Source organism: Ischnura elegans, chromosome 3 (genome assembly GCF_921293095.1).
Source record: "Ischnura elegans chromosome 3, ioIscEleg1.1, whole genome shotgun sequence".
NCBI classification, from domain to species: Eukaryota; Metazoa; Arthropoda; class Insecta; order Odonata; family Coenagrionidae; genus Ischnura; species Ischnura elegans.
Genome location: NC_060248.1, coordinates 126,184,955 through 126,256,880, shown reverse-complemented (window position 1 = coordinate 126,256,880; position 71,926 = coordinate 126,184,955). Strand labels below are relative to the sequence as shown.

The window sequence follows — 71,926 nt, the reverse complement described above, 5'->3', positions numbered from 1 at the left end:
CTGTTGATTAAAATGTTGCTGTTGATGAATATGTTGCTTTTGTTGAAAATTTAGCTGTTGAAGAAAATGTTAATGTTGTTGAAAATGTTGCTGTTGATGAAAATGTTTCTGTTGAAGAAAATGTTACTGTCGATGAAAATGTTGCTGTGGATGAAAATGTTGCTGTTGATGAAAATATTGCTGTTGATGAATATGTTGCTTTTGTTGAAATTGTTGCTGTTGATGAAAATGTTAATGTTGTTGAAAATGATGCTGTTGTTGAAAATATGGCTATTGTTGAAAATGTTGCTGTTGTTGAAAATGTTGCTGATGTTGAAAATGGTTGTGTTGTTGAAAATGTTGCTGTTGATGAAAATGTTGATGTTGTTGAAAATTTTGCTGTTGTTGAAAATGTGGCTATTGTTGAAAATGTTGCTGTTGTTGAAAATGGTTCTGTTATTGAAAATTATGCTGTTTTTGAAGATGTTGCTTTTGCTGTTGTTGATAATTTGCTGTTGTTGAAAATGTTGCTATTGATGAAAATGTTGCTGTTGATAAAAATATAGCTGTTGGTGAAAATGTTGTTGTTGATGAAAACGTTGCTGTTGAAGAAAATTTTGCTGTTGATGAAAATGTTCTGTTGATGAAAATATTGCTATTGATGAAAATGTTGCTGTTGATGAAAATGTTGCTGTTGATGAAAATATTGCTTTTGTTGAAAATGGTCCTTTTGATGTTGTTGAAAATGTTGCTGTTGTAAAAATATTGCTGTTGTTGAAAATGTTGCTGTTGATGAAAATTTTGCTGTTGTTGAAAATGTTGCTGTTGTTGAAAATGTTGCTGTTGTTGAAAATGTGCTGTTTGTAAAAATTTGCTGTTGTTGAAAATGTTGCTGTAGTTGAAAATGCTGCGGTTGATTAAAATGTTGTTGTTGATGAAAATTTTGCTGTTGATGAAAATGTTGCTGTTGATGAAAATTTTGCTGTTGATGGAAATGTTGCTCTTGATAAAAATATTGCTATTGATGAAAATGTTGCTGTTGATGAAAATGTTGCTGTTTATGAAAATGTTGCTGTTGTTGACAATGTTGCTGTTGAAGAAAATGTTAATAATATTGATAATTTTGCTGTTGATGAAAATGTTGCTGTTGATGAAAATGTTGCTGTCGATTAAAATGTTGCTGTTGATGAAAATGGACCTGTTGATGAAGATGTTGCTGTTTATGAATATGTTGCTTTTGTTGAAATCGTTGCTGTTGATGAAAATGTTAATGTTGTTGAAAATGATTCTGTTGTTGAAAATATGCCTATTGTTGAAAATGTTGCTGTTGTTGAAAATGTTGCTGATGTTGAAAATGGTTGTGTTGTTGAAAATGTTGCTGTTGATGAAATTGTTGCTGTTGTTGTAAATTTAACTGTTGATGAGAATATTGATGTTGTTGAAAATGTTGCTCTTGTTGAAAATGTTGCTGTTGTTGATAATTTGCTATTGTAGAAAATTTTTGTGTTGTTGAAAATGTTTTTTTTGTTAAAAATATTGCTGCTGCTGAAAATGTTATGGTTGATAAAAATTTTGCTGTTGATGAAAAATTGCTATTGATGAAAATGTTGCTGTTGATGAAAATGATGCTGTTGATGAATATGTTGCTGTTGCTGTTGATGAAAATGTTGCTGTTGATGAAAATGTTGCTGTTGATGAAAATGTACTGTTGATGAAAATATTGCTATTGATGAAAATGTTGCTGTTGATGAAAATGTCGCTGTTGATGAAAATATTGCTTTTGTTGAAAATGTTGCTGTTGATGAAATTGTTGCTGTTGTTGAAAAAGTTACTGTTGATGAGAATATTAATGTTGTTGAAAATGTTGCTCTTGTTGAAATTTTTGCTGTTGTTGATAATTTGCTGTTGTTGAAAATGTTGCTGTTGTTGAAAATGTTGTTTTTGTTGAAAATATTGCTGTTGCTGAAAATATTGCGGTTGATTCAAATTTTGCTGTTGATGAAAAATTTGCTGTTGATGAAAATTTTGCTGTTGATGGAAATGTTGCTGTTGATGAAAATATTGCTATTAATGAAAATGTTAATGTTGATGAAAATGTTACTGTTTATAAAAATGTACTGTTGTTGAAAATGTTGCTGTTCTTGAAAATGAACTTTTGTTGAAAATGTTTTCGTTGATGAAAATTTTGCTGTTGATGAAAATGTTGCTGTTGATGAAAATGTTGCTGTTGATGAAAATATTGCTATTGATGAAAATGTGGCTGATGATGAAAATGTTGCTGTTGATGAAAATGTTGCTGTTTTTGAAAATGTTCCTGTTGATGAAAATATTTATGTTATTGAAAATGTTGCTGTCGTTGAAATGTGGCTAATGTTGAAAATGTTGCTGTTGTTGAAAAAGTTGCTGTTTTGAAAATGTTGTTGTTGATGAAAATGTTGCTGTTGATGAAAATGCTGCTGATGATAAAAATGTTGCTGTTAATGAATATTTTGCTGTTGTTAAAATGTTGCTGTTTATGAAAATGTTGCTGTTGCTGAAAATGTTGCTGTTGTTGAAAATGAACTGTTGTTGAAAATGTTGCTGTTGTTGAAAATGTTGCTGTTGTAAAAATGTGCTGTTGTTGAAAATTTGCTCTTGTTGAAAATGTTGCTGTTGATGAAAATGTTGCTGTCGATGAAAATGATGCTGTTGATGAAAATGTTGCTGTTGGTGAAAATATTGCTATTGATGAAAATGTCTGTTGATGAAAATGTTGCTGTCGATGAAGATGTTGCTGTTGATGAAAATTTTGCTGTTGATGAAATTGTTAATGTTGTTGAAAATTTTGCTGTTTTTGAAAATGTTGCTGTTGTCAAAAATATTGCTGTTGTTGAAAATGTTGCTGTTGTTGAAAATGTTGCTGTTGTTGAAAATGTGCTGTTTGTTAAAATTTGCTGTTCTTGAAAATGTTGCTGAAGTTGAAAAATTCTGCGGTTGATTAAAATATTGCTGTTGATGAAATTTATGCTGTTGATGAAAATGTTGCTGTGGATGAAAATTTTGCTGTTGATGGAAATGTTGCTGTTGATGAAAATATTGCTATTGATGAAAATGTTGCTGTTGATGAAAATGTTGCTGTTCATTAAATGTTGCTGTTGTTGAAAATGTTGCTGTTGTTGAAAATGAACTTTTGTTGAAAATGTTTTCGTTGATGAAAATTTTGCTGTTGATGAAAATGTTGCTGTTGATGAAAATATTGCTATCGATGAAAATGTGGCTGTTGATGAAAATGTGTCTGTTGATGAAAATGTTGCTGTTTTTGAAAATGTTCCTGTTGATGAAAATATTTATATTATTGAAAATGTTGCTGTTGTTGAAAATGTGGCTATTGTTGAAAATGTTGCTGTTGTTAAAAAAGTTGCTGTTTTGAAAATGTTGCTGTTGATGAAAATGTTGCTGTTGATGAAAATGATGCTGTTGATAAAAATGTTGCTGTTGATGAAAATTTTGCTGTTGTTAAAATGTTGCTGTTTATGAAAATGCTGCTGTTGCTGAAAATGTTGCTGTTGTTGAAAATGAACTGTTGTTGAAAATGTTGCTGTTGTTGAAAATGTTGCTGTTGTAAAAATGTGCTGTTGTTGAAAATTTGCTCTTGTTGAAAATGTTGCTGTAGTTGATAATGCTGCTGTTGATAAAAATGTTGCTGTTGATGAAAATTTTGCTGTTGATGAAAATGTTGCTGTTGATGAAATTGTTGCTGTTGGTGAAAATATTGCTATTGATGAAAATGTTGCTGTTGATGAAAATGTTGCTGTCGATGAAAATGATGCTGTTGATGAAAATTTTGCTGTTGGTGAAAATATTGCTATTGATGAAAATGGCTGTTGATGAAAATGTTGCTGTCGATGAAGATGTTGCTGTTGATGAAAATTTTGCTGTTGATGAAATAGGTGCTGTTGATGAAAATGTTGCTGTTGATAAATATGTTGCTTTGATTAAAATGTTGCTGTTGATGAAAATATTGCTATTGAAGAATATGGTGCTGTTGATGAAAATGTTGCTGTTGATGAAAATGTTGCTGTTGATGAAAATGTTGCTGTTGTTGAAAATGTTGCTGTTGATGAAAATGTTAATGTTGTTGAAAATGTTGCTGTTGTTGAAAATGTGGCTATTGTTGAAAATGTTGCTGTTGTTGAAAATGGTTCTGTTATTGAAAATAATGCTGTTTTTGAAGATGTTGCTTTTACTGTTGTTGATAATTTGCTGTTGTTGAAAATGTTGCTGTTGTTGAAAATTCTGCTGTTGATAAAAATTTTGTGGTTGATTAAAATTTTGCTGTTGATGAAAATTTTGCTCTTTATGAAAAAGTTACTTTTGATGAAAATAATGCTGTTTATGAAAATGTTGCTGTTCATAAAAATGTTGCTGTTGAAGAAAATGTTGCTGTTGATGAAAATGTTGATGTTGATGAAAATGTTGCTGTTTTTGAAAATGTTGCTGTTGTTAAAAATGTTGCTATTGTTGAAAATACTACTGTTGTAAAAAATATTGCTGTTTTTGAAAATAATGTTGTTGTTTAAAATGTTGCTGTTGTTGAACATGTTGCTGTTATTGAAACAGTTGCTTTTGTTTAAAATGTTGCTTTTGTTGAAAATGTTGCTGTTATTGAAAATAATGCTGTTGTTGAAAATGTCGCTAATGATGAAAATGTTCCTGTTGATGATAATGATGCTGTTGATGAAAATATTGCTCTTGATGAAAAGGTTGCTGTTGTTGAAAATGTTGCTGTTGATGAAAATGTTGCTGTTGATGAAAATGTTGCCGTTGATGAAAATGTTTCTATTGATGAAACTGTTGCTGTTGATGAAAATGTTGCTGTTGATGAAATTGTTGCTGTTGTTGAAAATGTTACTGTTGATGAGAATATTAATGTTGTCAAAAATGTTGCTGTTGTTGATAATTTGCTGTTGTTGAAAATGTAAATGTTGTTGAAAATGTTGTTTTTGTTGAAAATTTTGCTGTTGCTGAAAATGTTGCGGTTGATAATTATTTTGCTGTTGATGAAAAATTTGCTGTTGATGAAAATGATGCTGTTGATGAAAATGTTGCTGTTGCTGTTGATGAAATTGTAGCTGTTGATGAAAATGTTGCTGTTGATGAAAATGTACTGTTGATGAAAATATTGCTATTGATGAAAATGTTGCTGTTGATGAAAATGTTGCTGTTGATGAAAATATTGCTTTTGTTGAAAATGGTCCTGTTGATGAAATTGTGAATGTTGTAGAAAATTTGATGTTGTTGAAAATGTTGCTGTTGTCAAAAATATTGCTGTTGTTGAAAATGTTGCTGTTGTTGACAATTTTGCTGTTGTTGAAAATGTTGCTGTTGTTGAAAATGTGCTCTTGTTGAAAATGTTGCTGTAGTTGAAAATGCTGCTGTTGATAAAAATGTTGCTGTTGATGAAAATTTTGCTCTTGATGAAAATGTTGCTGTTGATGAAAATGTGTCTGTTGGTGAAAATATTGCAATTGATGAAAATATTGCTGTTGATGAAAATGTTGCTGTCGATGAAAATGTTGCTGTTGATGAAAATGTTGCTGTTGGTGAAAATATTGCTATTGATGAAAATGTTGCTGTTGATGAAAATGTTGCTGTCGATGAAGATGTTGCTGTTGATCAAAATTTTGCTGTTGAAGAAAATGTTGCTGTTGATGAAAATGTTGCTGTTGATGAAAATGTTGCTGTTGATGAAAATGTTGCTGTTGTTAAAAATGTTGCTGTTGATGAAAATGCTAATGTTGTTGAAAATGTTGCTGTTGTTGAAAATGTGGCTATTGTCGAAAATGTTGCTGTTGTTGAAAATGGTTCTGTTATTGAAAATAATGCTGTTTTTGAAGATGTTGCTTTTTCTGTGTTTGATAATTTGCTGTTGTTGTAAATGTTGCTGTTGTTGAAAATGCTGCTGTTGATAAAAATGTTGTGGTTGATTAAAATTTTGCTGTTGATAAAATGTTGCTGTTTATGAAAATGTTGCTGTTGCTGAAAATGTTGCTATTGTTGAAAATGTTACTGTTGTAAAAAATGTTGCTGTTTTTGAAAATAATGTTGTTGTTTAAAATTTTAATACTGTTAAAAAAGTTGCTGTTGTTGAAAATGTTGCTGTTGTTGAAACAGTTGCTGTTGTTTAAAATATTGCTCTTGTTGAAAATGTTGCTGTTATTGAAAATAATGCTGTTGTTGAAAATGTCGCTGTTGATGAAAATGTTGCTGTTGATTATAATGATGCTGTTGATGAAAATATTGCTCTTGATGAAAAGGTTGCTGTTGTTGAAAATGTTGCTGTTGATGAAAATTTTGCTGTTGATGAAATATTGCTGTTGATGAAAATGTTGCTGTTGATGAAAATGTTGCTGTGTATGAAACTTTTGCTGTTAATGAAAATGTTCCTGTTGATGAAACTGTTATTGTTGATGAAAATATTAATGTTGTTGAAAATGTTGCTGTTGTTGAAAATGTTGCTGTTGTTGTTGTTAAAAATATGTCTGTTGCTGTCTTTGAAGATGTTGCTTTTGCTGTTGTTGAAAATTTCTGTTGTTGAAAATGTAACTGTTGATGAAAATATTGCTGTTTATGAAAAAGTTACTTTTGATGAAAATGATGCTGTTGATGAAAATGTTGCAGTTCATGAAAATGTTGCTTTTGAAGAAAATGTTGCTTTTGTTGAAATAGTAACTGTTGTAAAAAATGTTGCGGTTTTTGAAAATGTTGCTGTTGTAGAAAATGTGTCTTTTGTTGAAAATATTGATATTGTAGAAAATGTTGCTGTTGTTGAAAATAATGTTGTTGTTGAAAATTATGCTACTGTTGAAAATTTGCTGTTTTTGAAAATTTGCTGTTGTTGAAAATGTTGCTGTTGTTGAAAATGTTGCTGCGTTTTACAATGTTGCTCTTGTTGAAAATGTTGCTCTAGTTCAAAATGATTTTTGTTGTTGATAATGTTGCTGTTGTTGAAAATTTTGCTGTTGTAGAAAATGTAGTTGTTGAAAATATTGCTGTTGATGAAAATTTTGCTGTTGATGAAAAAGTTGCTGTTGATGAAAATATACTGTTGATGGAAATGTTGCTGTTGATGAAAATATTGCTGTTGATGAAAATGGTTCTATTGATGAAACTGTTGCTGTTGATGAAAATGTTGCTGTTTTTGAAAATGTTCCTGTTGATGAAAATATTTATGTTATTGAAAATGCTGCTGTTTTGAAAATGTTGCTGTTGATGACAATGTTGCTGTTGATGAAAATTCTGCTGTTGATAAAAATGTTGCTGTTGATGAAAATTTTGCTGTTGTTAAAATGTTGCTGTTTATGAAAAAGTTGCTGTTGCTGAAAATGTTGCTGTTGTTGAAAAAAAACTGTTGTTGAAAATGTTGCTGTTTTTGAAAATGTTGCTGTTGTAAAAATGTGCTGTGTTTGAAAATTTGCTCTTGTTGAAAATGTTGCTGTAGTTGAAAATGCTGCTATTGATAAAAATGTTGCTGTTGATGAAAATTTTGCTGTTGATGAAAATGTTGCTATTGATGAAAATGTTGCTGTTGGTGAAAATATTGCTATTGATGAAAATGTTGCTGTTGATGAAAATGTTGCTGTCGATGAAAATGATGCTGTTGATGAAAATGTTGCTGTTGGTGAAAATTTTGCTATTGATGAAACTGTCTGTTGATGAAAATGTTGCTGTCGATGAAGATGTTGCTGTTGATGAAAATTTTGCTGTTGATGAAAATGTTGCTGTTGATGAAAATGTTGCTGTTGATAAATATGTTGCTTTGATTAAAATGTTGCTGTTGATGAAAATATTGCTATTGAAGAAAATGTTGCTGTTGATGAAAATGTTGCTGTTGATGAAAATGTTGCTTTTGTTGAAAATGTTGCTGTTGATGAAAATGTTAATGTTGTTGAAAATGTTGCTGTTGTTGAAAATGTGGCTATTGTTGAAAATTTTGCTGTTGTTGAAAATGGTTCTGTTATTGAAAATAATGCTGTTTTTGAAGATGTTGCTTTTACTGTTGTTGATAATTTGCTGTTGTTGAAAATGTTGCTGTTTGTTGTAAATACTGCTGTTGATAAAAATGTGGTGGTTGATTAAAATTTTGCTGTTGATGAAAATATTGCTGTTTATGAAAAAGTTCCTTTTGATGAAAATAATGCTGTTTATGAAAATGTTGCTGTTGAAGAAAATGTTGCTGTTGTTGAAAATGTTGCTGTTGTTAAAAATGTTGCTATTGTTGAAAATGTTACTGTTGTAAAAAATGTTGCTGTTTTTGAAAATAATGTTGTTGTTTAAAATGTTGCTACTGTAAAAAATGTTGCTGTTGTTGTAAATGTTGCTGTTGTTGAAACAGTTACTGTTGTTTAAAATGTTGCTTTTGTTGACAATGTTGCTGTTATTGAAAATAATGCTGTTGTTGAAAATGTCGCTGTTGATGAAAATGTTCCTGTTGATGATAATGATGCTGTTGATGAAAATATTGCTCTTGATGAAAAGGTTGCTGTTGTTGAAAATGTTGCTGTTGATGAAAATGTTGCTGTTGATGAAAATGTTGCTGTTGATGAAAATGATTCTATTGATGAAACTGTTGCTGTTGATGAAAATGTTGCTGTTGATGAAATTGTTGCTGTTGTTGAAAATGTTACTGTTGATGAGAATATTAATGTTGTTGAAAATGTTGCTGTTGTTGATAATTTGCTGTTGTTGAAAATGTTGCTGTTGTTGAAAATGTTGTTTTTGTTGAAAAAATTGCTGTTGCTGAAAATGTTGCGGTTGATAAAAAATTTCCTGTTAATGAAAAATTTGCTGTTGATGAAAATGTTGCTGTTGATGAAATTGATGCTGTTGATGAAAATGTTGCTGTTGCTATTGATGAAAATGTAGCTGTTGAAGAAAATGTTGCTGTTGATGAAAATGTTCTGTTGATGAAAATATTGCTATTGTTGAAAATGTTGCTGTTGATGAAAATGTTGCTGTTGATGAAATGATTGCTTTTGTTGAAAATGGTCCTGTTGATGAAATAGTGAATGTTGTTGAAAATTTGATGTTGTTGAAAATGTTGCTGTTGTCAAAAATATTGCTGTTGTTGAAAATGTTGCTGTTGTTGAAAATTTTTTCTGTTGTTGAAAATGTTGCTGTTGTTGAAAATGTGCTCTTGTTGAAAATGTTGCTTTAGTTGAAAATGCTGCTGTTGATAAAAATGTTCCTGTTGATGAAAATTTTGCTGTTGATGAAAATGTTGCTGTTGATGAAAATGTTGCTGTTGGTGAAAATATTGCTATTGATGAAAATGTTAATGTTGATGAAAATGTTGCTGTCGATGAAAATGTTGCTGTTGATGAAAATGTTGCTGTTGGTGAAAATATTGCTATTGATGAAAATGATGCTGTTGATGAAAATGTTGCTGTCGATGAAGATGTTGCTGTTGATGAAAATTTTGCTGTTGATGAAAATGTTGCTGTTGATGAAAATGTTGCTGTTGATAAATATGTTGCTTTGATTAAAATGTTGCTGTTGATGAAAATATTGCTATTGAAGAATATGTTGCTGTTTATGAAAATGTTGCTGTTGATGAAAATGTTGCTGTTGATGAAAATGTTGCTGTTGTTGAAAATGTTGCTGTTGATGAAAATGTTAATGTTGTTGAAAATGTTTTTTGTTGAAAATGTGGCTATTGTTGAAAATGTTGCTGTTGTTGAAAATAGGTCTGTTATTGAAAATAATGCTGTTTTTGAAGATGTTGCTTTTGCTGTTGTTGATAATTTGCTGTTGTTGTAAATGTTGCTGTTGTTGAAAATGCTGCTGTTGATAAAAATGTTGTGGTTGAATAAAATTTTGCTGTTGATGAAAATATTAATGTATATGAAAAAGTTACTTTTGATGAAAATAATGCTGTTTATGAAAATGTTGCTGTTCATAAAAATGTTGCTGTTGAAGAAAATGTTGCTGTTGATGAAAATGTTGATGTTGATGAAAATGTTCCTGTTGTTGAAAATGTTGCTGTTGTTAAAAATGTTGCTATTGTTGAAAATGTTACTGTTGTAAAAAATGTTGCTGTTTTTGAAAATAATGTTGTTGTTTAAAATGTTGCTTCTGTTAAAAATGTTGCTGTTGTTGAAACTGTTGCTGTTGTTGAAAATGTTGCTGCGTTTTACAATGTTGCTCTTGTTGAAAATGTTGCTCTAGTTCAAAATGATTTTTGTTGTTGATAATGTTGCTGTTGTTGAAAATGTTGCTGTTGTAGAAAATGTAGTTGTTGAAAATATTGCTGTTGATGAAAATTTTGCTGTTGATGAAAATATACTGTTGATGGAAATGTTGCTGTTGATGAAAATATTGCTGTTGATGAAAAAAGTTCTATTGATGAAACTGTTGCTGTTGATGAAAATGTTGCTGTTTTTGAAAATGTTCCTGTTGATGAAAATATTTATGTTATTGAAAATGCTGCTGTTTTGAAAATGTTGCTGTTCATGACAATGTTGCTGTTGATGAAAATGCTGCTGTTGATAAAAATGTTGCTGTTGATGAAAATTTTGCTGTTGTTAAAATGTTGCTGTTTATGAAAAAGTTGCTGTTGCTGAAAATGTTGCTGTTGTTGAAAAAAAACTGTTGTTGAAAATGTTGCTGTTGTTGAAAATGTTGCTGTTGGTGAAAATTTTGCTATTGATGAAACTGTCTGTTGATGAAAATGTTGCTGTAGTTGAAAATGCTGCTATTGATAAAATGTTGCTGTTGATGAAAATTTTGCTGTTGATGAAAATGTTGCTATTGATGAAAATGTTGCTGTTGGTGAAAATATTGCTATTGATGAAAATGTTGCTGTTGATGAAAATGTTGCTGTCGATGAAAATGATGCTGTTGATGAAAATGTTGCTGTTGGTGAAAATTTTGCTATTGATGAAACTGTCTGTTGATGAAAATGTTGCTGTCGATGAAGATGTTGCTGTTGATGAAAATTTTGCTGTTGATGAAAATGTTGCTGTTGATGAAAATGTTGCTGTTGATAAATATGTTGCTTTGATTAAAATGTTGCTGTTGATGAAAATATTGCTATTGAAGAAAATGTTGCTGTTGATGAAAATGTTGCTGTTGATGAAAATGTTGCTTTTGTTGAAAATGTTGCTGTTGATGAAAATGTTAATGTTGTTGAAAATGTTGCTGTTGTTGAAAATGTGGCTATTGTTGAAAATTTTGCTGTTGTTGAAAATGGTTCTGTTATTGAAAATAATGCTGTTTTTGAAGATGTTGCTTTTACTGTTGTTGATAATTTGCTGTTGTTGAAAATGTTGCTGTTGTTGAAAATACTGCTGTTGATAAAAATGTGGTGGTTGATTAAAATTTTGCTGTTGATGAAAATATTGCTGTTTATGAAAAAGTTCCTTTTGATGAAAATAATGCTGTTTATGAAAATGTTGCTGTTGAAAAAATGTTGCTGTTGTTGAAAATGTTGCTGTTGTTAAAAATGTTGCTATTGTTGAAAATGTTACTGTTGTAAAAAATGTTGCTGTTTTTGAAAATAATGTTGTTGTTTAAAATGTTGCTACTGTAAAAAATGTTGCTGTTGTTGTAAATGTTGCTGTTGTTGAAACAGTTACTGTTGTTTAAAATGTTGCTTTTGTTGAAAATGTTGCTGTTATTGAAAATAATGCTTTTTGTTGAAAATGTCGCTGTTGATGAAAATGTTCCTGTTGATGAAAATGATGCTGTTGATGAAAATATTGCTCTTGATGAAAAGGTTGCTGTTGTTGAAAATGTTGCTGTTGATGAAAATGTTGCTGTTGATGAAAATGTTGCTGTTGATGAAAATGATTCTATTGATGAAACTGTTGCTGTTGATGAAAATGTTGCTGTTGATGAAATTGTTGCTGTTGTTGAAAATGTTACTGTTGATGAGAATATTAATGTTGTTGAAAATGTTGCTGTTGTTGATAATTTGCTGTTGTTGAAAATGTTGCTGTTGTTGAAAATGTTGTTTTTGTTGAAAAAATTGCTGTTGCTGAAAATGTTGCGGTTGATAAAAATTTTCCTGTTAATGAAAAATTTGCTGTTGATGAAAATGTTGCTGTTGATGAAATTGATGCTGTTGATGAAAATGTTGCTGTTGCTATTGATGAAAATGTAGCTGTTGAAGAAAATGTTGCTGTTGATGAAAATGTTCTGTTGATGAAAATATTGCTATTGTTGAAAATGTTGCTGTTGATGAAAATGTTGCTGTTGATGAAATGATTGCTTTTGTTGAAAATGGTCCTGTTGATGAAATAGTGAATGTTGTTGAAAATTTGATGTTGTTGAAAATGTTGCTGTTGTCAAAAATATTGCTGTTGTTGAAAATGTTGCTGTTGTTGAAAATTTTTTCTGTTGTTGAAAATGTTGCTGTTGATGAAAATGTGCTCTTGTTGAAAATGTTGCTTTAGTTGAAAATGCTGCTGTTGATAAAAATGTTCCTGTTGATGAAAATTTTGCTGTTGATGAAAATGTTGCTGTTGATGAAAATGTTGCTGTTGGTGAAAATATTGCTATTGATGAAAATGTTGCTGTTGATGAAAATGTTGCTGTCGATGAAAATGTTGCTGTTGATGAAAATGTTGCTGTTGGTGAAAATATTGCTATTGATGAAAATGATGCTGTTGATGAAAATGTTGCTGTCGATGAAGATGTTGCTGTTGATGAAAATTTTGCTGTCGATGAAAATGTTGCTGTTGATGAAAATGTTGCTGTTGATAAATATGTTGCTTTGATTAAAATGTTGCTGTTGATGAAAATATTGCTATTGAAGAATATGTTGCTGTTGATGAAAATGTTGCTGTTGATGAAAATGTTGCTGTTGATGAAAATGTTGCTGTTGTTGAAAATGTTGCTGTTGATGAAAATGTTAATGTTGTTGAAAATGTTTTTTGTTGAAAATGTGGCTATTGTTGAAAATCTTGCTGTTGTTGAAAATGGTTCTGTTATTGAAAATAATGCTGTTTTTGAAGATGTTGCTTTTGCTGTTGTTGATAATTTGCTGTTGTTGTAAATGTTGCTGTTGTTGAAAATGCTGCTGTTGATAAAAATGTTGTGGTTGAATAAAATTTTGCTGTTGATGAAAATATTAATGTATATGAAAAAGTTACTTTTGATGAAAATAATGCTGTTTATGAAAATGTTGCTGTTCATAAAAATGTTGCTGTTGAAGAAAATGTTGCTGTTGATGAAAATGTTGATGTTGATGAAAATGTTGCTGTTGTTGAAAATGTTGATGTTGTTAAAAATGTTGCTATTGTTGAAAATGTTACTGTTGTAAAAAATGTTGCTGTTTTTGAAAATAATGTTGTTGTTTAAAATGTTGCTTCTGTTAAAAATGTTGCTGTTGTTGAAACTGTTGCTGTTGTTGAAATAGTTGCTGTTGTTTAAAATATTGCTTTTGTTGAAAATGTTGCTGTTATTGAAAATAATGCTGTTTTTAAAAATTTGCTGTTGATGAAAATGTTGCTACTGATGAAAATGATGCTGTTGATGAAAATGTTGCTGTTGCTGTTGATGAAAATGATGCTGTTGATGAAAATGTTGCTGTTGATGAAAATGTACTGTTGATGAAAAAATTGCTATTGATGAAAATGTTGCTGTTGATGAAAATGTTGCTGTGTATGAAACTTTTGCTGTTAATGAAAATGTTCCTGTTGATGAAAATGTTATTGTTGATGAAAATATTAATGTTGTTGAAAATGTTGCTGTTTTTGAAAATGTTGCTGTTGTTAATGTTAAAAATATGTCTGTTGCCTTCTTTGAAGATATTGCTTTTGCTGTTGTTTAAAATTTCTGTTGTTGAAAATGTTACTGTTGGTGAAAATGCTGCTGTTGATAAAAATGTATTGGTTGATTAAAATTTTGCTGTTGATGAAAATATTGCTGTTTATGAAAAAGTTACTTTTGATGAAAATGATGCTTTTGATGAAAATGTTGCTGTTCATGAAAACTTTGCTTTTGAAGAAAATTTTGCTATAAATGAAAATGTTGATGTTGATGAAAATGTTGCTGCTGTCGAAAATATTGCTTTTGTTGAAATAATTACTGTTGTAAAAAATGTGACTGTTTTTGAAAATGTTGCTGTGGTAGAAAATGTGTCTTTTGTTGAAAATATTGATGTTGTAGAAAATGTTGCTGTTGTTGAAAATAGTGTTGTTGTTGAAAATTATGCTACTGTTGAAAATCTTGCTGTTGTTGAAAATTTGCTGTTGTTGAAAATTTTGCTGTTGTTGAAAATGTTGCTGCGTTTTACAAATTTGCTCTTGTTGAAAATGTTGCTCTAGTTGAAAATGATTTTTGTTGTTGAAAATGTTGCTGTTGTTGAAAAAGTTGCTGTTGTTGATAATGTTGCTGTTGTTGACAATGTTGCTGTGGTAGAAAATGTACAGTAGTTGAAAATATTGCTGTTGATGGAAATGTTGCTGTTGATGAAAATATTGCTGGTGATGAAAATGTTTCTATTGATGAAACTGTTGCTGTTGATGAAAATGTTGCTGTTGATGAAATTGTTGCTGTTGTTGAAAATGTTACTGTTGATGAGAATATTTATGTTGTTGAAAATGTTGCTGTTGTTGATAATTTGCTGTTGCTGAAAATGTTGCGGTTGATAAAAATTTTGCTGTCGATGAAAAATTTGCTGTTGATGAAAATGTTGCTGTTGATGAAAATGATGCTGTTGATGAAAATGTTGCTGTTGCTGTTGATGAAAATGATGCTGTTGATGAAAATGTTGCTGTTGATGAAAATGTACTGTTGATGAAAAAATTGCTATTGATGAAAATGTTGCTGTTGATGAAAATGTTGCTGTTGATTAAAATATTGCTTTTGTTGAAAATGGTCCTGTTGATGAAATTGTTAATGTTGTTGAAAATTTTGCTGTTGTTGAAAATGTTGCTGTTGTCAAAAATATTGCTGTTGTTGAAAATGTTGCTGTTGTTGAAAATTTTGCTGTTGTTGAAAATGTTGCTGTTTTTAAAAATGTTGCTGTTGATGAAAATGTGCTGTTTGTTAAAATTTGCGGTTGTTAAAAATGTTGCTGTAGTTGAAAATGCTGCGGTTGATTAAAATGTTGTTGTTGATGAAAATTTTGCTGTTGATGAAAATGTTGCTGTTGATGAAAATTTTGCCGTTGATGGAAATGTTGCTGTTGATGAAAATATTGCTATTGATGATATTGTTGCTGTTGATGAAAATGTTGCTGTTTATGAAAATGTTGCTGTTGTTGAAAATGTTGCTGTTGAAGACAATGTTAATGTTTGTTGAAAATTTTGCTGTTGATGAAAATGTTGCTGTTGATGAAAATGTTGCTGTCGATTAAAATGTTGCTGTTGATAAAAATGTTGCTGTTGATGAAAATGTTGCTGTTGATGAATATGTTGCTTTTGTTGAAATTGTTGCTGTAATGAAAATATTAACGTTGTTGAAAATGATGCTGTTGTTGAAAATATGGCTATTGTTGAAAATGTTGCTGTTGTTGAAAATGTTGCTGATGTTGAAGATGGTTGTGATGTTGAAAATGTTACTGTTGATGAAAATGTTGATGTTGTTGAAAATTTTGCTGTTGATGAAAATGTTGCTGTTGATGAAAATGTTGCTGTTGATAAATATGTTGCTTTGATTAAAATGTTGCTGTTGATGAAAATATTGCTAATGAAGAAAATGTTGCTGTTGATGAAAATGTTGCTGTTGATGAAAATGTTGCTGTTGATGAAAATATTGCTGTTGTTGAAAATGTTGCTGTTGATGAAAATGTTAATGTTGTTGAATATGTTGCTGTTGTTGAAAATATGGCTATTGTTGAAAATGTTGCTGTTGTTGAAAATGTTTCTGTTATTGAAAATATTGCTGTTTTTGAAGATGTTGCTTTTGCTGTTGTTGATAATTTGCTGTTGTGGAAAATGTTGCTGTTCTTGAAAATGCTGCTGTTGATAAAAATGATGTGGTTGATTAAAATTTTGCTGTTGATGCAAATATTGCTGTTTATGAAAAAGTTACTTTTGATGAAAATAATGCTGTTAATGAAAATGTTGCTGTTCATAAAAATGTTGATGTTGCTGAAAATGTTGCTGTTGTTGAAAATGTTGCTGTTGTTAAAAATGTTGCTGTTTTTGAAAATAATGTTGTTGTTGAAAATGTTGCTACTGTTAAAATGTTGCTGTTGTTGAAAATGTTGATGTTGTTGAAACAGTTGCTTTTGTTGAAAATGTTGCTTTTGTTGAAAATGTTGCTGTTATAGAAAATAATGCTGTTGTTGAAAATGTCGCTGTTGATGAAAATGTTGCTGTTGATGATAATGATGCTGTTGATGAAAATATTGCTCTTGAAGAAAAGGTTGCTGTTGTTGAACTGTTGCTGTTGTTAAAAATGTTGCTGTTGATGAAATATTGCTGTTGATGAAAATGTTGCTGTTGATGAAAATGTTGCTGTTTATGAAAATTTTGCTGTTAATGAAAATGTTCCTGTTGATGAAAATGTTGCTGTTGATGATAATGATGCTGTTGATGAAAATATTGCTCTTGATGAAAAGGTTGCTGTTGTTGAAAATGTTGCTGTTGTTAAAAATGTTGCTGTTGATGAAATATTGCTGTTGATGAAAATGTTGCTGTTGTTGAAAATGTTGCTGTTGTTGAAAATGTTGCTGTTGTTGTTGTTAAAAATATGTCTGTTGCTGTCTTTGAAGATGTTGCTTTTGCTGTTGTTGAAAATTTGCTGTTGTTGAAAATGTTACTGTTGTGTAAAATGCTGCTGTTGATAAAAATGTATTGGTTGATTAAAATTTTGCTGTTGATGAAAATAATGCTGTTTATGAAAAAGTTACTTTTGATGAAAATGATGCTGTTGATGAAAATGTTGCTGTTCATGAAAATGTTGCTTTTGAAGAAAATGTTGCTGTTGATGAAAATGTTGATGTTGATGAAAATGTTGATGTTGTTGAAAATGTTGCTGTTGTTGAAAATAATGTTGTTGTTGAAAATTATGCTACTGTTGAAAATGTTGCTGTTGTTGAAAATTTTGCTGTTGTTGAAACCGTTACTGTTGTTGAAAATTTTGCTGTTGTTGAAAAAGTTGCTGTTGTTGAAAATGTGTCTGCGTTTTACAATGTTGCTCTTGTTGAAAATGTTGCTCTAGTTGACAATGTTTTTTGTTGTTGAAATAGTTGCTGTTGTTGAAAATGTTGCCGTTGTTGATAATGTTGCTGTTGTTGAAAATGTTGCTGTTGTTGAAAATGTATAGTTGTTGAAAATATTGCTTGATGAAACTTTTTGCTGTTGATGAAAATGTACTGTTGATGGAAATGTTGCTGTTGATGAAAATGTTGCTGTTGATGAATATGTTTCTAATGATGAAACTGTTGCTGTTGATGAAAATGTTGCTGTTGATGAAATTGTTGCTGTTGTTGAAAATGTTACTGTTGATGAGAATATTAATGTTGTTGAAAATGTTGCTGTTTTTGAAAATGTTGCTGTTGTTGATAATTTGCTGTTGTTGAAAATGTTGCTGTTGTTGAAAATGTTGTTTTTGTTGAAAATATTGCTGTTGCTGAAAATGTTGCGGCTGATAAAAATTTTGCTGTTGATGAAAAATTTGCTGTTGATGAAAATGTTGCTGTTGATGAAAATGATGCTGTTGATGAAAATGTTGCTGTTGCTGTTGATGAAAATGTTGCTGTTGATGAAAATGTACTGTTGATGAAAATATTGCTATTGATGAAAATGTTGCTGTTGATGAAAATGTTGCTGTTGATGAAAATATTGCTTTTGTTGAAAATGTTGCTGTTGATGAAATTGTTAATGTTGTTGAAAATTTTGCTGTTGTTGAAAATTTTGCTGTTGTCAAAAATATTGCTGTTGTTGAAAATGTTGCTGTTGTTGAAAATTTTGCTGTTGTTGAAAATGTTGCTGTTGTTGCAAATGTTGCTGTTGTTGAAAATGTTGCTGTTGATGAAAATTTTGCCGTTGATGGAAATGTTGCTGTTGATGAAAATATTGCTATTGATGATATTGTTGCTGTTGATGAAAATGTTGCTGTTTATGAAAATGTTGCTGTTGTTGAAAATGTTGCTGTTGAAGACAATGTTAATGTTTGTTGAAAATTTTGCTGTTGATGAAAATGTTGCTGTTGATGAAAATGTTGCTGTCGATTAAAATGTTGCTGTTGATAAAAATGTTTCTGTTTATGAAAATGTTGCTGTTGATGAATATGTTGCTTTTGTTGAAATTGTTGCTGTAATGAAAATATTAACGTTGTTGAAAATGATGCTGTTGTTGAAAATATGGCTATTGTTGAAAATGTTGCTGTTGTTGAAAATGTTGCTGATGTTGAAAATGGTTGTGATGTTGAAAATGTTACTGTTGATGAAAATGTTGATGTTGTTGAAAATTTTGCTGTTGATGAAAATGTTGCTGTTGATGAAAATGTTGCTGTTGATAAATATGTTGCTTTGATTAAAATGTTGCTGTTGATGAAAATATTGCTAATGAAGAAAATGTTGCTGTTGATGAAAATGTTGCTGTTGATGAAAATGTTGCTGTTGATGAAAATATTGCTGTTGTTGAAAATGTTGCTGTTGATGAAAATGTTAATGTTGTTGAATATGTTGCTGTTGTTGAAAATATGGCTATTGTTGAAAATGTTGCTGTTGTTGAAAATGTTTCTGTTATTGAAAATATTGCTGTTTTTGAAGATGTTGCTTTTGCTGTTGTTGATAATTTGTAGTTGTGGAAAATGTTGCTGTTGTTGAAAATGCTGCTGTTGATAAAAATGATGTGGTTGATTAAAATTTTGCTGTTGATGCAAATATTGCTGTTTATGAAAAAGTTACTTTTGATGAAAATAATGCTGTTTATGAAAATGTTGCTGTTCATTAAAATGTTGATGTTGCTGAAAATGTTGCTGTTGTTGAAAATGTTGCTGTTGTTAAAAATGTTGCTCTTTTTGAAAATAATGTTGTTGTTGAAAATGTTGCTACTGTTAAAATGTTGCTGTTGTTGAAAATGTTGATGTTGTTGAAACAGTTGCTTTTGTTGAAAATGTCGCTGTTGATGAAAATGTTGCTGTTGATGATAATGATGCTGTTGATGAAAATATTGCTCTTGAAGAAAAGGTTGCTGTTGTTGACACTGTTGCTGTTGTTAAAAATGTTGCTGTTGATGAAATGTTGCTGTTGATGAAATATTGCTGTTAATGAAAATGTTCCTGTTGATGAAAATGTTGCTGTTGATGATAATGATGCTGTTGATGAAAATATTGCTCTTGATGAAAAGGTTGCTGTTGTTGAAAATGTTGCTGTTGTTAAAAATGTTGCTGTTGATGAAATATTGCTGTTGATGAAAATGTTGCTGTTGTTGAAAATGTTGCTGTTGTTGAAAATGTTGCTGTTGTTGTTGTTAAAAATATGTCTGTTGCTGTCTTTGAAGATGTTGCTTTTGCTGTTGTTGAAAATTTGCTGTTGTTGAAAATGTTACTGTTGTTGAAAATGCCGCTGTTGATAAAATTGTATTGGTTGATTAAAATTTTGCTGTTGATGAAAATAATGCTGTTTATGAAAAAGTTACTTTTGATGAAAATGATGCTGTTGATGAAAATGTTGCTGTTCATGAAAATGTTGCTTTTGAAGAAAATGTTGCTGTTGATGAAAATGTTGATGTTGATGAAAATTTGCTGTTGTTGAAAATGTTGCTGTTGTTGAAAATATTGCTTTTGTTGAAATAGTTACTGTTGTAAAAATGTTGCTGTTTTTGAAAATGTTGCTGTTGTAGAAAATGTGTCTTTTGTTGGAAATGTTGATGTTGTTGAAAATGTTGCTGTTGTTGAAAATAATGTTGTTGTTGAAAATTATGCTACTGTTGAAAATGTTGCTGTTGTTGAAAATTTTGCTGTTGTTGAAACCGTTACTGTTGTTGAAAATTTTGCTGTTGTTGAAAAAGTTGCTGTTGTTGAAAATGTGTCTGCGTTTTACAATGTTGCTCTTGTTGAAAATGTTGCTCTAGTTGACAATGTTTTTTGTTGTTGAAATAGTTGCTGTTGTTGAAAATGTTGCCGTTGTTGATAATGTTGCTGTTGTTGAAAATGTTGCTGTTGTTGAAAATGTACAGTTGTTGAAAATATTGCTTGATGAAAATTTTTGCTGTTGATGAAAATGTACTGTTGATGGAAATGTTGCTGTTGATGAAAATGTTGCTGTTGATGAATATGTTTCTAATGATGAAACTGTTGCTGTTGATGAAAATGTTGCTGTTGATGAAATTGTTGCTGTTGTTGAAAATGTTACTGTTGATGAGAATATTAATGTTGTTGTAAATGTTGCTGTTGTTGAAAATGTTGCTGTTGTTGATAATTTGCTGTTGTTGAAAATGTTGCTGTTGTTGAAAATGTTGTTTTTGTAGAAAATATTGCTGTTGCTGAAAATGTTGCGGTTGATAAAAATTTTGCTGTTGATGAAAAATTTGCTGTTGATGAAAATGTTTCTGTTGATGAAAATGATGCTGTTGATGAAAATGTTGCTGTTGCTGTTGATGAAAATGTTGCTGTTGATGAAAATGTACTGTTGATGAAAATATTGCTATTGATGAAAATGTTGCTGTTGATGAAAATGTTGCTGTTGATGAAAATGTTGCTGTTGATGAAATTGTTGCTGTTGTTGAAAATGTTACTGTTGATGAGAATATTTATGTTGTTGAAAATGTTGCTGTTGTTGATAATTTGCTGTTGCTGAAAATGTTGCGGTTGATAAAAATTTTGCTGTCGATGAAAAATTTGCTGTTGATGAAAATGTTGCTGTTGATGAAAATGATGCTGTTGATGAAAATGTTGCTGTTGCTGTTGATGAAAATGATGCTGTTGATGAAAATGTTGCTGTTGATGAAAATGTACTGTTGATGAAAAAATTGCTATTGATGAAAATGTTGCTGTTGATGAAAATGTTGCTGTTGATTAAAATATTGCTTTTGTTGAAAATGGTCCTGTTGATGAAATTGTTAATGTTGTTGAAAATTTTGCTGTTGTTGAAAATGTTGCTGTTGTCAAAAATATTGCTGTTGTTGAAAATGTTGCTGTTGTTGAAAATTTTGCTGTTGTTGAAAATGTTGCTGTTTTTGAAAATGTTGCTGTTGATGAAAATGTGCTGTTTGTTAAAATTTGCGGTTGTTAAAAATGTTGCTGTAGTTGAAAATGCTGCGGTTGATTAAAATGTTGTTGTTGATGAAAATTTTGCTGTTGATGAAAATGTTGCTGTTTATGAAAATGTTGCTGTTGCTGTTGATGGAAATGTTGCTGTTGATGAAAATATTGCTATTGATGATATTGTTGCTGTTGATGAAAATGTTGCTGTTTATGAAAATGTTGCTGTTGTTGAAAATGTTGCTGTTGAAGACAATGTTAATGTTTGTTGAAAATTTTGCTGTTGATGAAAATGTTGCTGTTGATGAAAATGTTGCTGTCGATTAAAATGTTGCTGTTGATAAAAATGTTGCTGTTGATGAAAATGTTGCTGTTGATGAATATGTTGCTTTTGTTGAAATTGTTGCTGTAATGAAAATATTAACGTTGTTGAAAATGATGCTGTTGTTGAAAATATGGCTATTATTGAAAATGTTGCTGTTGTTGAAAATGTTGCTGATGTTGAAGATGGTTGTGATGTTGAAAATGTTACTGTTGATGAAAATGTTGATGTTGTTCAAAATTTTGCTGTTGATGAAAATGTTGCTGTTGATGAAAATGTTGCTGTTGATAAATATGTTGCTTTGATTAAAATGTTGCTGTTGATGAAAATGTTGCTGTTGATGAAAATGTTGCTGTTGATGAAAATGTTGCTGTTGATAAATATGTTGCTTTGATTAAAATGTTGCTGTTGATGAAAATGTTGCTGTTGATGAAAATGTTGCTGTTGATGAAAATATTGCTGTTGTTGAAAATGTTGCTGTTGATGAAAATGTTAATGTTGTTGAATATGTTGCTGTTGTTGAAAATATGGCTATTGTTGAAAATGTTGCTGTTGTTGAAAATGTTTCTGTTATTGAAAATATTGCTGTTTTTGAAGATGTTGCTTTTGCTGTTGTTGATAATTTGCTGTTATGGAAAATGTTGCTGTTGTTGAAAATGCTGCTGTTGTTGATAATTTGCTGTTGTTGAAAATGTTGCTGTTGTTGAAAATGTTGTTTTTGTAGAAAATATTGCTGTTGCTGAAAATGTTGCGGTTGATAAAAATTTTGCTGTTGATGAAAAATTTGCTGTTGATGAAAATGTTTCTGTTGATGAAAATGATGCTGTTGATGAAAATGTTGCTGTTGCTGTTGATGAAAATGTTGCTGTTGATGAAAATGTACTGTTGATGAAAATATTGCTATTGATGAAAATGTTGCTGTTGATGAAAATGTTGCTGTTGATGAAAATATTGCTGTTGATGAAATTGTTGCTGTTGTTGAAAATGTTACTGTTGATGAGAATATTTATGTTGTTGAAAATGTTGCTGTTGTTGATAATTTGCTGTTGCTGAAAATGTTGCGGTTGATAAAAATTTTGCTGTCGATGAAAAATTTGCTGTTCATGAAAATGTTGCTTTTGAAGAAAATGTTGCTGTTGATGAAAATGTTGATGTTGATGAAAATGTTGCTGTTGTTGAAAATGTTGCTGTTGTTGAAAATATTGCTTTTGTTGAAATAGTTACTGTTGTAAAAATGTTGCTGTTTTTGAAAATGTTGCTGTTGTAGAAAATGTGTCTTTTGTTGGAAATGTTGATGTTGTTGAAAATGTTGCTGTTGTTGAAAATAATGTTGTTGTTGAAAATTATGCTACTGTTGAAAATGTTGCTGTTGTTGAAAATTTTGCTGTTGTTGAAACCGTTACTGTTGTTGAAAATTTTGCTGTTGTTGAAAAAGTTGCTGTTGTTGAAAATGTGTCTGCGTTTTACAATGTTGCTCTTGTTGAAAATGTTGCTCTAGTTGACAATGTTTTTTGTTGTTGAAATAGTTGCTGTTGTTGAAAATGTTGCCGTTGTTGATAATGTGTCTGTTGTTGAAAATGTTGCTGTTGTTGAAAATGTACAGTTGTTGAAAATATTGCTTGATGAAAATTTTTGCTGTTGATGAAAATGTACTGTTGATGGAAATGTTGCTGTTGATGAAAATGTTGCTGTTGATGAATATGTTTCTAATGATGAAACTGTTGCTGTTGATGAAAATGTTGCTGTTGATGAAATTGTTGCTGTTGTTGAAAATGTTACTGTTGATGAGAATATTAATGTTGTTGTAAATGTTGCTGTTGTTGAAAATGTTGCTGTTGTTGATAATTTGCTGTTGTTGAAAATGTTGCTGTTGTTGAAAATGTTGTTTTTGTAGAAAATATTGCTGTTCCTGAAAATGTTGCGGTTGATAAAAATTTTGCTGTTGATGAAAAATTTGCTGTTGATGAAAATGTTTCTGTTGATGAAAATGATGCTGTTGATGAAAATGTTGCTGTTGCTGTTGATGAAAATGTTGCTGTTGATGAAAATGTACTGTTGATGAAAATATTGCTATTGATGAAAATGTTGCTGTTGATGAAAATGTTGCTGTTGATGAAAATGTTGCTGTTGATGAAATTGTTGCTGTTGTTGAAAATGTTACTGTTGATGAGAATATTTATGTTGTTGAAAATGTTGCTGTTGTTGATAATTTGCTGTTGCTGAAAATGTTGCGGTTGATAAAAATTTTGCTGTCGATGAAAAATTTGCTGTTGATGAAAATGTTGCTGTTGATGAAAATGATGCTGTTGATGAAAATGTTGCTGTTGCTGTTGATGAAAATGATGCTGTTGATGAAAATGTTGCTGTTGATGAAAATGTACTGTTGATGAAAAAATTGCTATTGATGAAAATGTTGCTGTTGATGAAAATGTTGCTGTTGATTAAAATATTGCTTTTGTTGAAAATGGTCCTGTTGATGAAATTGTTAATGTTGTTGAAAATTTTGCTGTTGTTGAAAATGTTGCTGTTGTCAAAAATGTTGCTGTTGTTGAAAATGTTGCTGTTGTTGAAAATGTTGCTGTTGTTGAAAATGTTGCTGTTTTTGAAAATGTTGCTGTTGATGAAAATGTGCTGTTTGTTAAAATTTGCGGTTGTTAAAAATGTTGCTGTAGTTGAAAATGCTGCGGTTGATTAAAATGTTGTTGTTGATGAAAATTTTGCTGTTGATGAAAATGTTGCTGTTGATGAAAATTTTGCCGTTGATGGAAATGTTGCTGTTGATGAAAATATTGCTATTGATGATATTGTTGCTGTTGATGAAAATGTTGCTGTTTATGAAAATGTTGCTGTTGTTGAAAATGTTGCTGTTGAAGACAATGTTAATGTTTGTTGAAAATGTTGCTGTTGATGAAAATGTTGCTGTTGATGAAAATGTTGCTGTTGATGAAAATGTTGCTGTTGATAAAAATGTTGCTGTTGATGAAAATGTTGCTGTTGATGAATATGTTGCTTTTGTTGAAATTGTTGCTGTAATGAAAATATTAACGTTGTTGAAAATGATGCTGTTGTTGAAAATATGGCTATTATTGAAAATGTTGCTGTTGTTGAAAATGTTGCTGATGTTGAAGATGGTTGTGATGTTGAAAATGTTACTGTTGATGAAAATGTTGATGTTGTTCAAAATTTTGCTGTTGATGAAAATGTTGCTGTTGATGAAAATGTTGCTGTTGATAAATATGTTGCTTTGATTAAAATGTTGCTGTTGATGAAAATGTTGCTGTTGATGAAAATGTTGCTGTTGATGAAAATGTTGCTGTTGATAAATATGTTGCTTTGATTAAAATGTTGCTGTTGATGAAAATGTTGCTGTTGATGAAAATGTTGCTGTTGATGAAAATATTGCTGTTGTTGAAAATGTTGCTGTTGATGAAAATGTTAATGTTGTTGAATATGTTGCTGTTGTTGAAAATATGGCTATTGTTGAAAATGTTGCTGTTGTTGAAAATGTTTCTGTTATTGAAAATATTGCTGTTTTTGAAGATGTTGCTTTTGCTGTTGTTGATAATTTGCTGTTATGGAAAATGTTGCTGTTGTTGAAAATGCTGCTGTTGATAAAAATGATGTGGTTGATTAAAATTTTGCTGTTGATGCAAATATTGCTGTTTATGAAAAAGTTACTTTTGATGAAAATAATGCTGTTTATGAAAATGTTGCTGTTCATAAAAATGTTGATGTTGCTGAAAATGTTGCTGTTGTTAAAAATGTTGCTGTTTTTGAAAATAATGTTGTTGTTGAAAATGTTGCTACTGTTAAAATGTTGCTGTTGTTGAAACAGTTGCTTTTGTTGAAAATGTTGCTTTTGTTGAAAATGTTGCTGTTATTGAAAATAAATCTGTTGTTGAAAATGTCGCTGTTGATGAAAATGTTGCTGTACATGATAATGATGCTGTAGATGAAAATATTGCTCTTGAAGAAAAGGTTGCTGTTGTTGAAACTGTTGCTGTTGTTAAAAATGTTGCTGTTGATGAAATATTGCTGTTGATGAAAATGTTGCTGTTGATGAAAATGTTGCTGTTTATGAAAATTTTGCTGTTAATGAAAATGTTCCTATTGATGAAAATGTTGCTGTTGATGATAATGATGCTGTTGATGAAAATATTGCTCTTGATGAAAAGGTTGCTGTTGTTGAAAATGTTGCTGTTGTTAAAAATGTTGCTGTTGATGAAATATTGCTGTTGATGAAAATGTTGCTGTTGTTGAAAATGTTGCTGTCTTTGAAGATGTTGCTTTTGCTGTTGTTGAAAATTTGCTGTTGTTGAAAATGTTACTGTTGTGTAAAATGCTGCTGTTGATAAAAATGTATTGGTTGATTAAAATTTTGCTGTTGATGAAAATAATGCTGTTTATGAAAAAGTTACTTTTGATGAAAATGATGCTGTTGATGAAAATGTTGCTGTTCATGAAAATGTTGCTTTTGAAGAAAATGTTGCTGTTGATGAAAATGTTGATGTTGATGAAAATGTTGCTGTTGTTGAAAATTTTGCTGTTGTTGAAAATATTGCTTTTGTTGAAATAGTTACTGTTGTAAAAATGTTGCTGTTTTTGAAAATGTTGCTGTTGTAGAAAATGTGTCTTTTGTTGGAAATGTTGATGTTGTTGAAAATGTTGCTGTTGTTGAAAATAATGTTGTTGTTGAAAATTATGCTACTGTTGAAAATGTTGCTGTTGTTGAAAACTTTGCTGTTGTTGAAACCGTTACTGTTGTTGAAAATTTTGCTGTTGTTGAAAAAGTTGCTGTTGTTGAAAATGTGTCTGCGTTTTACAATGTTGCTCTTGTTGAAAATGTTGCTCTAGTTGACAATGTTTTTTGTTGTTGAAATAGTTGCTGTTGTTGAAAATGTTGCCGTTGTTGAAAATGTTGCTGTTGTTGAAAATGTACAGTTGTTGAAAATATTGCTTGATGAAACTTTTTGCTGTTGATGAAAATGTACTGTTGATGGAAATGTTGCTGTTGATGAAAATGTTGCTGTTGATGAATATGTTTCTAATGATGAAACTGTTGCTGTTGATGAAAATGTTGCTGTTGATGAAATTGTTGCTGTTGTTGAAAATGTTACTGTTGATGAGAATATTAATGTTGTTGAAAATGTTGCTGTTGTTGAAAATGTTGCTGTTGTTGATAATTTGCTGTTGTTGAAAATGTTGCTGTTGTTGAAAATGTTGTTTTTGTTGAAAATATTGCTGTTGATGAAAATGTTGCTGTTGATGAAAATGATGCTGTTGATGAAAATGTTGCTGTTGCTGTTGATGAAAATGTTGCTGTTGATGAAAATGTACTGTTGATGAAAATATTGCTATTGATGAAAATGTTGCTGTTGATGAAAATGTTGCTGTTGATGAAAATATTGCTTTTGTTGAAAATGTTGCTGTTGATGAAATTGTTAATGTTGTTGAAAATTTTACTGTTGTTGAAAATTTTGCTGTTGTCAAAAATATTGCTGTTGTTGAAAATGTTGCTGTTGTTGAAAATTTTGCTGTTGTTGAAAATGTTGCTGTTGTTGCAAATGTTGCTGTTGTTGAAAATGTTGCTGTTGATGAAAATTTTGCCGTTGATGGAAATGTTGCTGTTGATGAAAATATTGCTATTGATGATATTGTTGCTGTTGATGAAAATGTTGCTGTTTATGAAAATGTTGCTGTTGTTGAAAATGTTGCTGTTGAAGACAATGTTAATGTTTGTTGAAAATTTTGCTGTTGATGAAAATGTTGCTGTTGATGAAAATGTTGCTGTCGATTAAAATGTTGCTGTTGATAAAAATGTTGCTGTTTATGAAAATGTTGCTGTTGATGAATATGTTGCTTTTGTTGAAATTGTTGCTGTAATGAAAATATTAACGTTGTTGAAAATGATGCTGTTGTTGAAAATATGGCTATTGTTGAAAATGTTGCTGTTGTTGAAAATGTTGCTGATGTTGAAAATGGTTGTGATGTTGAAAATGTTACTGTTGATGAAAATGTTGATGTTGTTGAAAATTTTGCTGTTGATGAAAATGTTGCTGTTGATGAAAATGTTGCTGTTGATAAATATGTTGCTTTGATTAAAATGTTGCTGTTGATGAAAATATTGCTAATGAAGAAAATGTTGCTGTTGATGAAAATGTTGCTGTTGATGAAAATGTTGCTGTTGATGAAAATATTGCTGTTGTTGAAAATGTTGCTGTTGATGAAAATGTTAATGTTGTTGAATATGTTGCTGTTGTTGAAAATATGGCTATTGTTGAAAATGTTGCTGTTGTTGAAAATGTTTCTGTTATTGAAAATATTGCTGTTTTTGAAGATGTTGCTTTTGCTGTTGTTGATAATTTGTAGTTGTGGAAAATGTTGCTGTTGTTGAAAATGCTGCTGTTGATAAAAATGATGTGGTTGATTAAAATTTTGCTGTTGATGCAAATATTGCTGTTTATGAAAAAGTTACTTTTGATGAAAATAATGCTGTTTATGAAAATGTTGCTGTTCATTAAAATGTTGATGTTGCTGAAAATGTTGCTGTTGTTGAAAATGTTGCTGTTGTTAAAAATGTTGCTGTTTTTGAAAATAATGTTGTTGTTGAAAATGTTGCTACTGTTAAAATGTTGCTGTTGTTGAAAATGTTGATGTTGTTGAAACAGTTGCTTTTGTTGAAAATGTTGCTTTTGTTGAAAATGTTGCTGTTATTGAAAATAATGCTGTTGTTGAAAATGTCGCTGTTGATGAAAATGTTGCTGTTGATGATAATGATGCTGTTGATGAAAATATTGCTCTTGAAGAAAAGGTTGCTGTTGTTGAAACTGTTGCTGTTGTTAAAAATGTTGCTGTTGATGAAATGTTGCTGTTGATGAAATATTGCTGTTAATGAAAATGTTCCTGTTGATGAAAATGTTGCTGTTGATGATAATGATGCTGTTGATGAAAATATTGCTCTTGATGAAAAGGTTGCTGTTGTTGAAAATGTTGCTGTTGTTAAAAATGTTGCTGTTGATGAAATATTGCTGTTGATGAAAATGTTGCTGTTGTTGAAAATGTTGCTGTTGTTGAAATGTTGCTGTTGTTGTTGTTAAAAATATGTCTGTTGCTGTCTTTGAAGATGTTGCTTTTGCTGTTGTTGAAAATTTGCTGTTGTTGAAAATGTTACTGTTGTTGAAAATGCTGCTGTTGATAAAAATGTATTGGTTGATTAAAATTTTGCTGTTGATGAAAATAATGCTGTTTATGAAAAAGTTACTTTTGATGAAAATGATGCTGTTGATGAAAATGTTGCTGTTCATGAAAATGTTGCTTTTGAAGAAAATGTTGCTGTTGATGAAAATGTTGATGTTGATGAAAATGTTGCTGTTGTTGAAAATGTTGCTGTTGTTGAAAATATTGCTTTTGTTGAAATAGTTACTGTTGTAAAAGTGTTGCTGTTTTTGAAAATGTTGCTGTTGTAGAAAATGTGTCTTTTGTTGGAAATGTTGATGTTGTTGAAAATGTTGCTGTTGTTGAAAATAATGTTGTTGTTGAAACCGTTACTGTTGTTGAAAATTTTGCTGTTGTTGAAAAAGTTGCTGTTGTTGAAAATGTGTCTGCGTTTTACAATGTTGCTCTTGTTGAAAATGTTGCTCTAGTTGAAAATGTTTTTTGTTGTTGAATGTTTTGTTGTTTTGTTGTTGTTGATTTTCAACAACAGCAAATTTTTACAAACAGCACATTTTCAACAACAGCAACATTTGCAACAACAGCAACATTTTCAACAACAGCAAAATTTTCAACAACAGCAACATTTTCAACAACAGCAATATTTTTGACAACAGCAAAATTTTCAACAACAGCAAAATTTTCAACAACATTAACTATTTCATCAACAGCAACATTTTCAACAAAAGCAATATTTTCATCAACAGCAACATTTTCATCAACAGCAACATTTTCATCAATAGCAATATTTTCATCAACAGTACATTTTCATCAACAGCAACATTTTCATCAACAGCAACAGCAACATTTTCATCAACAGCATCATTTTCATCAACAGCAACATTTTCATCAACAGCAAATTTTTCATCAACAGCAAAATTTTTATCAACCGCAACATTTTCAGCAACAGCAATATTTTCAACAAAAACAACATTTTCAACAACAGCAACATTTTCAACAACAGCAAATTATCAACAACAGCAACATTTTCAACAACAGCAACATTTACAACAACATTAATATTCTCATCAACAGTAACATTTTCAACAACAGCAACAATTTCATCAACAGCAACATTTTCATCAACAGCAACAGTTTCATCATTAGAAACATATTCATCAACAGCAACATTTTCATCAACAGCAACATTTCCATCAACAGTACATTTTCATCAACAGCAAAAATTTTCATCAAGCAATATTTTCAACAACTGTACATTTTCAACAACAGCAACATTTTCAACAACAGCAACATTATCAACAACGGCAACATTTTCAACAACAGCAACTATTTCAACAACAAAAAACATTGTCAACTAGAGCAACATTTTCAACAAGAGCAACATTGTAAAACGCAGACACATTTTCAACAACAGCAACTTTTTCAACAACAGCAAAATTTTCAACAACAGTAACGGTTTCAACAACAGCAAAATTTTCAACAACAGCAACATTTTCAACAGGAGCATAATTTTCAACAACAACATTATTTTCAACAACAGCAACATTATCAACAACATCAACATTTCCAACAAAAGACACATTTTCTACAACAGCAACATTTTCAAAAACAGCAACATTTTTACAACAGTAACTATTTCAACAAAAGCAATATTTTCAACAACAGCAACATTTTCAACAACAGCAACATTTTCATCAACATCAACATTTTCATCAACAGCAACATTTTCTTCAAAAGCAACATTTTCATGAACAGCAACATTTTCATCAAAAGTAACTTTTTCATAAACAGCATTATTTTCATCAACAGCAAAATTTTAATCAACCAATACATTTTTATCAACAGCAGCATTTTCAAAAACAGCAACATTTTCATCAACAACAACATTTTCATCAACAGAAACATTTTCATCAACAGCAACATTTTCATCAACAGCAAAATTTTCATCAACGAAAACATTTTACACAAAAGTTCATTTTCAACAACAGCAACATTTTCAACAATAGCAACATTTACATAAACAGCAACATTTTCATCAACAGCAACATTTTCATCAAAGCAATATTTTCATCAACAGCAACATTTCCATCAACAGCAAAATTTTCATCAACAGCAACATTTTCATCAACAGCAAAATTTTCATCAACAACAACATTTTAATCAACCGCAGAAATTTCAACTACAGCAACATTTCAACAACAGCAAATTTTTACAAACAGCACATTTTCAACAACAGCAACATTTGCAACAACAGCAACATTTTCAACAACAGCAAAATTTTCAACAACAGCAACATTTTCAACAACAGCAATATTTTTGACAACAGCAAAATTTTCAACAACAGCAAAATTTTCAACAACATTAACAATTTCATCAACAGCAACATTTTCAGCAAAAGCAATATTTTCATCAACAGCAACATTTTCATCAACAGCAACATTTTCATCAATAGCAATATTTTCATCAACAGTACATTTTCATCAACAGCAACATTTTCATCAACAGCAACAGCAACATTTTCATCAACAGCATCATTTTCATCAACAGCAACATTTTCATCAACAGCAAATTTTTCATCAACAGCAAAATTTTTATCAACTGCAACATTTTTAGCAACAGCAATATTTTCAACAAAAACAACATTTTCAACAACAGCAACATTTTCAACAACATCAAATTATCAACAACAGCAACATTTTCAACAACAGCAACATTTTCAACAACATTAATATTCTCATCAACAGTAACATTTTCAACAACAGCAACAATTTCATCAACAGCAACATTTTCATCAACAGCAACAGTTTCATCATTAGAAACATTTTCATCAACAGCAACATTTTCATCAACAGCAACATTTCCATCAACAGTACATTTTCATCAACAGCAAAAATTTTCATCAAGCAATATTTTCAACAACTGTACATTTTCAACAACAGCAACATTTTCAACAACAGCAACATTGTCAACAACGGCAACATTTTCAACAACAGCAACTATTTCAACAACAAAAAACATTTTCAACTAGAGCAACATTTTCAACAATAGCAACATTGTAAAACGCAGACACATTTTCAACAACAGCAACTTTTTCAACAACAGCAAAATTTTCAACAACAGTAACGGTTTCAACAACAGCAAAATTTTCAACAACAGCAACATTTTCAACAGTAGAATAATTTTCAACAACAACATTATTTTCAACAACAGCAACATTTTCAACAACATCAACATTTTCAACAAAAGACACATTTTCTACAACAGCAACATTTTCAAAAACAGCAACATTTTTACAACAGTAACTATTTCAACAAAAGCAATATTTTCAACAACAGCAACATTTTCAACAACAGCAACATTTTCATCAACATCAACATTTTCATCAACAGCAACATTTTCTTCAAAAGCAACATTTTCATGAACAGCAACATTTTCATCAACAGCATCATTTTCATCAAAAGTAACTTTTTCATAAACAGCATTATTTTCATCAACAGCAAAATTTTAATCAACCAATACATTTTTATCAACAGCAGCATTTTCAACAACAGTAACATTTTCAACAACAGCAAATTTTCAACAACAGCAAAAGCAACATCTTCAAAGACAGCAACAGACATATTTTTAACAACAACAACAGCAACATTTTCAGCAACAGCAACATTTTCAACAACAGCAACATTTTCATCAACAGCAATATTTCATCAACAGCAACATTTTTAACAACAGCAACATTTTCAACAACAGCAACCTTTTCATCAAGAGCAATATTTTCATCAACAGCATCATTATCATCAACAGCAACATTTTCATCAACAGGAACATTTTCATTAACAGCAAAATTTTCATAAACAGCAACATTTTCATCAACAGCAACATTTTCATCAACAGCAATATTTCATCAACAGCAACATTTTTAACAACAGCAACATTTTCAACAACAGCAACCTTTTCATCAAGAGCAATATTTTCATCAACAGCATCATTATCATCAACAGCAACATTTTCATCAACAGCGACATTTTCAACAACAGCATTATTTTCAATAACAGCAACATATTCAACAAAAGCAACATTTTCAACAAAAGCAACTGTTTCAACAACATCAACATTTTCAACAACAGCAACATTTTAACAGTAGCAACATTTTCAACAACAACATTATTTTCAAAAACAGCAACATTTTTAGCAACAGCAACATTTTCAACAACAGCAACATTTTCAGCAACATCAACATTTTTATGAACAGCAACATTTTCATAAACAGCATTATTTTCATCAAAAGTAACTTTTTCATAAACAGCAATATTTGCATCAACAGCAAAATTTTAATCAACCACATCATTTTTATCAACAGCAGCATTTTCAACAACAGCAACATTTTCCACAACAGCAAATTATCAACAACAGCAAAAGCAACATCTTCAAAAACAGCAATATTTTCAATAACAGCAACATTTTCAACAACAGCAACATTTTCAACAATAGCCATATTTTCAACAACAGCAACATATTCAACAACATTAACATTTTCATCAACAGCAACTTTTTCAACAACAGCAATATTTTCATCAACAGCAACATTTTCATCAACAGCAACATTTTCATCAACAGCAACATTTTCTTCATTAGCAATATTTTCATCAACAGCAACATTTTAATCAAAGCAACATATTTATCAACAGCAACATTTTCATCAACAGCAACATTTTCATCAACAGCAAAATTTTCAACAACATCAACATTTTCATCAACATTAACATTTTCAACATCAGAACCATTTTCAACATCAGCAACATTTTCAACAACATCAACATTTTCAACAATAGCCATATTTTCAACAACAGCATCATTTTCAACAACGTTAATATTTACATTACAGCAACAATTTCAACAAAAGCAACATATTCATCAACAGCAACATTTTCATCAACAGCAACATTTTTATCAACAGCAACATTTTAATCGACAGCAACATTTTCATCAACAGCAACATTTTCATCAACAGCAAAATTTTCAACAAACATTAACATTGTCTTCAACAGCAACATTTTCAACAACAGCAACATTTTCATAAACAGCAACATTTTCATCAACAGCAACAATATCATCAATAGCAATATTTTCATCAACAGCAACATTTCCATCAACGGCAAAATTTTCATCAACAGCAACATTTTCATCAACAGCAAAATTTTCATCAACAACAACATTTTAATCAACCGCAGCATTTTCAACTACAGCAACATTTTTAACAACAGCAAATTTTAACAAACAGCACATTTTCATCAACAGCAACATTTTCAAAAACAGCAACATTTTCAACAACAGCAAAATTTTCAACAACAGCAACATTTTCAACAACAGCAATATTTTTGACAACAGCAACATTTTCAACAACAGAAAAATTTTCAACAACATTAACAATTTCATCAACAGGACCATTTTCAACATAAGCAATATTTTAATCAACAGCAACGTTTTCATCAACAGCAACATTTTCATCAATAGCAATTTTTTCATCAACAGTACATTTTCATCAACAGCAACATTTTCATCAACAGCATCATTTTCATCAACAGCAACAGCAACATTTTCATCAACAGCATCATTTTCATCAACAGCAACATTTTCATCAACAGCAAATTTTTCATCGACAGCAAAATTTTTATCAACCGCAACATTTTCAGCAACAGCAATATTTTCAACAAAAACAACATTTTCAACAACAGCAACATTTTCAACAACAGCAAATTATCAACAACAGCAACATTTTCAACAACAAATATTCTCATCAACAGTAACATTTTCAACAACAGCAACAATTTCATCAACAGCAACATTTTCATCAACAGCAACAGTTTCATCAATAGAAACATTTTCATCAACAGCAACATTTTCATCAACAGCAACATTTCCATCAACAGCAAAATTTTCATCAACAGCAACATTTTCATCAACAGCAAAATTTTCATCAACAACAACATTTTAATGAACCGCAGAATTTTCAACTACAGCAACATTTTCAACAACAGCAAATTTTTACAAACAGCACATTTTCAACAACAGCAACATTTGCAACAACAGCAACATTTTCAACAACAGCAAAATTTTCAACAACAGCAACATTTTCAACAACAGCAATATTTTTGACAACAGCAAAATTTTCAACAACAGCAAAATTTTCAACAACATTAACAATTTCATCAACAGCAACATTTTCAATAAAAGCAATATTTTCATCAACAGCAACATTTTCATCAACAGCAACATTTTCATCAATAGCAACATTTTAATCAAAGCAACATATTTATCAACAGCAACATTTTCATCAACAGCAACATTTTCATCAACAGCAAAATTTTCAACAACATCAACATTTTCATCAACATTAACATTTTCAACATCACAACCATTTTCAACATCAGCAACATTTTCAACAACAGCAACATTTTCAACAATAGCCATATTTTCAACAACAGCATCATTTTCAACAACGTTAATATTTACATTACAGCAACAATTTCAACAAAAGCAACATATTCATCAACAGCAACATTTTCATCAACAGCAACATTTTTATCAACAGCAACATTTTAATCGACAGCAACATTTTCATCAACAGCAACATTTTCATCAACACAAAAATTTTCAACAAACATTAACATTGTCTTCAACAGCAACATTTTCAACAACAGCAACATTTTCATAAACAGCAACATTTTCATCAACAGCAACAATATCATCAATAGCAATATTTTCATCAACAGCAACATTTCCATCAACGGCAAAATTTTCATCAACAGCAACATTTTCATCAACAGCAAAATTATCATCAACAACAACATTTTAATCAACCGCAGCATTTACAACTACAGCAACATTTTTAACAACAGCAAATTTTAACAAACAGCACATTTTCATCAACAGCAACATTTTCAAAAACAGCAACATTTTCAACAACAGCAAAATTTTCAACAACAGCAACATTTTCAACAACAGCAATATTTTTGACAACAGCAACATTTTCAACAACAGCAAAATTTTCAACAACATTAACAATTTCATCAACAGGACCATTTTCAACAAAAGCAATATTTTAATCAACAGCAACGTTTTCATCAACAGCAACATTTTCATCAATAGCAATTTTTTCATCAACAGTACATTTTCATCAACAGCAACATTTTCATCAACAGCATCATTTTCATCAACAGCAACAGCAACATTTTCATCAACAGCATCATTTTCATCAACAGCAACATTTTCATCAACAGCAAATTTTTCATCGACAGCAAAATTTTTATCAACCGCAACATTTTCAGCAACAGCAATATTTTCAACAAAAACAACATTTTCAACAACAGCAACATTTTCAACAACAGCAAATTATCAACAACAGCAACATTTTCAACAACATAAATATTCTCATCAACAGTAACATTTTCAACAACAGCAACAATTTCATCAACAGCAACATTTTCATCAACAGCAACAGTTTCATCAATAGAAACATTTTCATCAACAGCAACATTTTCATCAACAGCAACATTTCCATCAACAGCAAAATTTTCAGCAACAGCAACATTTTCATCAACAGCAAAATTTTCATCAACAACAACATTTTAATCAACCGCAGAATTTTCAACTACAGCAACATTTTCAACAACAGCAAATTTTTACAAACAGCACATTTTTAACAACAGCAACATTTGCAACAACAGTAACATTTTCAACAACAGCAAAATTTTCAACAACAGCAACATTTTCAACAACAGCAATATTTTTGACAACAGCAAAATTTTCAACAACAGCAAAATTTTCAACAACATTAACAATTTCATCAACAGCAACATTTTCAACAAAAGCAATATTTTCATCAACAGCAAATATTTCATCAACAGCAACATTTTCATCAATAGCAATATTTTCATCAACAGTACATTTTCATCAACAGCAACATTTTCATCAACAGCAACAGCAACATTTTCATCAACAGCATCATTTTCATCAACAGCAACATTTTCATCAACAGCAAATTTTTCATCAACAGCAAAATTTTTATCAACTGCAACATTTTTAGCAACAGCAATATTTTCAACAAAAACAACATTTTCAACAACAGCAACATTTTCAACAACAGCAAATTATCAAAAACAGCAACCTTTTCAACAACAGCAACATTTTCAACAACATTAATATTCTCATCAACAGTAACATTTTCAACAACAGCAACAATTTCATCAACAGCAATATTTTCATCAACAGCAACAGTTTTATCATTAGAAACATTTTCATCAACAGCAACATTTTCATCAACAGCAACATTTCCATCAACAGTACATTTTCATCAACAGCAAAAATTTTCATCAAGCAATATTTTCAACAACTGTACATTTTCAACAACAGCAACATTTTCAACTACAGAAACATTATCAACAACGGCAACATTTTCAACAACAGCAACTATTTGTTGAAAATGTTGCTGTTGTTGAAAATGTTGCTGTTGATGAAATATTGCTGTTGATGAAAATGTTGCTGTTGATGAAAATGTTGCTGTTTATGAAAATTTTGCTGTTAATGAAAATATTCCTGTTGATGAAAATGTTGCTGTTGATGAAATTGTTGCTGTTGTTGAAAATGTTACTGTTGATGAGAATATTAATGTAGTTGAAAATGTTGCTGTTGTTGATAATTTGCTGTTGTTGAAAATGTTGCTGTTGTCGAAAATATTGCTTTTGTTGAAATAGTTACTGTTGTAAAAAATGTTACTGTTTTTGAAAATGTTGCTGTTGTAGAAAATGTGTCTTTTGATGAAAATTTTGATGTTGTAGAAAATGTTGCTGTTGTTGAAAATAATGTTGTTGTTGAAAATTATGCTACCGTTGAAAATGTTGCTGTTGTTGAAAATGTTGCTGTTGTTGAAACCGTTACTGTTGTTGAAACCGTTACTGTTGTTGAAACCGTTACTGTTGTTGAAAATGTTGCTGTTGTTGAAAATGTTGCTGTTTTTGAAAATGTTGCTGTTGTTGAAAATGTTGTTGTTGTTGAAAATGTTGCTGCGTTTTACAATGTTTGTCTTGTTGAAAATGTTGCTCTAGTTGAAAATGTTATTTGTTGTTGAAAATGTTGCTGTTGTTGAAAATGTTGCTGTTGTTGATAATGTTGCTGTTGTTGAAAATGTTGCTGTTGTAGAAAATGTACAGTTGTTGAAAATATTGCTGTTGATGAAAATTTTGCTGTTGATGAAAATGTTGCTGTTGATGAAAATGTTTCTTTTGATGAAAGTGTTGCTGTTGATGAAAATGTTGCTGTTGATGAAATTGTTGATGTTGTTGAAAATGTTACTGTTGATGAGAATATTAATGTTGTTGAAAATGATGCTGTTGTTGATAATTGGCTGTTGTTGAAAATGTTGCTGTTGTTGAAAATGTTGTTTTTGTTGAAAATATTGCTGTTGCTGAAAATGATGCGGTTGATAAAAATTTTCCTGTTGATGAAAAATTTGCTGTTGATGAAAATGTTGCTGTTGATGAAAATGATGGTGTTGATGAAAATGTTGCTGTTGCTGTTGATGAAAATGTTGCTGATGATGAAAATATTGCTGTTGATGAAAATGTACTGTTGATGAAAATATTACTATTGATGAAAATGTTGCTGTTGATGAAAATGTTGCTGCGTTTTACAATGTTGCTCTTGTTGAAAATGTTGCTCTAGTTGAAAATGTTTTTTGTTGTTGAAAATGTTGCTGTTGTTGAAAATGTTGCTGTTTTTGATAATGTCGCTGTGGTTGAAAATGTTGCTGTTGTAGAAAATGTACATTTGTTGAAAATATTGCTGTTGATGAAAATTTTGCTGTTGATGAAAATGTTGCTGTTGATGAAAATGTTGCTGTTGATGAAAATGTTTCTGTTGATGAAAATGTTGCTGTTGATGAAAATGTTGCTGTTTTTGAAAATGTTCCTGTTGATGAAAATATTTATGTTATTGAAAATGTTGCTGTTGTTGAAAATTTGGCTATTGTTGAAAGTGTTGCTGTTGTTGAAAATGTTGCTGCGTTTTACAAATTTGCTCTTGTTGAAAATGTTGCTCTAGTTGAAAATTATTTTTGTTGTTGAAAATGTTGCTGTTGTTGAAAAAGTTGCTGTTGTTGATAATGTTGCTGTTGTTGTAAATGTTGCTGTTGTTGAAAATTTGCTGTTATTGAAAATTTTGCAATTGTTGAAAATGTTGCTGCGTTTTACAAATTTGCTCTTGTTGAAAATGTTGCTCTAGTTGAAAATGATTTTTGTTGTTGAAAATGTTGCTGTTGTTGAAAAAGTTGCTGTTGTTGATAATGTTGCTGTTGTTGAAAATGTTGCTGTGGTAGAAAATGTACAGTAGTTGAAAATATTGCTGTTGATGGAAATGTTGCTGTTGATGAAAATATTGCTGTTGATGAAAATGTTTCTATTGATGAAACTGTTGCTGTTGATGAAAATGTTGCTGTTGATGAAATTGTTGCTGTTGTTGAAAATGTTACTGTTGATGAGAATATTTATGTTGTTGAAAATGTTGCTGTTGTTGAAAATGTTGCTGTTGTTGAAAATATTGCTTTTGTTGAAATAGTTACTGTTGTAAAAATGTTGCTGCTTTTGAAAATGTTGCTGTTGTAGAAAATGTGTCTTTTGTTGGAAATGTTGATGTTGTTGAAAATGTTGCTGTTGTTGAAAATAATGTTGTTGTTGAAAATTATGCTACTGTTGAAAATGTTGCTGTTGTTGAAAATTTTGCTGTTGTTGAAACCGTTACTGTTGTTGAAAATTTTGCTGTTGTTGAAAAAGTTGCTGTTGTTGAAAATGTGTCTGCGTTTTACAATGTTGCTCTTGTTGAAAATGTTGCTCTAGTTGAAAATGTTTTTTGTTTTTGAAATAGTTGCTGTTGTTGAAAATGTTGCCGTTGTTGATAATGTTGCTGTTGTTGAAAATGTTGCTGTTGTTGAAAATGTACAGTTGTTGAAAATATTGCTTGATGAAAATTTTTGCTGTTGATGAAAATGTACTGTTGATGGAAATGTTGCTGTTGATGAAAATGTTGCTGTTGATGAAAATGTTTCTAATGATGAAACTGTTGCTGTTGATGAAAATGTTGCTGTTGATGAAATTGTTGCTGTTGTTGAAAATGTTACTGTTGATGAGAATATTAATGTTGTTGAAAATGTTGCTGTTGTTGAAAATGTTGCTGTTGTTGATAATTTGCTGTTGTTGAAAATGTTGCTGTTGTTGAAAATGTTGTTTTTTTTTGAAAATATTGCTGTTGCTGAAAATGTTGCGGTTGATAAAAATTTTGCTGTTGATGAAAAATTTGCTGTTGATGAAAATGTTGCTGTTGATGAAAATGATGCTGTTGATGAAAATGTTGCTGTTGCTGTTGATGAAAATGTTGCTGTTGATGAAAATGTACTGTTGATGAAAATATTGCTATTGATGAAAATGTTGCTGTTGATGAAAATGTTGCTGTTGATGAAAATATTGCTTTTGTTGAAAATGTTGCTGTTGATGAAATTGTTAATGTTGTTGAAAATTTTGCTGTTGTTGAAAATTTTGCTGTTGTCAAAAATATTGCTGTTGTTGAAAATGTTGCTGTTGTTGAAAATTTTGCTGTTGTTGAAAATGTTGCTGTTGTTGCAAATGTTGCTGTTGTTGAAAATGTGCTGTTTGTAAAAATTTGCTGTTGTTGAAAATGTTGCTGTAGTTGAAAATTCTGCGGTTCATTAAAATGTTGTTGTTGATGAAAATTTTGCTGTTGATGAAAATGTTGCTGTTGCTGAACATTTTGCTGTTGATGGAAATGTTGCTGTTGATGAAAATGTTGCTGTTGATGAAAATGTTTCTATTGATGAAACTGTTGCTGTTGATGAAAATGTTGCTGTTGATGAAATTGTTGCTGTTGTTGAAAATGTTACTGTTGATGAGAATATTTATGTTGTTGAAAATGTTGCTGTTGTTGATAATTTGCTGTTGTTGAAAATGTTGCTTTTGTTGAAAATGTTGTTTTTGTTGAAAATATTGCTGTTGCTGAAAATGTTGCGGTTGATAAAAATTTTGCTGTCGATGAAAAATTTGCTGTTGATGAAAATGTTGCTGTTGATGAAAATGATGCTGTTGATGAAAATGTTGCTGTTGCTGTTGATAGAAATGATGCTGTTGATGAAAATGTTGCTGTTGATGAAAATGTACTGTTGATGAAAAAATTGCTATTGATGAAAATGTTGCTGTTGATGAAAACGTTGCTGTTGATTAAAATATTGCTTTTGTTGAAAATGGTCCTGTTGATGAAATTGTTAATGTTGTTGAAAATTTTGCTGTTGTTGAAAATGTTGCTGTTGTCAAAAATATTGCTGTTGTCAAAAATATTGCTGTTGTTGAAAATGTTGCTGTTGTTGAAAATTTTGCTGTTGTTGAAAATGTTGCTGTTTTTGAAAATGTTGCTGTTGATGAAAATGTGCTGTTTGTTAAAATTTGCAGTTGTTAAAAATGTTGCTGTAGTTGAAAATGCTGCGGTTGATTAAAATGTTGTTGTTGATGAAAATTTTGCTGTTGATGAAAATGTTGCTGTTGATGAAAATTTTGCCGTTGATGGAAATGTTGCTGTTGATGAAAATATTGCTATTGATGATATTGTTGCTGTTGATGAAAATGTTGCTGTTTATGAAAATGTTGCTGTTGTTGAAAATGTTGCTGTTGAAGACAATGTTAATGTTTGTTGAAAATTTTTGTGTTGATGAAAATGTTGCTGTTGATGAAAATGTTGCTGTCGATTAAAATGTTGCTGTTGATAAAAATGTTGCTGTTGATGAAAATGTTGCTGTTGATGAATATGTTGCTTTTGTTGAAATTGTGTCTGTAATGTAAATATTAACGTTGTTGAAAATGATGCTGTTGTTGAAAATATGGCTATTGTTGAAAATGTTGCTGTTGTTGAAAATGTTGCTGATGTTGAAAATGGTTGTGATGTTGAAAATGTTAATGTTGATGAAAATGTGGATGTTGTTGAAAATTTTGCTGTTGATGAAAATGTTGCTGTTGATGAAAATGATGCTGTTGATGAAAATGTTGCTTTGATTAAAATGTTGCTATTGATGAAAATGTTGCTGTTGATGAAAATGTTGCTGTTGATGAAAATATTGCTTTTATTGAAAATGTTGCTGTTGATGAAATTGTTAATGTTGTTGAAAATTTTGCTGTTGTTGAAAATTTTGCTGTTGTCAAAAATATTGCTGTTGTTGAAAATGTTGCTGTTGTTGAAAATTTTGCTGTTGTTGAAAATGTTGCTGTTGTTGCATATGTTGCTGTTGTTGAAAATGTGCTGTTTGTAAAAATTTGCTGTTGTTGAAAATGTTGCTGTAGTTGAAAATTCTGCGGTTCATTAAAATGTTGTTGTTGATGAAAATTTTGCTGTTGATGAAAATGTTGCTGTTGATGAAAATTTTGCTGTTGATGGAAATGTTGCTGTTGATGAAAATGTTGCTGTTGATGAAAATGTTTCTATTGATGAAACTGTTGCTGTTGATGAAAATGTTGCTGTTGATGAAATTGTTGCTGTTGTTGAAAATGTTACTGTTGATGAGAATATTTATGTTGTTGAAAATGTTGCTGTTGTTGATAATTTGCTGTTGTTGAAAATGTTGCTGTTGTTGAAAATGTTGTTTTTGTTGAAAATATTGCTGTTGCTGAAAATGTTGCGGTTGATAAAAATTTTGCTGTCGATGAAAAATTTGCTGTTGATGAAAATGTTGCTGTTGATGAAAATGATGCTGTTGATGAAAATGTTGCTGTTGCTGTTGATGAAAATGATGCTGTTGATGAAAATGTACTGTTGATGAAAAAATTGCTATTGATGAAAATGTTGCTGTTGATGAAAACGTTGCTGTTGATTAAAATATTGCTTTTGTTGAAAATGGTCCTGTTGATGAAATTGTTAATGTTGTTGAAAATTTTGCTGTTGTTGAAAATGTTGCTGTTGTCAAAAATATTGCTGTTGTTGAAAATGTTGCTGTTGTTGAAAATTTTGCTGTTGTTGAAAATGTTGCTGTTTTTGAAAATGTTGCTGTTGATGAAAATGTGCTGTTTGTTAAAATTTGCTGTTGTTAAAAATGTTGCTGTAGTTGAAAATGCTGCGGTTGATTAAAATGTTGTTGTTGATGAAAATTTTGCTGTTGATGAAAATGTTGCTGTTGATGAAAATTTTGCCGTTGATGGAAATGTTGCTGTTGATGAAAATATTGCTATTGATGATATTGTTGCTGTTGATGAAAATGTTGCTGTTTATGAAAATGTTGCTGTTGTTGAAAATGTTGCTGTTGAAGACAATGTTAATGTTTGTTGAAAATTTTGCTGTTGATGAAAATGTTGCTGTTGATGAAAATGTTGCTGTCGATTAAAATGTTGCTGTTGATAAAAATGTTGCTGTTGATGAAAATGTTGCTGTTGATGAATATGTTGCTTTTGTTGAAATTGTTGCTGTAATGTAAATATTAACGTTGGTTAAAATGATGCTGTTGTTGAAAATATGGCTATTGTTGAAAATGTTGATGTTGTTGAAAATGTTGCTGATGTTGAAAATGGTTCTGATGTTGAAAATGTTAATGTTGATGAAAATGTTGATGTTGTTGAAAATTTTGCTGTTGATGAAAATGTTGCTGTTGATGAAAATGTTGCTGTTGATAAATATGTTGCTTTGATTAAAATGTTGCTGTTGATGAAAATATTGCTAATGAAGAAAATTTTGCTGTTGATGAAAATGTTGCTGTTGATGAAAATGTTGCTGTTGATGAAAATATTGCTGTTGTTGAAAAAGTTGCTGTTGATGAAAATGTTAATGTTGTTGAATATGTTGCTGTTGTTGAAAATATGGCTATTGTTGAAAATGTTGCTGTTGTTGAAAATGTTTCTGTTATTGAAAATATTGCTGTTTTTGAAGATGTTGCTTTTGCTGTTGTTGATAATTTGCTGTTGTGGAAAATGTTGCTGTTGTTGAAAATGCTGCTGTTGATAAAAATGATGTGGTTGATTAAAATTTTGCTGTTGATGCAAATATTGCTGTTTATGAAAAAGTTACTTTTGATGAAAATAATGCTGTTTATGAAAATGTTGCTGTTCATAAAAATGTTGATGTTGCTGAAAATGTTGCTGTTGTTGAAAATGTTGCTGTTGCTAAAAATGTTGCTGTTTTTGAAAATAATGTTGTTGTTGAAAATGTTGCTACTGTTAAAATGTTGCTGTTGTTGAAAATGTTGATGTTGTTGAAACAGTTGCTTTTGTTGAAAATGTTGCTTTTGTTGAAAATGTTGCTGTTATTGAAAATAATGCTGTTGTTGAAAATGTCGCTGTTGATGAAAATGTTGCTGTTGATGATAATGATGCTGTTGATGAAAATATTGCTCTTGATGAAAAGGTTGCTGTTGTTGAAAATGTTGCTGTTGTTAAAAATGTTGCTGTTGATGAAATATTGCTGTTGATGAAAATGTTGCTGTTGATGAAAATGTTGCTGTTTATGAAAATTTTGCTGTTAATGAAAATGTTCCTGTTGATGAAAATGTTGCTGTTGATGATAATGATGCTGTTGATGAAAATATTGCTCTTGATGAAAAGGTTGCTGTTGTTGAAAATGTTGCTGTTGTTAAAAATGTTGCTGTTGATGAAATATTGCTGTTGATGAAAATGTTGCTGTTGTTGAAAATGTTGCTGTTGTTGAAAATGTTGCTGTTGTTGTTGTTAAAAATATGTCTGTTGCTGTCTTTGAAGATGTTGCTTTTGCTGTTGTTGAAAATTTGCTGTTGTTGAAAATGTTACTGTTGTTGAAAATGCTGCTGTTGATAAAAATGTATTGGTTGATTAAAATTTTGCTGTTGATGAAAATAATGCTGTTTATGAAAAAGTTACTTTTGATGAAAATGATGCTGTTGATGAAAATGTTGCTGTTCATGAAAATGTTGCTTTTGAAGAAAATGTTGCTGTTGATGAAAATGTTGATGTTGATGAAAATGTTGCTGTTGTTGAAAATGTTGCTGTTGTTGAAAATATTGCTTTTGTTGAAATAGTTACTGTTGTAAAAATGTTGCTGTTTTTGAAAATGTTGCTGTTGTAGAAAATGTGTCTTTTGTTGGAAATGTTGATGTTGTTGAAAATGTTGCTGTTGTTGAAAATAATGTTGTTGTTGAAAATTATTCTACTGTTGAAAATGTTGCTGTTGTTGAAAATTTTGCTGTTGTTGAAACCGTTACTGTTGTTGAAAATTTTGCTGTTGTTGAAAAAGTTGCTGTTGTTGAAAATGTGTCTGCGGTTTTACAATGTTGCTATTGTTGAAAATGTTGCTCTAGTTGAAAATGTTTTTTGTTGTTGAAATAGTTGCTGTTGTTGAAAATGTTGCCGTTGTTGACAATGTTACTGTTGTTGAAAATGTTGCTGTTGTTGAAAATGTACAGTTGTTGAAAATATTGCTTGATGAAAATTTTTGCTGTTGATGAAAATGTACTGTTGATGGAAATGTTGCTGTTGATGAAAATGTTGCTGTTGATGAAAATGTTTCTAATGATGAAACTGTTGCTGTTGATGAAAATGTTGCTGTTGATGAAATTGTTGCTGTTGTTGAAAATGTTACTGTTGATGAGAATATTAATGTTGTTGAAAATGTTGCTGTTGTTGAAAATGTTGCTGTTGTTGATAATTTGCTGTTGTTGAAAATGTTGCTGTTGTTGAAAATGTTGTTTTTGTTGAAAATATTGCTGTTGCTAAAAATGTTGCAGTTGATAAAAATTTTGCTGTTGATGAAAAATTTGCTGTTGATGAAAATGTTGCTGTTGATGAAAATGATGCTGTTGATGAAAATGTTGCTGTTGCTGTTGATGAAAATGTTGCTGTTGATGAAAATGTACTGTTGATGAAAATATTGCTATTGATGAAAATGTTGCTGTTGATGAAAATGTTGCTGTTGATGAAAATATTGCTTTTGTTGAAAATGTTGCTGTTGATGAAATTGTTAATGTTGTTGAAAATTTTGCTGTTGTTGAAAATTTTGCTGTTGTCAAAAATATTGCTGTTGTTGAAAATGTTGCTGTTGTTGAAAATTTTGCTGTTGTTGAAAATGTTGCTGTTGTTGCAAATGTTGCTGTTGTTGAAAATGTGCTGTTTGTAAAAATTTGCTGTTGTTGAAAATGTTGCTGTAGTTGAAATTTCTGCGGTTGATTAAAATGTTGTTGTTGATGAAAATTTTGCTGTTGATGAAAATGTTGCTGTTGATGAAAATTTTGCTGTTGATGGAAATGTTGCTGTTGATGAAAATATTGCTTTGATGAAAATGTTGCTGTTGATGAAAATGTTGCTGTTTATGTAAATGTTGCTATTGTTGAAATGTTGCTGTTGTTGAAAATGAACTTTTGTGTAAAATGTTTTCGTTGATGAAAATTTTGCTGTTGATGAAAATGTTGCTGTTGATGAAAATGTTTCTGTTGATGAAAATGTTGTTGTTGATGAAAATGTTGCTGTTTTTGAAAATGTTCCTGTTGATGAAAATATTTATGTTATTGAAAATATTGCTGTTGTTGAAAATTTGGCTATTGTTGAAAATGTTGCTGTTGTTGAAAAAGTTGCTGTTGTTGAAAATGTTGCTGTTGATGAAAATGTTGCTGTTGATGAAAATGCTGCTGTTGATAAAAATGTTGCTGTTGATGAAAATTTTGCTGTTGTTAAAATGTTGCTTTTTATGAAAATGTTGCTGTTGCTGAAAATGTTGCTGTTGTTGAAAATGAACTGTTGTTGAAAATGTTGCTACTGTTAAAAAAGTTGCTGTTGTTAAAAATGTTGCTGGGTTGAAACAGTTGCTGTAGTTGAAAATGTTGCTTTTGTTGAAAATGTTGCTGTTATTGAAAATAATGCTGTTGTTGAAAATGTCGCTGTTGATGAAAATGTTGCTGTTGATGATAATGATGCTGTTGATGAAAATATTGCTCTTGATGAAAAGGTTGCTGTTGTTGAAAATGTTGCTGTTGTTGAAAATGTTGCTGTTGATGAAATATTGCTGTTGATGAAAATGTTGCTGTTGATGAAAATGTTGCTGTTTATGAAAATTTTGCTGTTAATGAAAATATTCCTGTTGATGAAAATGTTGCTGTTGATGAAATTTTTGCTGTTGTTGAAAATGTTACTGTTGATGAGAATATTAATGTTGTTGAAAATGTTGCTGTTGTTGATAATTTGCTGTTGTTGAAAATGTTGCTGTTGTCGAAAATATTGCTTTTGTTGAAATAGTTACTGTTGTAAAAAATGTTACTGTTTTTGAAAATGTTGCTGTTGTAGAAAATGTGTCTTTTGTTGAAAATTTTGATGTTGTAGAAAATGTTGCTGTTGTTGAAAATAATGTTGTTGTTGAAAATTATCCCCAGTGAAAATTTTGTATACAATTGTATACAATTTCATACAGGATTTCCTGTATAAACCTGTACACAATTGTATACAAAATGTGTACATTGTATACAAATTTGGCTTCATACAATTGTATACAGTGTATACAATTTACACATTTTCATACACTGTATACAATTGTATGAAATGTGTACAATTTTATGAAATGTATACAATTGTATGAAATGTATACAATTGTATGAAATGTATACAACTGAATGAAATGTATACAATTGTATGAAATGTATACAAATGTATGAAACGTATACAATTGTATGAAATGTATACAATTGTATACAGTGTATGAAAATGTGTAAATTGTATACACTGTATACAATTGTATGAAGCCAAATTTGTATACAATGTACACATTTTGTATACAATTGTGTACAGTTTTATACAGGAAATCCTGTATAAAATTGTATACATTTGTATTTAGAACTTTAGCTTCCTGTGATGAACAATGTTAGCTGATGGACTCTTCAGTGAGCTGGCAATTAGATTACTCTTTTGAGTTCTTAATTTGTGTTCCCATTGATAATTGGTGATACCTTTATCTTCTTGTTGGTGGACAATATTAGTTCATCGACTCCTCAGTGAGCTGGCAATTGAAATATTGTTCTGAGTTCTTTATGTGTGTTAACATTGATCCCAGATAGCATGCTAAACTTGCTGCAAGCTTGTCACGACATAGTTGTAAGTTTGCAGAAAGCTTGTCATGACAAGCCTGCAAGCTTGAATCAAACCGCCTTGTTATGCTTTTTCAAACATGCAGCACACTTGTCGCATCAAACTTGCAGCAAACTTGTCGCATCAAACTTGTCACATCACACCTGCTGAAAATGTGTAGTGTCACATTGCTACATACTAGGAAAACTAGTTCCACACCTACCATTTCTGTCGTGACACTTGCTGAGGAAAAACTGATTTAAAATTTCTGCTTTTAAAATGCTCTCCTAAATAATGATTAATTTAGAACAACAAAATTTAAAATTTTCCACTCTATCAATTGTTAGTCATTTCACATGCACAGAATTTGGGAGCTAAATTTATTTAATAAAATGGGCAACAAATAAATGCTGAAGAATTTATTTTTCTCATTAATTATGTACATGCTGAGGCAGCGGTGGACATACCGAAAGTAGATATCTAGTCATCGATAGTTAATCATTATTAATGAAGTGAGTGAAATACTTACAAACTGAATAGGAAACATCAAAGACAGAAACACTTTAAAAAATTTATGACCCCCTAGGCCACACATGGTAATAACTAAAATACAGAAATCTTCAAAAGGTAAAAACATATTGCTCGAATTTCATCAAAACATTCACAAGTATGCTGATTGGCTGTGAGAATGTAAAATTAAAACTTCATTCTTTTGAATTCTTGTTTAGTTATGGGAGTACAAGGTTGCGCATGGAACTTACATGGTTACATACTTATAGATCGTTACTGATGAACTTATTAAGCAAAATTATTGTCTTCATCAGCCTGATCCTCAGTCTGTTTATCCTGCCAATCCCTGAAGAGAAAATAGTAATTACTCCATGTGAAATGATATATCATGGAACATTATAGTGTATACCTATTGTAAGAGGGAATGGAAAATATGAAGAAAATGTCTGGGATGATCGAATTAGTGTGGCAGAGAAATGAGAAGCAACTACTTACTATCTTATTTTCCCGACTTTAGCCTGGTTGAGCCAATTACTCAGACACCCTTTCAGCTCCACATCTGATGCATCACGGTCGACCCTTCTGCATACACCTATAAAATTATAAAAAACATTGTTAATATCACTTAATGTAATAAGTTAAAAGTTCATTTCAATGATCAATTATTATAATAATCTTAGAATATCTTGTTGGATGCACTCACAAAAAATAACAGGACACACTGGAGTGCTATAAAATGATTTCTTAACCGAATTCTTCTGAAGTTTGCCTGTAAGGGCTTACAGCTCTGCTACATTGTCATTCTAAGACGACGCAACATATTTTGTAGAAGTGCTCATTCAACTGCTACCAAACATTGCATCTAGAGATAAAAAAGACCAAATCAATGAAGAGTTAACAGCTAATACAAGAATAATAAAAATCATGTTTTCAGCCAGAAGAAAAATTCACCAATGAAATTAACACAGTTGTCATGGTTAGTATGCACATGTAGTATGTGTGCACAAGTGCATATGAAATAACAAAAATCCAATCATACCATAAATTTTTAATATTTCATTGGACATTAATCCATACCCACTTCAAAATTATGTTGTACTTGAGTATTTTTATAGCAGTTGGAATTCCAAGCACCTACGAATGTCTGGCGAGCTCAAGATATACTTCTGAAACTTTCTTACAAATGAAACTCTTATGAAACTTTCTTACAAAAACTTAATTGTTCTTTCATTTAAAAAATCATACATTATTTGAATCAGGATGGCAGCACACAAATTATCATTATTCACTTACCACCTTTGGCTCAAATGAGGGATCTTCACTTATCCTACGGCAGAGTTTGATGAAATCCTCATCTGATGTCAATGGCAATTGGCTGAATTTCATCTCCTCCACAGCAGCACCCTTTTGCTTTGGGTCACAAGCCAATAAAGCACCTACTTTCCTCTCCAAGTGAGAAAACCCAGGTGCCATTCCTCCCATCCACATGAGGCACTGGCTATTATGTTGTTTTAATTTACTGCAGCCTGTAAATATAAAATTGTTATAAATACACTAATACCAATTGATTTGCTTACATTATACTTCCTTAGCAGACTTGGTACTTAATCATCATAAATCCTGCCTACATGCTTATCAAACAGGTGATAACCATAGATTTTAATATACCACTAATTTTTCTATCAACAAACACGAGTAATTGATTACATAACAAAAATTTTAAGGATTGCAATCTTATTGTACAGAAACAACTTAGAAACGTGTTACTTATGCCCTTGAGTGCAATATGTAATAATAATAATATCTTTATTGTTCCATGGGTCAAACATGTGACATAGAACATTGTCAGGGAGACATAGAACAGACATAGAACATGTGACATAGAACATCAAAACATACATGTTGTCATACACTATCAGACAAGAATTCATTTACATTATAATAACCCTTAGGCTGTAAAAAATTTTTAAATTCTGTCTTAAAAACATTAATATTTGAAATATGTTTTATACTCGTAGGCAATTTGTTAAAAATAAGCGAGGCAGAGTGATGTGGACCTCTTTTGGCACATAATTGTTGTAAAATATGTATATTTTCACTCCCACGGGTCAGATAGGCATGAACCGAGGAGTTTGGTAAAAATAAGGTAGGGTTCTTTTTTACAAATAATGCACAGTAAAAAATGTACATACTTGGTAGTGTCATTATATTATATTTTAGAAATAATGGCTTTCCAGGAGACCTGATGGACACATTTGCCATAACTTTCAAGGCTCTTTTTTGCATAGAGAATGCTCTAGCAGCAGCACTTGTGTTTCCCCATAAAACTACACAATAAGCCAAGTGGATTGTCTGTTAAAATGTACTAAAGCACAAATCAATGCCTAAATTATAACGATCGGAGAGAGTTCAACTGATGGCTATGTTTAGAACAGCTTATTAATTGCTATTATTCCTCGACATATTCCAAATAGTTACTCATTTTCAAGATAAATCATTCATAAATGAGTTAATTGAGTTTGAGACTAATGTCATAAAGAACTGTTAACAAAGTGGATTCTACTGCGAGAACCCTGATATTTCAACTTTAACCGTCTGAATGGATTCTTTTCACTATGCCAGCGAAAGTAAAGAACATGCTAAATTGTAATTACCCTGAGAATAAAATAATGAGTAATCTTAAATAATTAATGGATAGTAATTGGCGGTTCATTAATCATACATAAGTATCGAATGGAAAAAAATGTTCCATTTACTTACATTAACATGCAGCACAGCAGAGATGGGTTGATGCTGACAATGGCAACTTCTTAAATCTCTTCGTGACGCTAAAAGCCACTGTTTCCGGGAATTCAAAAACTTATTCAGGCGTTGATTCAATTGTGCATGAAACAGTATTCTTTCAATCCCTTTTTGTCAGTATTCACTACGAAGCACGGATTATTTTCTTCTTCCATAGCATACTTCAACGTATATTTGCTACTAATCAATATTTTTCATCACAGCTAAATTCGCCATCACAAAATAACGGTAACAAAAGATGGGCAAAGAAATCGATTGTACGTAATAATCGATTATTTGCTTTCGATTATTGCGATTATTGAATCGATTATGGACATCCGATTATTTTGCATAATCGATTATTTGAATATAATCGGCGGGAATAAGAAGCGTGCTCACTTGCGAGATTTTATGCGAGAAATTATTTTTTTACATTTTCACCCCTTCTATAGTTTCAGAACAACAAATGAATGCTATTTTGAAGTTTACTATTGTTTATAACAATTAACTAAGTTTAAACAAAGTTATCAACAATGCTAATAACATTTACCAGCATTAACGATTTCTACATACCTTACGGGTTACAAAACAGCAAATTAATAACTTATTAATCTACATTGTTCATAAGAAAATGTAAAGTTTAAATAAAGCTAGCAACTTTTAAAAATGTAACAATTTCCGCATGTTGTATGGTTGAGAAGAGTTGGCTGAGCCTTTTTGTTGATTAAAACAATTACTTAAATGTAAACAAATTTAGCAACTTTTACAAAAATTAAGAATTCCCACATTTTATACGGTTGAGAAACGTGGAATGAGTGATACTCTTATTCTATTATGTTTATAACGATTACTAATGTTTAAACCAAGTTAGCAACAATTTTAGAAACATTTTCAAAATATTACAATTTCTTTAATTTAATTCGGTTAACCAACAATAAAGGAATGGTTTATTGGAACTCTTTGGTGTTTATAATAATTTCTTAAGTTTAAAAATAATTAGCAACACTTTTAACACCATTTTTTAAAGTAAAAATGCGTTACGGTGTAAAGAATAGAAAATGAGCATAGTTGTGGTGCTTTAACTCCCAAACCCAGATATTTACACATTGATGTACGCATACCTTTACATTGTATAAAATGTACAAATTTAATACAGCCTACACAACTGTATAAATTTTCATAAAATGTATAAAATTTATACAAAGTAAACATTTTATACAGCTTTATACAAATTCATACAAAATTTGCACATTGTACACATTCTGTATAAAATTGTATACATAGTATACAATTTACACATTTTATGCATTCTATACAGCTGTATACAATTGTATACTAAATGTGCACATTGTACACATTCTGTATAAAATTGTATACATTGTGTACAATTTACACATTTTATACATTCTATACAGCTGTATACAATTGTATACAAAATGTGTACATTGTATACATCCTGTATAGAAATTGTATACAAAATTTTCACTGGGGATGCTACCGTTGAAAATGTTGCTGTTGTTGAAAATGTTGCTGTTGTTGAAACCGTTACTGTTGTTGAAACCGTTACTGTTGTTGAAACCGTTACTGTTGTTGAAAATGTTGCTGTTGTTGAAAATGTTGCTGTTTTTGAAAATGTTGCTGTTGTTGAAAATGTTGCTGTTGTTGAAAATGTTGCTGCGTTTTACAATGTTTGTCTTGTTGAAAATGTTGCTCTAGTTGAAAATGTTTTTTGTTGTTGAAAATGTTGCTGTTGTTGAAAATGTTGCTGTTGTTGATAATGTTGCTGTTGTTGAAAATGTTGCTGTTGTAGAAAATGTACAGTTGTTGAAAATATTGCTGTTGATGAAAATTTTGCTGTTGATGAAAATGTTGGTGTTGATGAAAATGTTTCTTTTGATGAAAGTGTTGCTGTTGATGAAAATGTTGCTGTTGATGAAATTGTTGATGTTGTTGAAAATGTTACTGTTGATGAGAATATTAATGTTGTTAAAAATGTTGCTGTTGTTGATAATTGGCTGTTGTTGAAAATGTTGCTGTTGTTGAAAATGTTGTTTTTGTTGAAAATATTGCTGTTGCTGAAAATGATGCGGTTGATAAAAATTTTGCTGTTGATGAAAAATTTGCTGTTGATGAAAATGTTGTTGTTGATGAAAATGATGGTGTTGATGAAAATGTTGCTGTTGCTGTTGATGAAAATGTTGCTGATGATGTAAATATTGCTGTTGATGAAAATGTACTGTTGATGAAAATATTACTATTGATGAAAATGTTGCTGTTGATGAAAATGTTGCTGCGTTTTACAATGTTGCTCTTGTTGAAAATGTTGCTCTAGTTGAAAATGTTTTTTGTAGTTGAAAATGTTGCTGTTGTTGAAAATGTTGCTGTTTTTGATAATGTCGCTGTGGTTGAAAATGTTGCTGTTGTAGAAAATGTACATTTGTTGAAAATATTGCTGTTGATGAAAATTTTGCTGTTGATGAAAATGTTGCTGTTGATGAAAATGTTGCTGTTGATGAAAATGTTGCTGTTTTTGAAAATGTTCCTGTTGATGAAAATATTTATGTTATTGAAAATGTTGCTGTTGTTGAAAATTTGGCTATTGTTGAAAGTGTTGCTGTTGTTGAAAATGTTGCTGCGTTTTACAAATTTGCTCTTGTTGAAAATGTTGCTCTAATTGAAAATGATTTTTGTTGTTGAAAATGTTGCTGTTGTTGAAAAAGTTGCTGTTGTTGATAATGTTGCTGTTGTTGAAAATGTTGCTGTTGTTGAAAATTTGCTGTTGTTGAAAATTTTGCTGTTGTTGAAAATGTTGCTGCGTTTTACAAATTTTCTCTTGTTGAAAATGTTGCTCTAGTTGAAAATGATTTTTGTTGTTGAAAATGTTGCTGTTGTTGAAAAAGTTGCTGTTGTTGATAATGTTGCTGTTGTTGAAAATGTTGCTGTGGTAGAAAATGTACAGTAGTTGAAAATATTGCTGTTGATGGAAATGTTGCTGTTGATGAAAATATTGCTGTTGATGAAAATGTTTCTATTGATGAAACTGTTGCTGTTGATGAAAATGTTGCTGTTGATGAAATTGTTGCTGTTGTTGAAAATGTTACTCTTGATGAGAATATTTATGTTGTTGAAAATGTTGCTGTTGTTGATAATTTGCTGTTGTTGAAAATGTTGCTGTTGTTGAAAATGTTGTTTTTGTTGAAAATATTGCTGTTGCTGAAAATGTTGCGGTTGATAAAAATTTTGCTGTCGATGAAAAATTTGCTGTTGATGAAAATGTTGCTGTTGATGAAAATGATGCTGTTGATGAAAATGTTGCTGTTGCTGTTGATGAAAATGATGCTGTTGATGAAAATGTTGCTGTTGATGAAAATGTATTGTTGATGAAAAAATTGCTATTGATGAAAATGTTGCTGTTGATGAAAATGTTGCTGTTGATTAAAATATTGCTTTTGTTGAAAATGGTCCTGTTGATGAAATTGTTAATGTTGTTGAAAATTTTGCTGTTGTTGAAAATGTTGCTGTTGTCAAAAATATTGCTGTTGTTGAAAATGTTGCTGTTGTTGAAAATTTTGCTGTTGTTGAAAATGTTGCTGTTTTTGAAAATGTTGCTGTTGATGAAAATGTGCTGTTTGTTAAAATTTGCTGTTGTTAAAAATGTTGCTGTAGTTGACAATGCTGCGGTTGATTAAAATGTTGTTGTTGATGAAAATTTTGCTGTTGATGAAAATGTTGCTGTTGATGAAAATTTTGCCGTTGATGGAAATGTTGCTGTTGATGAAAATATTGCTATTGATGATATTGTTGCTGTTGATGAAAATGTTGCTGTTTATGAAAATGTTGCTGTTGTTGAAAATGTTGCTGTTGAAGACAATGTTAATGTATGTTGAAAATTTTGCTGTTGATGAAAATGTTGCTGTTGATGAAAATGTTGCTGTCGATTAAAATATTGCTGTTGATAAAAATGTTGCTGTTGATGAAAATGTTGCTGTTGATGAAAATGTTGCTGTTGTTGAAAATGTTGTTGTTGTTAAAAATGTTGCTATTGTTGAAAATGTTACTGTTTTAAAAAAAATTTCGCTGTTTTTGAAAATAATGTTGTTGTTTAAAATGATGCTTCTGTTAAAAATGTTGCTGGGTTTGAAAATGTTGCTGTTGTTGAAAAAGTTGCTGTTGTTGAAAATGTTGCTGTTGATGAAAATGTTAATGTTGTTGAATATGTTGCTGTTGTTGAAAATATGGCTATTGTTGAAAATGTTGCTGTTGTTGAAAATGGTTCTGTTATTGAAAATATTGCTGTTTTTGAAGATGTTGCTTTTGCTGTTGTTGATAATTTGCTGTTGTGGAAAATGTTGCTGTTGTTGAAAATGCTGCTGTTGATAAAAATGATGTGGTTGATTGAAATTTTGCTGTTGATGCAAATATTGCTGTTTATGAAAAAGTTACTTTTGATGAAAATAATGCTGTTTATGAAAATGTTGCTGTTCATAAAAATGTTGATGTTGTTAAAAAATTTGCTGTTGTTGAAAATGTTGCTGTTGTTAAAAATGTTGCTGTTTTTGAAAATAATGTTGTTGTTGAAAATGTTGCTACTGTTAAAATGTTGCTGTTGTTGAAAATGTTGATGTTGTTGAAACAGTTGCTTTTGTTGAAAATGTTGCTTTTGTTGAAAATGTTGCTGTTATTGAAAATAATGCTGTTGTTGAAAATGTCGCTGTTGATGAAAATGTTGCTGTTGATGATTATGATGCTGTTGATGAAAATATTGCTCTTGATGAAAAGGTTGCTGTTGTTGAAAATGTTGCTGTTGTTAAAAATGTTGCTGTTGATGAAATATTGCTGTTGATGAAAATGTTGCTGTTGATGAAAATGTTGCTGTTTATGAAGATTTTGCTGTTAATGAAAATGTTCCTGTTGATGAAAATGTTGCTGTTGATGATAATGATGCTCTTGATGAAAATATTGCTCTTGATGAAAAGGTTGCTGTTGTTGAAAATGTTGCTGTTGTTAAAAATGTTGCTGTTGATGAAATATTGCTTTTGTTGAAATAGTTACTGTTGTAAAAATGTTGCTGTTTTTGAAAATGTTGCTGTTGATGAAAATGTTGCTGCGTTTTACAATGTTGCTCTTGTTGAAAATGTTGCTCTAGTTGAAAATGTTTTTTGTTGTTGAAAATGTTGCTGTTGTTTAAAATGTTGCTGTTGTTGATAATGTCGCTGTGGTTGAAAATGTTGCTGTTGTAGAAAATGTACAGTTGTTGAAAATATTGCTGTTGATGAAAATTTTGCTGTTTATGAAAATGTTGCTGTTGATGAAAATATACTGTTGATGGAAATGTTGCTGTTGATGAAAATGTTGCTGTTGATGAAAATGTTTCTATTGATGAAACTGTTGCTGTTGATGAAAATGTTGCTGTTGATGAAATTGTTGCTGTTGTTGAAGATGTTACTGTTGATGAGAATATTAATGTTGTTGAAAATGTTGCTGTTGTTGATAATTTGCTGTTGTTGAAAATGTTGGTGTTGTTGAAAATGGTGTTTTTGTTGAAAATATTGCTGTTGCTGAAAATGTTGCGGTTGATAAAAATTTTGCTGTTGATGAAAAATTTGCTGTTGATGAAAATGTTGCTGTTGATGAAAATGTACTGTTGATGAAAATATTGCTATTGATGAAACTGTTGCTGTAGGTGAAAATGTTGCTGTTGATGAAAATATCCCATCCACTGCATGGTGTCCAATGGACGTCCATTTGACATCCCGACATCCATAAGTCTCTTATGGACGTCCTTTGGATGCCTATTGGATGCCATTTAAAGGACATCCTGGTAAGGTCCCTATTGGGGCATCCATTGGATGTCATTCGAATGACATCCAATTAAGGTCACAACTGGGACATCCATATGGAGGCCATAGAATGACATTCAATGGACATGATGTAAAATAGTGTGTCCCAAAAAGAATGACCCGATTTTAACTTGTAATAATATTGAAACAAATGTCACTAGGCAAGCGAAACAGCGCCAGATGTGATCGGAATTGAATTCGCTGAATGTCACTACGAGGGCTTATGTGGAGCGTACAACCCTTAGACCATTGGCATGACAATTAGGTCTAACAATAAGGTGTAAATAAGCAGTTAGTCTCGCTGACTGCTTATTTACACACGCTAAGATGACGTACAGGACCGCGAGAACAGGCTTTACACTCTTGGCCTCCTAGGCCCCCTGACATAACACCATGCGATTTTTTCCTTTTGGGGAATGTTAAACAGCATGTTAATTGTTCCTCCCTTTCCTCGTGAACAAAAAACATGAATATCAGCTGCTGTAGCTTCAGTGACAGAAGACACCTTACACTCTGTTTGGGATGAATTCAGCTATCGACTAATGTCGTCCGCGCAGCCAATGGAGGGCATATTGAACATTTATGATGGTTTTTTATAAAATTTTGTCTTTTGTGAGTAATTTAGTATACAATATGTTTATGTTAAGCCCTTCTTCCTTATAAATAATCTTATTTAAAATCGGGTCATTCTTTTTGGGACACACTGTATATCGTAAATAACATAAATTATATGAATGTACAATTTCTTAATGGTGCAGGAGCTGATTATTTCTTCCAGTAGTAGATATCTCTCAAGTCATCAGTGCAGAGTTTTCCGATTTTGGAACTACCGCCCGTGATTTACAAATATCGATCTATCGACTGCAATCGATATAGTCGGAAGTCGATTACCAACGATACAAAACATTCAAGATGTCTGCCGGCTACATGTGACTAGTGATTTGTGGATTTGTGTATTCACTGTGTATTACTGTCACGGGAATATAGTTGCTGTTATCTGCATTGAGTTGCGAATAAATGATCATCCAAATGTGCGGTGTTTTGTTTGTCTTTTGTGAAATTCTTCCAGATTCCTCGGATGGGTATCAACCGCTAAACGTGTGAGTAGATGTTATTACTATTCATATTAGGCAGAGTTTATTCATTTTATTGTGAACCATTTTTTACCAAGTGGATTTATTGAATGTGTTGCCGACGTAGATATTGGTTGATTTGAGTTAAACGTTAATAACTAATCAGATGTTATCGTTGCACTGAAATCCAAAGTGTACTGTTGATCAAATTGTATGTTTATTGTGCTAGCGCAATTATCACAATCGCCCATGGCAAGTTGCAGTTTATAGGTAAGGTGGAAAATGAAGTATTGCTTAATTATAGACATAAATTACAAATGGAAAATATTCACAGTTATTTATTTCTGCTTGCATTTTTCTCTAATAGAATGGCAACTAGAAATGGAACGAAAAACGAATCAGGTGCTGCAAAATCAGCAAGAAGTACTGATTAGGCTTAACGAAATTGCTGGGAAAAGCAATGAGAAGGTTGAAGAGAATTTATTTGAGCAATTACCTTTTCAGCATTTGACCCTAGTCATAGATTTTGAGAATGAATTGGAGAACTTAAATATCAGAAATAAATTTGTAAGTACAGGTTTGGTACATATGTTACTGAATTATAGTCTTTAATAAATCTACAGTAATATGTAAAGTGATGCACATCATGCATGGGTACATGATCTGTGGTGTAGTGGGTTTAAGTGTAGCTTCATGTGAAAAACCTCTTCATGATGATGTAAAAAATTTTGGATCAAAGTTCCAATCAGGCAATTGTTATTAAAAGAAAAAATTTCAATTAATTTTGTCTCATTTTTGAGAATTTTTTGTAGTGAAAGATGTTACTGCGATTTTGTTAAAGAGGGGATAAGTAGTGGGATTTGAGTTGTTGGAGGCAAGTCTATTCGTGCACATTACTCAGGGATAAAACCATTGGGCCATAATGATAAAGTGAATATCAGTTTATCTGTGGTAATATTATTACTACCCAGCCCAGTATAGGACATGGTTTAGATTCATCTTACTTTATATTTGCTTGAAGCACTTCTCAATAGAGTGATCAAAGACTTTGAGATGCGTTGGCTCCCTAATATTGTTTTCTCCTAAGCAAGCAGACTGTTTGATCTTGATTCCGATTATGCAGGGTATCCCATTTATCTTGACCACCCGAAATAACTTTTTGTCTAGATGGAAATTCAAAAATGTGTCAAGCAAACATTCATAAGCCCTCAGGGGGACATTAATCAGCATGACTGCCTTCCTTGTATCTTTGTTTCTACAAAGATTTGAAGAGTGGTATGTCTTTTTTAAATGGCACGCTATATTTTTTATGAATGACTGGTGGAGTAGTTCCAATACCCACCTACCTGCACTAAGTGCTGTTGAGTCAGTCATTTTTCATAACACTGTGTTTATGTTAATGGTCCACTGTGCTACATTTTTGAATAAATCTTAAGGAGAGGAAATGAACTGCCAAATAAAAAATATAGGGTGCCATTTTAAAAAGACGTACCGCTGTTCATATCTTTGTAATTAACAAAGCTAAAAGGAAGGCAATCATGCTGATTAATGTCCCCCTGACGGCTAATGGACATTTGCTTGACACATTTTTGAATTTCCATCTGGACAAAAAGTTATTTCGGGTGGTCAAGATAAATGGGACACCCAGTATTCTTCATGTGAAATTGTCATAGTGGATATGTATAGCCTTTGGTTCAATGAATTATCCCTAATATAATAATTTTTATTTCAGATTGATTTTTTGAAAAGAGTTGGGGGTTCTACTCCACCAGATGCAACAAGGTGTGGGTTGAGAGCAATATTCTTAGATAATATTGCATAATATTATTCATTGGAAGGCCTTAAAGGGAACATAAAGTTTGGACAGACATGCATTCATTCGGCTCTAAGCTGTAAGTAAAGTTTTCAAATTTCTATTAATTAAATACTTCAATGAGACCCAACATATGTCAGTAGCTTAGGTATTTTCCTTGAGAGCTATCATCAATCCCTCCTTGCATTTTGTTGAAATTCTTGTAAGGACATTACTTTTGTTATTTTGTGCTGTCCAGCGCCCAGAATTGAATTATGCTCTCTAGTCTCTTGAGTTGTATTCAAAGGTAGTACCCTCCCTTTCAATACAACCCTAGCATTCGATTATTTTTATTAGCATTCCTATGATTTTCAAGATTGCCTGTTGTAAAAAAAATCATGAGATAATTTCTGTTTTCTTTGAATGACATTTAACTATTGTTGTGCTTGCTTATTTCATTAACATTTGGACTAAAGTTTTATTTCTCTAAAGTAATGAAACCACTCTCCAGCCTTAAATTTATCGGGTGGATTTTGTGGGAAAATTAACTGCTTACACCTTAATTATCAAGGTAATTTCAAGATCTCATGTAATGACAGTAATGATAATAGAATCGCTCAAGAAAATGACTAAGTATATTCAGCCAAGCTCATGTCTCAAACCCTTGTTTGTCATCTCATATGAAGTAATTTGCCAACTGTTGCCTCATAGAAAGTCCAAATTTGTGGGCTCTGACCTAGGTGGCAAGTGCAATACGGAACATGTTACAATTCTGTGATGATCCTTTGTCTTATGCTGGTAATTTGCTTATGATGACAGGTGCAGTTCTAAGCAAGTTCCCAGCTGCAACAAGGAAAGAAGTGGATTCAGCTACAAAGGATTGGCTGAGGCACTCTGATGATAGACTTAAAAATAAGAAAAATGTAACTAGTGGTGTAATACATAGTGTTTAATTGTTGTTTCAATAAATTTTTAAAATAAGGCTTTTACTCACTTATTGCCATACTGCAGATTGTTTGTGCCCTTTAGATACCATTTGTGCCCTTTAGGTGCCACAGCCATCCATAAGAAGTGCAGAGTAAGACATGTAATGGATGTCCACAAGTGGGCCATTTCGCATCCATAAGAAGTCCAGAGCAAGACATCCAATGGATGTCCACAAGTGGGACATTTGGACCTGCGTAGGAAGTCCAGAGGACAGCAAATGGATGTCCATGGATGTCAGCCCTGTCATCCATTGGATGTCCAATGGATGCCATTGCGGTGGCTGGGATTGCTTTTGTTGAAAATGGTCCTGTTGATGAAATTGTTAATGTTGTTGAAAATTTTGCTGTTGTTGAAAATGTTGCTGTTGTCAAAAATTATGCTGTTGTTATAAAATGTTGCTGTTGTTGAAAATTTTGCTGGGGTTGAAAATGTTGCTGTTGTTGAAAATGTTGCTGTTGTTAAAAATGTCCTGTTTGTTAAAATTTGCTGTTGTTGAAAATGTTGCTGTAGTTGAAAATGCTGCGGTTGATTAAAATGTTGTTGTTGATGAAGATTTTGCTGTTGATGAAAATGTTGCAGTTGATGAAAATTTTGCTGTTGATGGAAATGTTGCTGTTTATGAAAATATTGCTATTGATGAAAATGTTGCTGTTGATGAAAATGTTGCTGTTTATGAAAATGTTGCTGTTGTTGAAAATGTTGCTGTTGAAGAAAATGTTATTGTTGTTGAAAATTTTGCTGTTGATGAAAATGTTGCTGTTGATGAAAATGTTGCTTTTGTTGAAATTGTTGCTGTTGATGAAAATGTTAATGTTATTGAAAATGATGCTGTTTTTGAAAATATGGCTATTGTTGAAAATGTTGCTGTTGTTGAAAATGTTGCTGATGTTGAAAATGGTTGTGTTGTTTAAAATGTTGCTTTTGTTGAAAATGTTGCTGTTATTGAAAATAATGCTGTTGTTGAAAATGTCGCTGTTGATGAAAATGTTGCTGTTGATGATAATGAAACTGTTGATGAAAATATTGCTCTTGATGAAAAGGTTGCTGTTGTTGAAAATGTTGCTGTTGTTGAAAATGTTGCTGTTGATGAAATATTGCTGTTGATGAAAATGTTGCTGTTGATGAATATGTTGCTGTTTATGAAACTTTTGATGTTAATGAAAATGTTCCTGTTGATGAAAATGTTATTGTTGATGAAAATATTAATGTTGTTGAAAATGTTGCTGTTGTTGAAAATGTTGCTGTTGTTGTTGTTAAAAATATGTCTGTTGCTGTCTTTGAAGATGTTGCTTTTGCTGTTGTTGAAAATTTGCTGTTGTTGAAAATGTTACTGTTGTTGAAAATGCTGCTGTTGATAAAAATGTATTGGTTGATGAAAATATTGCTGTTTATGAAAAAGTTACTTTTGATGAAAATGATGCTGTTGATGAAAATGTTGCTGTTCATGAAAATGTTGCTTTTGAAGAAAATGTTGCTGTTGATGAAAATGTTGATGTTGATGAAAATGTTGCTGTTGTTGAAAATGTTGCTGTTGTCGAAAATATTGCTTTTGTTGAAAATGTTGCTGTTGTAAAAAATGTTGCTGTTTTTGAAAATGTTGCTGTTGTAGAAAATGTGTCTTTTGTTGAAAATGTTGATGTTGTAGAAAATGTTGCTGTTGTTGAAAATAATGTTGTTGTTGAAAATTATGCTACTGTTGAAAATGTTGCTGTTGTTGAAAATGTTGCTGTTGTTGAAACCGTTACTGTTGTTGAAACCGTTACTGTTGTTGAAAATGTTGCTGTTGTTGAAAATGTTGCTGTTGTTGAAAATGTTGCTGTTGTTGAAAATGTTGCTGCGTTTTACAATGTTGCTCTTGTTGAAAATGTTGCTCTAGTTGAAAATGTTTTTTGTTGTTAAAATGTTGCTGTTGTTGAAAATGTTGCTGTTGTTGATAATGTTGCTGTTGTTGAAAATGTTGCTGTTGTAGAAAATGTACAGTTGTTGAAAATATTGCTGTTGGTGAAAATTTTGCTGTTGATGAAAATGTTGCTGTTGATGAAAATATACTGTTGATGGAAATGTTGCTGTTGATGAAAATGTTGCTGTTGATGAAAATGTTGCTGTTGATGAAATTGTTGCTGTTGTTGAAAATGTTGCTGTTGATGAAATATTGCTGTTGATGAAAATGTTGCTGTTGATGAAAATGTTCCTGTTGATGAAAATGTTGGTTTATGAAAATTTTGCTGTTAATGAAAATGTTCCTGTTGATGAAAATGTTGCTGTTGATGAAATTGTTGCTGTTGTTGAAAATGTTACTGTTGATGAGAATATTAATGTTGTTGAAAATGTTGCTGTTGTTGATAATTTGCTGTTGTTGAAAATGTTGCTGTTGTCGAAAATATTGCTTTTGTTAAAATATTTACTGTTGTAAAAAATGTTACTGTTTTTGAAAATGTTGCCGTTTTAGAAAATGTGTCTTTTGTTGAAAATGTTGATGTTGTAGAAAATGTTGCTGTTGTTGAAAATAATGTTGTTGTTGAAAATTATGCTACCGTTGAAAATGTTGCTGTTGTTGAAACCGTTACTGTTGTTGAAACCGTTACTGTTGTTGAAACCGTTACTGTTGTTGAAAATGTTGCTGTTGTTGAAAATGTTGCTGTTGTTGAAAATGTTGCTGTTGTTGAAAATGTTGCTGTTGTTGAAAATGTTGCTGCGTTTTACAATGTTTGTCTTGTTGAAAATGTTGCTCTAGTTGAAAATGTTTTTTGTTGTTGAAAATGTTGCTGTTGTTGAAAATGTTGCTGTTGTTGATAATGTTGCTGTTGTTGAAAATGTTGCTGTTGTAGAAAATGTACAGTTGTTGAAAATATTGCTGTTGATGAAAATTTTGCTGTTGATGAAAATGTTGCTGTTGATGAAAAAATACTGTTGATGGAAATGTTGCTGTTGATTAAAATGTTGCTGTTGATGAAAATGTTTCTTTTGATGAAACTGTTGCTGTTGATGAAAATGTTGCTGTTGATGAAATTGTTGCTGTTGTTGAAAATGTTACTGTTGATGAGAATATTAATGTTGTTGAAAATGTTGCTGTTGTTGATAATTTGCTGTTGTTGAAAATGTTGCTGTTGTTGAAAATGTTGTTTTTGTTGAAAATATTGCTGTTGCTGAAAATGTTGCGGTTGATAAAAATTTTTTGTTGATGAAAAATTTGCTGTTGATGAAAATGTTGCTGTTGATGAAAATGATGCTGTTGATGAAAATGTTGCTGTTGCTGTTGATGAAAATGTTGCTGATGATGAAAATATTGCTGTTGATGAAAATGTACTGTTGATGAAAATATTGCTATTGATGAAAATGTTGCTGTTGATGAAAATGTTGCTGCGTTTTACAATGTTGCTCTTGTTGAAAATGTTGCTCTAGTTGAAAATGTTTTTTGTTGTTGAAAATGTTGCTGTTGTTTAAAATGTTGCTGTTGTTGATAATGTCGCTGTGGTTGAAAATGTTGCTGTTGTAGAAAATGTACAGTTGTTGAAAATATTGCTGTTGATGAAAATTTTGCTGTTGATGAAAATGTTGCTGTTGATGAAAATATACTGTTGATGGAAATGTTGCTGTTGATGAAAATGTTGCTGTTGATGAAAATGTTTCCATTGATGAAACTGTTGCTGTTGATGAAAATGTTGCTGTTGATGAAATTGTTGCTGTTGTTGAAGATGTTACTGTTGATGAGAATATTAATGTTGTTGAAAATGTTGCTGTTGTTGATAATTTGCTGTTGTTGAAAATGTTGGTGTTGTTGAAAATGGTGTTTTTGTTGAAAATATTGCTGTTGCTGAAAATGTTGCGGTTGATAAAAATTTTGCTGTTGATGAAAAATTTGCTGTTGATGAAAATGTTGCTGTTGATGAAAATGTACTGTTGATGAAAATATTGCTATTGATGAAACTGTTGCTGTAGGTGAAAATGTTGCTGTTGATGAAAATATCCCATCCACTGCATGGTGTCCAATGGACGTCCATTTGACATCCCGACATCCATAAGTCTCTTATGGACGTCCTTTGGATGCCTATTGGATGCCATTTAAAGGACATCCTGGTATGGTCCCTATTGGGGCATCCATTGGATGTCATTCGAATGACATCCAATTAAGGTCACAACTGGGACATCCATATGGAGGCCATAGAATGACATTCAATGGACATGATGTAAAATAGTGTGTCCCAAAAAGAATGACCCGATTTTAACTTGTAATAATATTGAAACAAATGTCACTAGGCAAGCGAAACAGCGCCAGATGTGATCGGAATTGAATTCGCTGAATGTCACTACGAGGGCTTATGTGGAGCGTACAACCCTTAGACCATTGGCATGACAATTAGGTCTAACAATAAGGTGTAAATAAGCAGTTAGTCTCGCTGACTGCTTATTTACACACGCTAAGATGACGTACAGGACCGCGAGAACAGGCTTTACACTCTTGGCCTCCTAGGCCCCCTGACATAACACCATGCGATTTTTTCCTTTTGGGGAATGTTAAACAGCATGTTAATTGTTCCTCCCTTTCCTCGTGAACAAAAAACATGAATATCAGCTGCTGTAGCTTCAGTGACAGAAGACACCTTACACTCTGTTTGGGATGAATTCAGCTATCGACTAATGTCGTCCGCGCAGCCAATGGAGGGCATATTGAACATTTATGATGGTTTTTTATAAAATTTTGTCTTTTGTGAGTAATTTAGTATACAATATGTTTATGTTAAGCCCTTCTTCCTTATAAATAATCTTATTTAAAATCGGGTCATTCTTTTTGGGACACACTGTATATCGTAAATAACATAAATTATATGAATGTACAATTTCTTAATGGTGCAGGAGCTGATTATTTCTTCCAGTAGTAGATATCTCTCAAGTCATCAGTGCAGAGTTTTCCGATTTTGGAACTACCGCCCGTGATTTACAAATATCGATCTATCGACTGCAATCGATATAGTCGGAAGTCGATTACCAACGATACAAAACATTCAAGATGTCTGCCGGCTACATGTGACTAGTGATTTGTGGATTTGTGTATTCACTGTGTATTACTGTCACGGGAATATAGTTGCTGTTATCTGCATTGAGTTGCGAATAAATGATCATCCAAATGTGCGGTGTTTTGTTTGTCTTTTGTGAAATTCTTCCAGATTCCTCGGATGGGTATCAACCGCTAAACGTGTGAGTAGATGTTATTACTATTCATATTAGGCAGAGTTTATTCATTTTATTGTGAACCATTTTTTACCAAGTGGATTTATTGAATGTGTTGCCGACGTAGATATTGGTTGATTTGAGTTAAACGTTAATAACTAATCAGATGTTATCGTTGCACTGAAATCCAAAGTGTACTGTTGATCAAATTGTATGTTTATTGTGCTAGCGCAATTATCACAATCGCCCATGGCAAGTTGCAGTTTATAGGTAAGGTGGAAAATGAAGTATTGCTTAATTATAGACATAAATTACAAATGGAAAATATTCACAGTTATTTATTTCTGCTTGCATTTTTCTCTAATAGAATGGCAACTAGAAATGGAACGAAAAACGAATCAGGTGCTGCAAAATCAGCAAGAAGTACTGATTAGGCTTAACGAAATTGCTGGGAAAAGCAATGAGAAGGTTGAAGAGAATTTATTTGAGCAATTACCTTTTCAGCATTTGACCCTAGTCATAGATTTTGAGAATGAATTGGAGAACTTAAATATCAGAAATAAATTTGTAAGTACAGGTTTGGTACATATGTTACTGAATTATAGTCTTTAATAAATCTACAGTAATATGTAAAGTGATGCACATCATGCATGGGTACATGATCTGTGGTGTAGTGGGTTTAAGTGTAGCTTCATGTGAAAAACCTCTTCATGATGATGTAAAAAATTTTGGATCAAAGTTCCAATCAGGCAATTGTTATTAAAAGAAAAAATTTCAATTAATTTTGTCTCATTTTTGAGAATTTTTTGTAGTGAAAGATGTTACTGCGATTTTGTTAAAGAGGGGATAAGTAGTGGGATTTGAGTTGTTGGAGGCAAGTCTATTCGTGCACATTACTCAGGGATAAAACCATTGGGCCATAATGATAAAGTGAATATCAGTTTATCTGTGGTAATATTATTACTACCCAGCCCAGTATAGGACATGGTTTAGATTCATCTTACTTTATATTTGCTTGAAGCACTTCTCAATAGAGTGATCAAAGACTTTGAGATGCGTTGGCTCCCTAATATTGTTTTCTCCTAAGCAAGCAGACTGTTTGATCTTGATTCCGATTATGCAGGGTATCCCATTTATCTTGACCACCCGAAATAACTTTTTGTCTAGATGGAAATTCAAAAATGTGTCAAGCAAACATTCATAAGCCCTCAGGGGGACATTAATCAGCATGACTGCCTTCCTTGTATCTTTGTTTCTACAAAGATTTGAAGAGTGGTATGTCTTTTTTAAATGGCACGCTATATTTTTTATGAATGACTGGTGGAGTAGTTCCAATACCCACCTACCTGCACTAAGTGCTGTTGAGTCAGTCATTTTTCATAACACTGTGTTTATGTTAATGGTCCACTGTGCTACATTTTTGAATAAATCTTAAGGAGAGGAAATGAACTGCCAAATAAAAAATATAGGGTGCCATTTTAAAAAGACGTACCGCTGTTCATATCTTTGTAATTAACAAAGCTAAAAGGAAGGCAATCATGCTGATTAATGTCCCCCTGACGGCTAATGGACATTTGCTTGACACATTTTTGAATTTCCATCTGGACAAAAAGTTATTTCGGGTGGTCAAGATAAATGGGACACCCAGTATTCTTCATGTGAAATTGTCATAGTGGATATGTATAGCCTTTGGTTCAATGAATTATCCCTAATATAATAATTTTTATTTCAGATTGATTTTTTGAAAAGAGTTGGGGGTTCTACTCCACCAGATGCAACAAGGTGTGGGTTGAGAGCAATATTCTTAGATAATATTGCATAATATTATTCATTGGAAGGCCTTAAAGGGAACATAAAGTTTGGACAGACATGCATTCATTCGGCTCTAAGCTGTAAGTAAAGTTTTCAAATTTCTATTAATTAAATACTTCAATGAGACCCAACATATGTCAGTAGCTTAGGTATTTTCCTTGAGAGCTATCATCAATCCCTCCTTGCATTTTGTTGAAATTCTTGTAAGGACATTACTTTTGTTATTTTGTGCTGTCCAGCGCCCAGAATTGAATTATGCTCTCTAGTCTCTTGAGTTGTATTCAAAGGTAGTACCCTCCCTTTCAATACAACCCTAGCATTCGATTATTTTTATTAGCATTCCTATGATTTTCAAGATTGCCTGTTGTAAAAAAAATCATGAGATAATTTCTGTTTTCTTTGAATGACATTTAACTATTGTTGTGCTTGCTTATTTCATTAACATTTGGACTAAAGTTTTATTTCTCTAAAGTAATGAAACCACTCTCCAGCCTTAAATTTATCGGGTGGATTTTGTGGGAAAATTAACTGCTTACACCTTAATTATCAAGGTAATTTCAAGATCTCATGTAATGACAGTAATGATAATAGAATCGCTCAAGAAAATGACTAAGTATATTCAGCCAAGCTCATGTCTCAAACCCTTGTTTGTCATCTCATATGAAGTAATTTGCCAACTGTTGCCTCATAGAAAGTCCAAATTTGTGGGCTCTGACCTAGGTGGCAAGTGCAATACGGAACATGTTACAATTCTGTGATGATCCTTTGTCTTATGCTGGTAATTTGCTTATGATGACAGGTGCAGTTCTAAGCAAGTTCCCAGCTGCAACAAGGAAAGAAGTGGATTCAGCTACAAAGGATTGGCTGAGGCACTCTGATGATAGACTTAAAAATAAGAAAAATGTAACTAGTGGTGTAATACATAGTGTTTAATTGTTGTTTCAATAAATTTTTAAAATAAGGCTTTTACTCACTTATTGCCATACTGCAGATTGTTTGTGCCCTTTAGATACCATTTGTGCCCTTTAGGTGCCACAGCCATCCATAAGAAGTGCAGAGTAAGACATGTAATGGATGTCCACAAGTGGGCCATTTCGCATCCATAAGAAGTCCAGAGCAAGACATCCAATGGATGTCCACAAGTGGGACATTTGGACCTGCGTAGGAAGTCCAGAGGACAGCAAATGGATGTCCATGGATGTCAGCCCTGTCATCCATTGGATGTCCAATGGATGCCATTGCGGTGGCTGGGATTGCTTTTGTTGAAAATGGTCCTGTTGATGAAATTGTTAATGTTGTTGAAAATTTTGCTGTTGTTGAAAATGTTGCTGTTGTCAAAAATTATGCTGTTGTTATAAAATGTTGCTGTTGTTGAAAATTTTGCTGGGGTTGAAAATGTTGCTGTTGTTGAAAATGTTGCTGTTGTTAAAAATGTCCTGTTTGTTAAAATTTGCTGTTGTTGAAAATGTTGCTGTAGTTGAAAATGCTGCGGTTGATTAAAATGTTGTTGTTGATGAAGATTTTGCTGTTGATGAAAATGTTGCAGTTGATGAAAATTTTGCTGTTGATGGAAATGTTGCTGTTTATGAAAATATTGCTATTGATGAAAATGTTGCTGTTGATGAAAATGTTGCTGTTGATGAAAATGTTGCTGTTGTTGAAAATGTTGCTGTTGTTGAAAATTTTGCTGTTGATGAAAATGTTGCTGTTGATGAAAATGTTGCTTTTGTTGAAATTGTTGCTGTTGATGAAAATGTTAATGTTATTGAAAATGATGCTGTTTTTGAAAATATGGCTATTGTTGAAAATGTTGCTGTTGTTGAAAATGTTGCTGATGTTGAAAATGGTTGTGTTGTTTAAAATGTTGCTTTTGTTGAAAATGTTGCTGTTATTGAAAATAATGCTGTTGTTGAAAATGTCGCTGTTGATGAAAATGTTGCTGTTGATGATAATGAAACTGTTGATGAAAATATTGCTCTTGATGAAAAGGTTGCTGTTGTTGAAAATGTTGCTGTTGTTGAAAATGTTGCTGTTGATGAAATATTGCTGTTGATGAAAATGTTGCTGTTGATGAATATGTTGCTGTTTATGAAACTTTTGATGTTAATGAAAATGTTCCTGTTGATGAAAATGTTATTGTTGATGAAAATATTAATGTTGTTGAAAATGTTGCTGTTGTTGAAAATGTTGCTGTTGTTGTTGTTAAAAATATGTCTGTTGCTGTCTTTGAAGATGTTGCTTTTGCTGTTGTTGAAAATTTGCTGTTGTTGAAAATGTTACTGTTGTTGAAAATGCTGCTGTTGATAAAAATGTATTGGTTGATGAAAATATTGCTGTTTATGAAAAAGTTACTTTTGATGAAAATGATGCTGTTGATGAAAATGTTGCTGTTCATGAAAATGTTGCTTTTGAAGAAAATGTTGCTGTTGATGAAAATGTTGATGTTGATGAAAATGTTGCTGTTGTTGAAAATGTTGCTGTTGTCGAAAATATTGCTTTTGTTGAAAAAGTTACTGTTGTAAAAAATGTTGCTGTTTTTGAAAATGTTGCTGTTGTAGAAAATGTGTCTTTTGTTGAAAATGTTGATGTTGTAGAAAATGTTGCTGTTGTTGAAAATAATGTTGTTGTTGAAAATTATGCTACTGTTGAAAATGTTGCTGTTGTTGAAAATGTTGCTGTTGTTGAAACCGTTACTGTTGTTGAAACCGTTACTGTTGTTGAAAATGTTGCTGTTGTTGAAAATGTTGCTGTTGTTGAAAATGTTGCTGTTGATGAAATATTGCTGTTGATGAAAATGTTGCTGTTGATGAATATGTTGCTGTTTATGAAACTTTTGATGTTAATGAAAATGTTCCTGTTGATGAAAATGTTATTGTTGATGAAAATATTAATGTTGTTGAAAATGTTGCTGTTGTTGAAAATGTTGCTGTTGTTGTTGTTAAAAATATGTCTGTTGCTGTCTTTGAAGATGTTGCTTTTGCTGTTGTTGAAAATTTGCTGTTGTTGAAAATGTTACTGTTGTTGAAAATGCTGCTGTTGATAAAAATGTATTGGTTGATTAAAATTTTGCTTTTGATGAAAATATTGCTGTTTATGAAAAAGTTACTTTTGATGATAATGATGCTGTTGATGAAAATGTTGCTGTTCATGAAAATGTTGCTTTTGAAGAAATTGTTGCTGTTGATGAAAATGTTGATGTTGATGAAAATGTTGCTGTTGTTGAAAATGTTGCTGTTGTCGAAAATATTGCTTTTGTTGAAATAGTTACTGTTGTAAAAAATGTTGCTGTTTTTGAAAATGTTGCTGTTGTAGAAAATGTGTCTTTTGTTGAAAATGTTGATGTTGTAGAAAATGTTGCTGTTGTTGAAAATAATGTTGTTGTTGAAAATTATGCTACTGTTGAAAATGTTGCTGTTGTTGAAAATGTTGCTGTTGTTGAAACCGTTACTGTTGTTGAAACCGTTACTGTTGTTGAAAATGTTGCTGTTGTTGAAAATGTTGCTGTTGTTGAAAATGTTGCTGTTGTTGAAAATGTTGCTGCGTTTTACAATATTGCTCTTGTTGAAAATGTTGCTCTAGTTGAAAATGTTTTTTGTTGTTAAAATGTTGCTGTTGTTGAAAATGTTGCTGTTGTTGATAATGTTGCTGTTGTTGAAAATGTTGCTGCTGTAGAAAATGTACAGTTGTTGAAAATATTGCTGTTGGTGAAAATTTTGCTGTTGATGAAAATGTTGCTGTTGATGAAAATATTGCTCTTGATGAAAAGGTTGCTGTTGTTGAAAATGTTGCTGTTGTTGAAAATGTTGCTGTTGATGAAATATTGCTGTTGATGAAAATGTTGCTGTTGATGAATATGTTGCTGTTTATGAAACTTTTGATGTTAATGAAAATGTTCCTGTTGATGAAAATGTTATTGTTGATGAAAATATTAATGTTGTTGAAAATGTTGCTGTTGTTGAAAATGTTGCTGTTGTTGTTGTTAAAAATATGACTGTTGCTGTCTTTGAAGATGTTGCTTTTGCTGTTGTTGAAAATTTGCTGTTGTTGAAAATGTTACTGTTGTTGAAAATGCTGCTGTTGATAAAAATGTATTGGTTGATTAAAATTTTGCTTTTGATGAAAATATTGCTGTTTATGAAAAAGTTACTTTTGATGATAATGATGCTGTTGATGAAAATGTTGCTGTTCATGAAAATGTTGCTTTTGAAGAAAATGTTGCTGTTGATGAAAATGTT

The 71,926-nt window shown here is 31.2% G+C and overlaps 2 protein-coding genes and 2 long non-coding RNA genes across 6 annotated transcripts; 2 read left to right on the top strand and 2 right to left on the bottom strand.

Moving 5' to 3' along the window:
* Positions 1–48,131: 48,131 nt before the first annotated feature.
* On the bottom strand, positions 48,132–48,826 carry LOC124155129. Its single transcript, XR_006864142.1, has 2 exons — positions 48,733–48,826; positions 48,132–48,583 (listed from the first exon to the last, which is right to left on the bottom strand). It is a non-coding gene; the product is annotated as an uncharacterized LOC124155129 (long non-coding RNA).
* A 186-nt stretch (positions 48,827–49,012) lies between these two features.
* On the bottom strand, positions 49,013–51,030 carry LOC124155128. Its single transcript, XR_006864141.1, has 3 exons — positions 50,998–51,030; positions 49,531–49,763; positions 49,013–49,099 (listed from the first exon to the last, which is right to left on the bottom strand). It is a non-coding gene; the product is annotated as an uncharacterized LOC124155128 (long non-coding RNA).
* A 6,534-nt stretch (positions 51,031–57,564) lies between these two features.
* Positions 57,565–60,705, top strand: LOC124155127. Of its 2 annotated transcripts, XM_046528857.1 has the most exons (5): positions 57,565–57,958; positions 58,161–58,201; positions 58,299–58,498; positions 59,664–59,823; positions 60,543–60,705. In XM_046528857.1, the coding sequence occupies exons 1-4, from the start codon at positions 57,876–57,878 to the stop codon at positions 59,751–59,753; spliced, it is 414 nt and encodes a 137-aa protein (XP_046384813.1). In that variant the 5' UTR covers positions 57,565–57,875; the 3' UTR covers positions 59,754–59,823; positions 60,543–60,705. The 2 variants fall into 2 exon arrangements, 1 of the variants encoding a protein (XP_046384813.1); XR_006864140.1 differs by lacking the exons at positions 58,161–58,201; positions 58,299–58,498 and having other exon boundaries at positions 57,753–57,958.
* Positions 60,706–65,508: 4,803 nt separating this feature from the next.
* On the top strand, positions 65,509–68,653 carry LOC124155126. 2 transcript variants are annotated; one of them, XM_046528856.1, is made up of 5 exons: positions 65,509–65,906; positions 66,109–66,149; positions 66,247–66,446; positions 67,612–67,771; positions 68,491–68,653. In XM_046528856.1, the coding sequence occupies exons 1-4, from the start codon at positions 65,824–65,826 to the stop codon at positions 67,699–67,701; spliced, it is 414 nt and encodes a 137-aa protein (XP_046384812.1). In that variant the 5' UTR covers positions 65,509–65,823; the 3' UTR covers positions 67,702–67,771; positions 68,491–68,653. The 2 variants fall into 2 exon arrangements, 1 of the variants encoding a protein (XP_046384812.1); XR_006864139.1 differs by lacking the exons at positions 66,109–66,149; positions 66,247–66,446 and having other exon boundaries at positions 65,701–65,906.
* The last annotated feature ends 3,273 nt before the right edge of the window (positions 68,654–71,926 follow it).

Bases quoted from the DNA above. Each gene is read 5' to 3' on its own strand.
- LOC124155126 (XM_046528856.1), top strand. From the start codon at position 65,824: ATGATCATCCAAATGTGCGGTGTTTTGTTTGTCTTTTGTGAAATTCTT. The intron at 65,907-66,108 runs GTGAGTAGATGT...TTATTGTGCTAG, and splicing joins GGGTATCAACCGCTAAACGT to CGCAATTATCACAATCGCCC. The intron at 66,150-66,246 runs GTAAGGTGGAAA...TTTCTCTAATAG, and splicing joins TGGCAAGTTGCAGTTTATAG to AATGGCAACTAGAAATGGAA.
- LOC124155127 (XM_046528857.1), top strand. From the start codon at position 57,876: ATGATCATCCAAATGTGCGGTGTTTTGTTTGTCTTTTGTGAAATTCTT. The intron at 58,202-58,298 runs GTAAGGTGGAAA...TTTCTCTAATAG, and splicing joins TGGCAAGTTGCAGTTTATAG to AATGGCAACTAGAAATGGAA. The intron at 58,499-59,663 runs GTAAGTACAGGT...TTTTTATTTCAG, and splicing joins TAAATATCAGAAATAAATTT to ATTGATTTTTTGAAAAGAGT.